This window comes from Oryza brachyantha, chromosome 4, assembly GCF_000231095.2.
Source record: "Oryza brachyantha chromosome 4, ObraRS2, whole genome shotgun sequence".
Taxonomy (NCBI): domain Eukaryota; kingdom Viridiplantae; phylum Streptophyta; class Magnoliopsida; order Poales; family Poaceae; genus Oryza; species Oryza brachyantha.
This window is the reverse complement of record NC_023166.2, coordinates 2,353,237-2,425,065: the sequence shown is the minus strand read 5'-3', so window position 1 is coordinate 2,425,065 and position 71,829 is coordinate 2,353,237. Positions and strand designations below refer to the sequence as shown.

General features: G+C 43.4%; 4 protein-coding genes across 6 annotated transcripts; all 4 read left to right on the top strand.

The window, feature by feature from the left end:
* Nucleotides 1-3,324: 3,324 nt before the first annotated feature.
* LOC102701532 lies at nt 3,325-6,686 on the top strand. The gene is made up of 5 exons (XM_006652053.3): nt 3,325-3,511; nt 5,259-5,373; nt 5,493-5,582; nt 6,122-6,220; nt 6,325-6,686. Exons 1-5 carry the CDS (start codon nt 3,444-3,446, stop codon nt 6,424-6,426), a joined length of 474 nt encoding a protein of 157 aa, XP_006652116.1. The 5' UTR covers nt 3,325-3,443; the 3' UTR covers nt 6,427-6,686.
* A 7,016-nt stretch (nt 6,687-13,702) lies between these two features.
* LOC102722293 (adenylate isopentenyltransferase 5, chloroplastic-like) lies at nt 13,703-14,731 on the top strand. The gene has a single exon (XM_006653111.1). The coding sequence runs from the start codon at nt 13,703-13,705 to the stop codon at nt 14,729-14,731; it is 1,029 nt and encodes a 342-aa protein (XP_006653174.1).
* Nucleotides 14,732-21,828: 7,097 nt separating this feature from the next.
* LOC102701809 (actin-related protein 9) lies at nt 21,829-36,220 on the top strand. 3 transcript variants are annotated; one of them, XM_006652054.3, is made up of 21 exons: nt 21,829-21,950; nt 22,076-22,151; nt 22,465-22,586; nt 22,669-22,728; nt 22,801-22,872; nt 24,185-24,287; nt 25,231-25,436; nt 26,390-26,510; nt 28,172-28,236; nt 29,209-29,298; nt 29,442-29,492; nt 30,602-30,733; nt 31,587-31,676; nt 31,883-31,953; nt 32,033-32,208; nt 32,269-32,312; nt 32,402-32,451; nt 32,527-32,572; nt 32,889-32,939; nt 33,850-33,996; nt 35,714-36,220. In XM_006652054.3, exons 1-20 carry the CDS (start codon nt 21,948-21,950, stop codon nt 33,991-33,993), a joined length of 1,773 nt encoding a protein of 590 aa, XP_006652117.2. In that variant the 5' UTR covers nt 21,829-21,947; the 3' UTR covers nt 33,994-33,996; nt 35,714-36,220. The 3 variants fall into 3 exon arrangements, with proteins under 3 accessions (XP_006652117.2, XP_015692069.1, XP_015692068.1); XM_015836583.2 differs by having other exon boundaries at nt 22,079-22,151; nt 35,682-36,213; XM_015836582.2 differs by having other exon boundaries at nt 35,682-36,213.
* Nucleotides 36,221-63,530: 27,310 nt separating this feature from the next.
* LOC102721730 (cytochrome P450 99A2-like) lies at nt 63,531-65,363 on the top strand. The gene is made up of 2 exons (XM_006653110.3): nt 63,531-64,488; nt 64,573-65,363. Exons 1-2 carry the CDS (start codon nt 63,592-63,594, stop codon nt 65,200-65,202), a joined length of 1,527 nt encoding a protein of 508 aa, XP_006653173.2. The 5' UTR covers nt 63,531-63,591; the 3' UTR covers nt 65,203-65,363.
* Nucleotides 65,364-71,829: the final 6,466 nt, after the last annotated feature.

Here is a 71,829-nt window from a genome sequence, read left to right as displayed (position 1 = left end):
TGATCCCATGAGCTACTTGTTTTAAGCACGGCTAAGCATTAACCTAGGGCTAACTCTAATCAAGTTACCCTTGGTCTAGCAATGAATAAAGTTGGATGATCAACGGCATAATAATAAGGTTTACCCGGAAGATACATACAATAAATACTTTAACTAAAACAATGCATATTTGAATAAATAAAGCGGAGAATTTTCCATAATAGGTTCAATATGATCAAAGATGAGTGCCACTTGCCTTGCTGTGGCCCCTAAGGAACTTCGGCAACGATCTCGAAGTAAACCGGCTCTTCGGCGGGGTCTGAATCTAAGCGACAAAGCACAAAAATAAATAAAACAGGCACAAACTCTACTGAAACAGCAAAAGAAAGTATTTTTAATGGATTCTTGATAATTTTATGAATTTAATGAAATTTGAATGGATCTAAACGGAGACTAGATGAATTACTTATGAATTTTAGAAGTTTTCTAGGTTTTTTTTACTAAACAGAAAAGTCCTAAATCAATTATTGCGCAATTAATGGGGTTGCTGACGTCAGCAAGGAGAGAGGAGGCGGCGCGGACGGATGGGGGCCACCTGTCGGTGGGAGAGAGGGGAGAGGAGAGGCTGACGGTTGGGCCTCACGGGAGGAGAGGGAGGAGGGCCGGCGGGCGGCTGACAACCCGGGCCCGCCTGGCAGCGGCCTAGCACAGAGGAGTGGGGAGGGAGTTCGGCCAGGAGAGAGGGAGAGGAGCGGCAGCGCTCGGGCGCGATGGACGGTGACCGGTGGAGGGCCGCGTCCGGTGACAAGCGGCGCGAACTGACGGGCAGTGGCGAACGGCGACGACCCGACGGGCGGCGACGCGGGGGTCGGCGGCAAGCGGAGGGGCGATGGCAATGCCCAAGGCGCGCACGCGCGCGGCGGCGACAGCGGCCTTAGCGACATCCTGCGGAGAGGAGAAGAGGAGGAGAGGGGAGACGGGGACGCTCACCGGCGGAGGCGAAGTTGGTAGAGGGTCGGCGAGGTGGGGGGATAGGAGATGATGGCCGACGACGCGGACGGCGGCGACCGGGTGGAGGGATCGGGCACCGCGGCGGTGTGGTCGGGCGCCGCGGCGACCGGGTGGCAAGAGGATGCGCGGGCGCTTGGGATGCCCGCTGGCGATGACGAAGGCGGCAGCAAGTCGGCGACGGCGAGGCGGAGGTGGTGACACGGCTGGACGGCGACGAAGGGCGTCCGGCAGCGAGATCGAACGGCGGCGACGACGGGGCAGCACCGCGGCGGCTCGGACGGGTGGAGGAAAAGGGTGAGCGGCGGCGCGAGGCGGCGGGGATTTTATAGAGTGTCGGCGCCGGCTAGGGCGGAGGCGGTGGTTGGAGAGGCGACCGGATCAGCGACGAGCCGGATTCGGCGGCGGCGGTTGCGGCGGAGGAGTTGGAGTCGGCGGCGGCGCGGCGCGGGCTTGGACTCGGCCAGCGCAGGCGCAGGCGCAGTCGCTGATAGGTGGGCCCCGCTTGTCAGCGGTGCAAAGGAGGGGGGAGGTAGTAGCGGACTTCGCGGGCGGGCGCGGGCGCGCTGGGCCAAGCTGTGGCCTAGGGGGAGGAGGCGCGCGTGGGAGAGGCCGGCTTGGCTAGGCCGGCCTATAGGAAGAGGTGGGCCGGCTCGGCTGGGCCGGCCCGAGGAGGAAGAGGGGAAAAAGAAAAAGGAAAAAGAAAAAGAGAGAGGAGGAAAATTGGACTTCGGCCCAATTTGAGAAGGAAGGGAAAAAGAAAGAAAAAGGGAGGGGAAAAAAAGAAAGCCCCACTTTTGCCGAGTTTTAAATTAATTTGTTTGGCCAAATTTTATACTTCTGCAATTTGAGTTTAAATCCTGTTAATTGATTTGCGAACCTCGATTTAATTAAATTAAGTTCTTTTAGAGGGATTCTTCCTGAGTTAATTAAGCCAATTGTTATTTACGGATTTCTTTTACGAACTTAGGCTTGGGACAAAACTCCGGGTGTGACATATTGTGTCCGTTTGGGATATGAAAGTTGAATTCAGATAGAGTCTTGATTTGAGAAGATTTGTTGTATTAGAGATAGAGATATGGTTGATTACGGATAAAGATTGGTTTTACACGAGATTGGGAGGTCTAATCCGTGCTAGATACGTGGGCTTTGCACAGACACGTCGAGGTTATAAATAGGTATCGTGGGGTATGCCCCGGTAAGTTTTTTTTGTGCCGTTTGAGAGAGAAAATTAGGGTTTCGACTCTATTTCGATATTGGATTGAAAGTTTTTGTTAGGAGTGCTTTCTATGCACTTTGTAAGCACTAGTTAATCAATAAAAGTCGAGAGATTTAATCTACATCTTGAAGTTTTATCGATCGGTGTTTTTCAGGATCCTAACGATCTAACCGCAGGTAGGCTGGCGATCTGACCGGTCAGTCAACGGCGGTCTGACCGAGGTTATGCGAGCGGTCTGACCAGCCATATAACGTCGGTCTGACCGGTGGCATAAACGTAGTGCGACCGAAGGCTTCGATAAGACTTTTGTGAAGGTAATCTTTTATTTTCGCGAAAAGATTTAGGTTTTTAATCTATCTACCATTCACCCCTGGTGTTTTGCTTTGTTACGATCCTACAGGCACAACGGAAGAAAAAAAGCTCACTATCATCAGTTTTAAAATACAAATATCTTTATAATTTAGAATTTATTTACTGCTCCTATAATATAAACGTTCCTACGCTGATTTATATGAATTTTTAGGTACGTAATAATTAACTAATCCAGGTGGTACAAAAGGAAATCTAAGCAATCTACTAAGAGTGAAAATTTGAGCACAAAAATAATGGGAAATGACATTAAACATATTTATATTTTATATTTTAAAACAGAGTAATTACTTCCTACTTCTTAAAATAAGTTTATTTTTCATATTTTAGATATAATGTTTTACTCTTTGTCTTATTTAAAATATTTTTATGGTTAATTTTTATTATTATTATTACATGATAAAACATGAAGTATACTTTACGCATAACTAATTTTATAGCTTGTATATATATTTTTAAATATGATGGATGGTCGAACTTTATATATAGAAATTAGAAATTAAAAAATAAAGTTTTTTTGGACGGAACTAATAGAATCCAGCACGGGTCAATCATAAACCATAAAATTTGCCTACCAATTTACCCTGAAATGGTACCAAAAGTTTGAGCAAAAAGTGAATTCAAAACCGTGCTGAGAACCCTTCCGGACAAATTAATTTAGCATGGACGGACTGTAGTAGAAGAAGAAATCTCAGCAGTCGCCCATCCCTCTTCTTCCCCGCCAGCCAGGTCGTCGTCGTCGTCTCCTCCACTCCTCTCCAGCTCTCCTCCCTACCCTTCCCTCCCCTGCCGGTGCTTGCCGCCGCCGTCAGAGAGGGCGAGGAGGGCGGCTAGGTGGAGAAGAAGCAGCAGCAGCAGCAGGAGGAGGATGGGGTTCATCTCGTTCGTCGGGAGGGTGCTCTTCGCCTCCATCTTCCTCCTCTCCGCCTACCAGGAGTACGCATCGTCAGATCTCTCCCCACTCTTTTCTGTCCATCCCTCCCTGGACGGAGCCGCTTCTCTAGTTCTCGGCGATCTCTAGTGCTAGGCCTTGCCCGTTTCGTTTGGTTTGGGCTGGTCGGATCGAGAGATCCGTGCTTGAGTGTGCATTCTTGGATCTTTGGTGTGACGGATCTGAGAGTGGTGGGTAGATGTCGTTGGTTAGCTGCATGTCGTCGTGCGAGTAGATGCATGAGATTCCATTCCAGTGCAGGAGAGGGGGATCCGGGATCGGATCAGATCGTGCGCAGCGTTAACTTTGAATCCTGCTTGACACGCATATGCATCTCGGTGGTAGCATGCTATTGCTTTCAGATGCAAACATATATTTGACAGTTCGGAACAGTAGCTTGCGGTTTCCCTGATCCCATATGGTCCAAATGCTCCAGTGATCATCAACACTCATCAATTGGGACATTTTTGATCTGATGAGATGTCTGATAGTTTCGCCAAGGTTGTGGTGCTAGCAGCAGTACTGTGCTATTGGTCGACTGAGCACTACTTCCAATTCCACTTCCATTTTCGTTTGTTAAGTGTGGTGTGGTGTGGTAATGTGTCAGGCTTCTGACAGTTTGTGCCACTAGCTGTGATGTTCACCCGAACCAATTCGATCTTTATGATTGCCGTCACAATGCTGAATTCACATGGACTGCTGTTGACATGTTTATGTGCTGATTTCTAGGTTGGGAAGTGAGTGTCAGCCTGATGTTTTTCATTATCGCAGGGTATGAGTATCTACAGTTTTAATAGATATACAGTTCACCCAGGAAATCAGCAATTTAGGGATCATATAGTGTAACCGATTGTCATCTTAGCTTATAAGTTACGTTGGTCAAGGTTCTATAAAGTGGTCAACTAGTACAATGTCATGCACTCATGTGTTAAGGACAAAAGGGATTCTCAGTTATTGTATAATTTGTTGTTTGGCTGCATAATCAGCTCTTTAGTTACATTGGTCAACGTTCTATAAACTGGACTAATAGTACAATGCCCATCGTGTTCATGTTTCCCTATGTTGTGTGTAATAATTTTCTTTGTCCAGTCTGTAACTTTTTTCTTATTTAAGGCTCTTTCGATCAAAGCCATTTTAATGAACAAGGTTAACCAAAACTTTTATCCACTCTTTTTCATTAGTTAGTGTTGTGTTCATGCTTTTTGTCCCCTTTGTTTCATAGCTTGCCGTGTACTTTCTTTGTTACAATGATGTTATAGCAGGTATTACTATTGTTCGTTTCCACATTATTTGAATCATTGAATGTATATGCTTGAATCTGCTGTCAAGTACTAATATAAGTTCTTTGAAGTTTTAAGATGAATTTCTTTATCATAAGTAGGATAAGTTATTTCACATATGTTTGTGCTACTTGTCTCCTTATCAAAAAGGACAATAATACCTCTTTTATCAACTCTCCCTGAATTTTCCTAAAAAACACCCTCTAAGCTGGTAGCCATGTAATTGTTTCAATTGTCAAGGAGCAAGTTGTCTTCCACAAATACAAGTTTTAGTTCTTCTGTGAGGGTTGTGACTGTCAGAATTTTGCGCCATGATTGGCATCACGAATCCTTTGGTAGCCTCCCATGTCTTTTAGTTGGTGTAAAAGTACTTCTGGAACTCTTTTTACTTTATAGTGGTTACATAATTCTTTTTCTTTCCAAGCAACTTTTCTACTGTTGAGAATCTTGAAAACAATTTTCATACATGCAGGTTTAGTGAATTTGGGACTGACGGTGGACCAGCAGCAAAGGCATTGAAGCCAAAATTCAATCTATTTATGCAGCAAGTGTCGAAGAATTTAGGAATGGCGGTGCCACATATTGATGTATGGATATTTGTTTGGTTTAGTTGCCACATTCTACCTAATATTACTTTGGCGTACTTGCACCATCCTACCTCTTCTTTGACATAGTTTTGGTAGTTCTCACCGTTTCTTCTTTACAGATAAAAACTGTCATTGCGGCTCTCATGTTCCTTAAAGGCTTTGGTGGTCTTCTGTTCATTATCAGCAGCTCATTTGGAGCATTCCTACTGGTGGGTACTCAGTTTTTCTATATGCATTTACTATATGCATTCTGCACCATGTGTGCCCAAAATAAAATGTGTATTTACCACCATATAAATTGGTAACTCTAGCTCTATTGCTGCTTTGGTAGAGCATCTTGGTACTACAATATCTTAATATCTGGAATTGGAAATCTAACACTATGTATTATCTATGGCTCTAAAAATTTTCTAACTTAAAATACAACTTGTATAAAAAGAAAAAAAAAAGCAAGAAAACATGCTAGTATGAAGTAAAGTTAACCATTCTTAATAATTTAAGCGGTGAAATGGGCCAAAAATAGTTTAGAGGGTTAAGTGATCCAATGCAATAGTACAAGGGTGTAAATAGACTTTTTCTGTATATTATAACATCTGAGGATCTAATTGTTTTAAGGGTGTTAAAATTATTGTATATATATGTGCTCTATCTCGTCTAACTACATGTATCTCTTTCCCTGTCTACCTATTTTTCATTTTCTTTATTGTAAATTGGAATACTAAATATCTTATCTTGCTCATTTCTGCAGCTTGTTTACTTGGCGTTTATAACACCTGTCGTGTACGACTTCTACAACTATGAAATGGAGTCATCACAGTTTGTTCAACTTTTTGTCAAGTTCTCACAGGTTTGTTTGCCTGCCACCTTGCTCGGTAAAGTTTCAATTTAAAATTAATTCATCCATTCTTATTAACTGTTACAATACCCGCATTTCTTTTCTTATCTATTCAGAACCTGGCACTTTTTGGTGCACTTCTTTTCTTCTTGGGAATGAAGAACTCTATTCCAAGAAGACATTCCAAGAGGAGGACTGGAAAGACCAAGACGAACTGAAACCAGCAACTGCAGTAGGGGAAGATATATGTCGTCCTTATGTTTGCATACTTCACAACAGTACACGTCTCAATTTTCCTCTTGATACTCCCTAGAAATTGTGAATTGGGGACTTCAGAACCTAGTATGTAGGATACCTAAGTTGTCTTTATCAGTTCTGTTATCAGTATATTCCGTTGTCTCTTCTGTCATCAAAGTGTCATTGTGCTACCGAAATTGTTCTGTCAAAAGATCAAATAGATTCATAGCAATTGTTTCCATCTCGTATGCGTGTTGCGGCGCACGACCCTGTTTTCAAATATGTGTTTTTGATATTGTTAATCAATTGTTGACACGTCTGGCTAATGAGTTTCGGAAATAATATCCCACACTTCAAAGAACAAGGTTTAATCTTAGCTAGCCATACATTCTTGTCACCGTACTTCGTCCTATCCATTTATTCATTTCCCTATCTTAGGCCAATTTCAATCTGAGTTTCATTTCATATAAGTAAATTTGTTGACATGACATCTTAATTATAAATATATAAGAAATGAGATTTATCTAGATGAAACTCGAAAATTGGGTATATACTGTTTGAAGATTATGAAACTGGCTGAAACTAATATTGGAGGCTAAAGTGTTTTATCCCTCATGCATCCAACAAATCACATGCATCAATTGAAATGCTATATGTAGCCTATAAAACCGTGAAATAAAATTATACATTGGAGAACTTGTTTTATTTGTCATGTAAATATTTTTCTGACATGCACTCTGAATAACCCTGAAATGAAACTCCACACTAATAGTCTTATGTAGCACGTTCACGAGTGTTTACCACGCTAGCCTCAGTTCACGAGTGACGACTGAGGCTAACTTTTTCCTATTTTTTTTTACACGCTTTCAAAGCTACTAAACCATATATTTTTAATATATATATATATAAGTTGTTTAAAAAAAATCATATTAATCCATTTTTCAAGTTTGTAATAGCTAATACTCTCTCTGATTTTTAATTGATTTTTGGATCTACGTTTAACCATTCGTCTTATTCAAAATTTATTTGTAAATAGGCAAAATTACGAAAATAGTTAAAGTTTATTTAGTAATAAATTAAATCATAACAAAATAATCAATAATTATATAAATTGTTTTAATAAGATAAATGTCCAAACGTATATACAAAAGTCAATAATTTCAATTAAAAAAGGGGAAAGAGCTGCTCGCCTGCTCCTAAGTAGTGCTGTGAAAGTCGGCCGTATCAACCGTTTAGTCGGCCGTATATACGTAAACGGTGATTGATCCGTACCGTATAATTCCGTTTAATCATCTGTATTCTGACTAATCGTTTGACGGTACATCATCCGTCTAATACCCGTATTTCGTCTTCCACGACACTGCTCCTAACAACGCAGCCATGTCAACTTCATGTCACAATGAAAAACATGCGCTTCCTCAAATAACCTGCCGACTTGTGGGTCTGTCATCTTTGTTTCTTGATGATGTACATATTAAAAATGTACTTTGCATCTGATAAATAAATCCCTTAAGTTCAAAAAAATATAAAAAAAAGAGGGGGTTCTCGATTAATCATATGCTAATGATTTTTCTCGTTTTGCGTGTATTGATTACCCTGTTTTGTACCTGCAGCTAGCGGCCATAGTCGTTCAAGGAATTCTATTTACATTCATAAATTTCTCTAAAAGTTAGCCAGTATTGTTTTTCAAATTAAAATAATCTTGGCTATATTCCATTTCAAGCCCGTAGCATTCATCTCAACAACTTAAAAGGTCATCGTTCTTCTCGTCATACGAGGTACGCAACCGCTGTTTCACCCTAAAAATCCGAATGGATCCAATCACTATTCCCTAAACAGTTTTTACAGGCGATCAAAACGTATTTTTACGGGTGAAAGTGGCAGCCAAAGACAAATAATTGCCAACGAAGATGGAGAATCTTCGCACGTGGCCAGACAACCGCTTGTGAAAATATATCTTTATAGACGGTGCATCCCGTCCATTGCTTATAAATATGTATTTTTGTAGGCGGCCCGTATCATCCATCGCCTATAATAATAATTTTCTACAACAAAATATCCGAAAATCTTAAAAAACAATATCGCCTAATCGCTCCAGCATTGGCCGCCAGCTAGATGTCGCCATTGGCGCTGTCATCAACGTCTTCGACACCTCCGCTAGATCTACCCTCCTCGGGAGTAGCATGGTCAAATCTAACTGTCGTCGTCATCACCGCCTGTGCTGGCCCGTGTGCGGTTTGTCATCGTCGTCGTCGTCGCCACCTACGCGGGATCTGGCCTTCCCATTGTCCCGCAGCCGGATCCGGCCACGATTGCCATCACTGCCTCCGTCACACACCCCGTCCATTGTCCTTGTCGCTACCACCACTAGATCTGGCCTCCTTGAGTGACCACTAACGGATCCATGGGTCCCTGCAGCTAGATCCAGCCGCCATTGTTGTAGCCGTCTCCATGGGTGCGCCAAGCTACCACGCTCGCTCATCGTTGCCTCTGTAGGATCCGCGCACCACCATCATCCGTCCCATCGGGTCCTCATGCCGCCATTGCCGAGTCATTGCACACTACTCGTCGCCGCCGAGAGTGCGTGGAGGAGAGGTGAGAATAGTGCGTGCGTGGAGAGTGGGTTGGATATGTGAACTTATCTCTCCTTATAAGTGACAGACATGCCACGTTTTGCCTCGGCTGCAAAGATGATTTTTACATGCGGCATGTAAGATCTGCCTACAAAACTAGTGTACATTTTTGCATACGAGCTTCCTTATAGGACACCTATAAAAATTATTTTGTATGCAGCGCATAATCTAAGAGTCACTTAGATCATTTTTTGCAGGCAACCCATGATTCACCCGCCTATAATTTTCACACCCCATCATCTGCAAAAAAAAAATCATTTTTGGTGTAGCGAATGGTTTACGCTCAATTTACATCCCAATACATTCCATTCATATGGGCCTATACAGTCCGTCTCTGACTTAATGTAATGTATTCGTTGAAATAGACAGACACATATAACAAAAAGAGAAAATCTAACAAATGCCATCGTCAAACACTTAATTATAAGAAATGCCATCATCGTGTGTTCTACAAAATACCATCATACAAACGAATTTGTCTAAGAAATGCCATCACCCATTAGGGTTCCGTCACTTTTTCCGTTAAATTCTATAATGTGAACAGTGTATTTAATGGCAAAAAATGGATGAAAACCTAACGGCAATGGTATTTCTTAGACAAATTCATTTATACAATAGCATTTCTTAGAACTCACATTCGTCAATGTTATTTCTTAGACTTAGACATTTATCAATGGCATTAGTTAGATTTTCTCCAAAAAAAATAACATAATATATGGCATCTTTGTCAAGCCAATATAGTACACACTCTGTCATAAAATATAACAACCCGTAGCATTCAAAATTTATCCATGCTAAGTACTACTACTTCTACACATATTCTTTGTTCAACTAGTCACATGTTTTCACCAATAACGTTTGTCAGTTACTTTCTCACAACCAATTACAAACTTTTCCTATTTAATTTTATTAATTTTCTTAATAGATATGCACAGCTCTAAAACATCTTATACTTTAGTACGACTAGGTTTGATACGTCGTATACTCATATATGGTCTGGCAAGGACAGTGACTGTGAAGAAGTGATAATTCATGAGTAGCCACACATCACGGTATACCATATGTAGGTTTTTTTAGACAAAAGGCATGGGCCTAGCTTTTTATTAAAACCAGAAAACAAGGGACAGAAACGTAAATCGGGGTTACCGGCTTAACATCACTAGGGACAAAACGACAACGCAACAAAACCACCCAGTTTCAAAAGAGCACCAAGGCCAAACTCACAGGACAATCCCGAAGGCCATACACGGAAGCTAAAGCTAAAACTATTACGAAGAGGCACAGGTCTAACTGTCCGAGACAACCAAACTCGCTAAACACAACTACTTCTTCATCCAATCCTGGACCTTGAGCTTCTGAGACGCCTTACCGCCACGTGCAGAGTTGAAATCCAGCGCTCTAAAACCGCCACCTCTTCCACTTTCAAAAGTCTCTTCCACTGTAAGAGTAAGACACATAATTCGCAAGAGAATAATCAATGGAGATGAACCATATGTAGGGCTGGTAATGGAACTAACTTTTTTCTATAAAATTTTAAGGGTTGGGTTTAAAACAGACCACTAAAATTTTATATATTTTAAGCTAAAAGTTAAAGTGTTAGGGGTGATTGTTTGGGTTTTCACGAAAAAAGTCAAACGACACATTTGCAAATGAGAAATAATTTATAAGTAAAATATTTATATAAGTATCCTTAATGATTTGAAAGTCAATGTAAAAATAAACTTTGATAAAAAAACCTCAAAATCAACTTCAAAATTAAGGTTAAAATTTAATTTTTAACTTATAAACATAAGTATAAGCGAAAAGACAGGGGGTGTAAGTATGGTTAAATTTAAGGTTGAAAATTTAGTGTTTACAATTTCGGTTGACCTATATGCTCGCCGGCCGTTGTTAGCCACGTTGCATAAGTTTAAAAAATAAACTAGCTTGACAACTTTTGATAATTTTTTTGATGAAAAGACTTACAAATATAACTAAGCTTAATTACATTATAATTACTCTATAGGTACAAATACAACTTTTAACCGACGGGGACTGTGCTTTCTTTTTCTTTGCTCCATCTTTTTCTCGGTTGTCTAAGAAGTATAACAGTAAGGTATAAGCCAGCTAAATACTAATATGGAGGAGAGAGAGGAGGAAAGAGAGGATAAATGTGGGTTGTAAGTTTATAGCCAGCTCGGGCACCAGAACCAAGAAACTCTATAAAAGAGACATATGAGTTCTACATTAATGATAAATAACTAACTAGTATATGTGTGGACGAAGATTATAAAGAGTCTTATAGCCAGCTTGTTGACTATATTATTAGCCTTGCTCTGACACCAGCGGCGAAATTATAACTTCAGAATCTCGCTTAATTGAATCTCCTGCTCCGGGTATAATTTCCAGACGCTTGTGTATATGAACCCCTTCAAATGGGGATTATTGCTATCGATTTGATGATTCCCGTAGGGCGCGGTCAGCGGAGTTAATTATTGGGGACAGGTTCACCCCAGTCCATATGATCTAAATATCAAATTGAACGGCTCAACTTTGTTCTCTTTATTTTGTCCTCTTTTGATCTGATGGCTATGGGCATGTTTGGGGAGTTTTAGATTATGAGAAGCTGCTGCTTGTTAGGCAGCTTCTGAGAATCTGGAAAAGCTTCTAAACCCAACTTCTCCAAATTCTGGATTCTTAGTTCATTTTTCAGAATCTGTAACTATAGATTCTCAGAAGCTGTGGACCGTTTGGAGCAGCTTCTGGGAAAAGCTGTAGCTGGGAGAAGCTCTCCAAACAGACCCTATATATTGTTCACCGTATGGCTTGGCTTATTCTGTTTGTAATTTGGCATTTACTTTTCACTTGCTCTAAGATCAGAACAGCAGAACAAGAGAGGCTTCCTGCCAAAATTTTGTGACCAAGCAACATTTATCTCGAAAACACTATAGCCAAAAACTTTTTAAAACCTGTCACAATGACGGAACAAGCCGAGTCAATAAATAATGGATTCGAGGATCCTTCGCTCCGGAGGCGACGCCTCGAGCGCTTTTGGGATGGCAGCGGCAGGCAATGTCCACCACCGTGACTCTGTCCCTTCCTTCCAACCAGGCCAGAGCCCTGGAAGCCCTAACAGTGACAATATCATCACTGACTGAGTCCATCATCAACATTGAACTCGTGTTATGTGTTCTTTTCTTTGTTTATCATCTCAGCTGTTTCTCTCCGATTTATATAATATGATTTTTTTTATTAAGTCAACCTACTTTATATTAACCAAGTTTATAGAAAAAACATAATAATATTATAATAGAAACTAATTAATATACTATGGAAGATGTTTGACAATGGATTTAACTAAACTATTTTAGATGTTATTATATTTTTCTATAAATTTAGTCAATTTTTTTAAAATGCATAGAAATAAAAAATCAAAATTCTTACCATATACAGTAGTGTGTGTAATTCAGACCTTGTCGCAACTCATACTGTTTTATTCCATTGTAACTGATGCCTGGCCGGGAGAGCTCGGGACCTATCCTTTATTAAAATTTTAATTAAATTCTAACTGGTTATGTGCCGTGTGCATTTAGACCCTCTTTGTTTGGGATTATCATTCAGTTTATAAACAAAAAGCCTAAAACTAAACAAACAAGCAACTTTTCTATTAGGCTTTAAAAAATGACAAGTCACTATTACATTGTTAGTCCAAAATCTAGCAAGGTTTAAATAGCACTTTTGGTTTATTTGAAGTGAAGGTTAGGGCTCTACCGTTGAACTTGTGATTTAAAACTGTAAAGAACCACTGGCTTACAAACAATCTAAGCCAAAAATCTGCTTAAAAGCCTGAGCTAATTAAGAAGCCAAAACCTAAATAAATGGGGCCTAAATAGTGTCGGAAATCCATTTCCAATACATTATCGGGAAAAAAAAGCATGACAAAATGCTGGCGAATCTGAAACCGGAGTCCCAAAATTTCCTCAGCTAGACTCTACTAGCTAGATCCTAATTAACCATTTGCGTTCCCATGCATGTGTACATATGAACAAATTTGTATTCCTGCTTACTTTGATCGTTCTAGATCAGGAAAGCATAAATTTCAAAACTGTCTCCTTTGCACGTACGGGCGTGTGACGTGTCAACACGCAGTACCAAGTCAATCTTCTTCCTGCATGTCTGTCATGTTACCGACCTAGTCCCCTGAAATTTGTTCCAGCTGACTGTCCCCTGCAGCTCACTCGAAACTTCAAAGCTCAGGGGACAGATGAATTTTCGTCAAATTTAAATTTCTTGCGTCCCAGGCAATCAAATGCATGGCCAGGTCTTCTTTTTACATGGTTGAATTGGGACGAGTCAGACCACTGCCAGTTGTTTGTCAACGGTACTCCAGGTTTTTCGTTGTCTAGAACAGCGCATGAGAAGTGTTTCGCCTCTTACTTGTGGAGAAGCAACAACTATAAATAGATGGCCTCAAATTTAGGTGAAATTCATCTTGCAGATTGTAAGTTGTTCGTCTTGAAAAAAATACGTTTTGACCGCCTGTAAAAACTGTTTCAGAAGCAGTGGTTTGGGTTGGACTCAGCTGAACTTTCTAGCTAGGGTTTTTGTGAGCGTGTGTTTGAGTTGCACGTAATACGTAGTAGTAATGGAGGGTGCCACGGGTAAGAGTAAGGTAGTGGTGGTGATGGGCGCGACGGCCACCGGCAAGTCGAAGCTGGCCATCGACCTCGCGCTGCGGTTCGGCGGCGAGGTCATCAACTCCGACAAGATCCAGGTCCACGACGGGCTCGACGTGGTCACCAACAAGGTCACCGACGAGGAGCGGGCCGGCGTGCCGCACCACCTCATCGGCGGGGTGCACCCGGAGGTGGACTACGAGGTCGCCGACTTCTGCCGCGACGCCGCGCGCGCCGTCGGGTCCGTCCTCGCCAGGGGCCGCCTGCCCATCATCGCCGGCGGGTCGAACAGGTACCTCGAGGCGCTGCTGGACGGCGAGCCGGGGTTCCGCCGGCGGCACGAGCTCTGCTTCCTCTGGGTGGACGCTCAGCTGCCGGTGCTGCGCAGCTACATGCACGACCGCGTGGACTGCATGGTGGAGCAGGGGCTCGTCGGCGAGGTCCGGGAGCTCTTCCGCCTCGACGCGGACTATTCCCGGGGTATCCGGAGGTCCATTGGCGTGCCGGAGATGGACGCCTTCTTCCGGCACGAAGCCTCCAAGGCACTCGCCGGCGCCGACGACGACGAGGAGCTGCGCGCGAGGCTCCTGGCCGCCGCCATCGGCGAGATCAAGGCGAACACCTGCAAGCTGGCGCATCGCCAGCTGCTGAAGATCCACCGGCTCCGCGGCCTCGCCGGCTGGAGCCTCCACCGGCTCGACGTCACCAGGGCGCTCGCGCTCAAGGTGGAGAGGACGTCGTCCAAGGCAGCACAGCACGCCGCGTGGGACGCGGACGTCGTCGAGCCCGCGGCGCGGGTGGTCGAGACGTTCCTCCATGGAGGAAATGTGGCCGGCCATGGCAGCGGCAGGGACGAGCAGCCCATGGTAGGGACGACCGGCGCAATGGAGGTTGCGGCCGAGGCGCGCTGTGGTCTGCGGCTGGCGGTGGAGACGGCGGTGGCGCTGGCATCTCGGTCCGGCCGCGGCGGGTTCCATGGAATGGAGGCGGCCGTTTGATATCAGTTCATCAGTTCGTGTGATATAGATTCATTCACAGCTGGAGTACATGTTATTGAGTTCGTAGATGTAGTTGGTTGGCTGGCGATTATTTTATTAATTGTTTCATTTTTTTAATAATTGATATATCCATTCAATTCTTAAAAATTGGTCATTCGTGGACAATCTAATTTCTAAATTCGAGTCCATGATCGTAGTACTATAGAAAATTAAGACCTATTTGTAAAACCTTGTTACCGTAGGTGAGCCAATATAATAATAATACACATAAAAAATGATGGTATTTTCATAATTATGCCACTAAGGCCACGTTCTTTGGTCGGTTAACTACACGGAAAACATAATATAATATTAGTAGACGAATTATTAACAATTGAAAAAATGGACTATATAATTTTTAAAGTAACTTTTCTATAGAAAAATTTCGTAAAAAATATACAGATTACCAATTTGAGAAATATGCACATAAAAAGAGAGAATTTGGGTTACTAACCATTACAAAAGAAGAGGGCCTAATTACGTATGAGAAAATCAATTTTCGCATGTCAGGTCCACCTGCGAAAATTAGATTTCAAAATAATACATATATAATATTAATAATACAAATCATTGAGCCCATTTATAGGATTAGCATAATTAACACTATTCACAATACTATTTGTCTCGTCCATCACTTCTCATTCAATATTCTTTCTATTTTACCTTGTCGCAAGACTATTTCTTGAGCAATAACTCACAATGAGTGAAAGCATAGATAGATGACGAGCTAGAGGCGCCTTAGGTACAGGGAAACAAGCAACAAGTATCTAGGTTCGGGCCACTCGAGAGTGTAACATCCTATTCATGTAATACAACAACGAGTTCATATACTAATTTTAAAATCACTACAATATCAAATTCACATATTGCAACGATAATTTTAATTAAATAATGTATTTACCTTATCTAATATTACCACAAAAACTCTATCAAGCTAAATTTAATGAAAGCTACTTTATATAAATATGTTTTGCATCCAATACAAACATCCCGTCTTTTTATCATAAATGAAAATTTTATTAACGTTTGAAAATTTCAAATGAACAATACAACCATCCAATTCTGAAATAACACGTAAGTCATAGTTAAATTTTTTTATGAGTTAAAAAATAAATTTGTGTCTTCTTATATTCCATAAAAGATATTTAAATCAAATACTAAGTGATGATATAATATCTAACATATATTTATTGCACAAGTTCTTTTCGTTATTATCAGGAGGTGCGCATATATTTCAATGATTAAAAAAATATTTACAGTGACACATTATTTGACATGTCAAGAAGTTTACTTATTTCACACAAAAAGATAGTGCTAACATAATATTTTTAAAACTCTAGATTGATGTGGACAAGAGTTCCCAATCTTCTGAAAGGTTTTGATAAAACACTCGATTTGGTGGTCACGACACAGGTTGATCTGACTTCTATACAAACATGCTCTTGAGCCTCGCAATCGCATCACCACATCTACTCTAGTTATCAACCAAGTCAAAACTCGATTGAGCTCGCCGAGAAGGCTAATCTCTACTTGCAAATCGAAGAACATAAACATGAACAAAAAAGATTGCAACCAAATTATAGTTGAATGATTAATCTCACAAGTTGGGGTCTAATAAACTGAAGGATCAGTGAAACTGTTTTTGACAGATTAATCTAAGCAAACCCCAAACCCTAACTATGGCAAAAACTACTAATATATGGAGTTCAGGATCATGCAAACACCCATTGACGCAACTCTAATGGGCTCCAACACGTACGATACACGGTCCAAAGACTCAAAATTCAGCGATGCAACACTAGGACAGATGTCACACCCGGAGTTTAATCCTAAGTCTTAATTCGTATAGAAATTTGTAAATAATAATTGGGTTAATTAACTCAGGAAAAATCTCTAAAGAAATTAATTTAATTAAATCGATGTTCCAAATCAATTAACAGAATTTAAACTTAAATTGCAGAAGTATAAAATTTTGCCCAAAAATTAATTTAAAATTTGGCAAAAGTGGGGCTTTTCTTTTTCCCTCCTTTTTCTTTCTTTTTCCCTTCCTCTCCAAATTGGGCCGAAGTCCAATTTTCCTCCTCCATCTTTTTCTTTTTCCCCTCTCCCTTCCCGGGCTGGCCCAGCCGAGCCGGCCTCCCGCCTCCTTCCCCGCCGCGCGCCTTCCTCCCCGCCCCGGTCCAGCTTCCACGGCCGCTGGCCCAACCGCGCTCGCGCTCGCTCCCGCACGCCGTACGGAAGTCCGCTCCGCCTCCCTCCCGGTCGAACCGAGCCCGCGCCGCCGCCGTGGCCGAGCCAGACATCACCCGTTGCCCACAACGACCGCCGTCGAATCCGCCACCGGGGCCGACTCGGTCCCCAGCCACCTCGCCGCCCTAACCACGACACCCTCCCCTATAAAGCCCCCTCGCTCTCGCGTCGCCGCTGCCTTTCCTCCGCTCGACCGATCAACCGCCGCGCTCTGCAGCTCGCCGCTGCCGTTTGCCGGACGTCGCCGCCTCTCCGCGTTGCCACCGCCGCCTCGACCTCGCCGACCTTCCGCCGGCTTCCGTCGCCGCTGGTGGGCACCCGAACGCCCTTGCGCCTCTTCCTCCCCTCCGCCACCGCGCCCGACTTCCTCATCGCTGCCAAGCAATCTCCGCCGCCACCGCCGATCGACTGCGCCACCGGCCATCATCACCTGTCCCAGGTCCTCGCCGACTTGCTGCCGCCCTCCATTGCCGCCGGTGAGCCCTCCCCTCCTCTCTCCCTCTCTTTCCGTTTCCGCCGTGATCGACAGAGCCGTCGTCGTCGCCGCGCCTTTGCGCGTTCCGGTCGTCGCCGACGTGTGCCCGTCCGCCGTCGCCTCCGCCTCGCCGTCACCATTGCAGTCCCGCCGCTGCCGGCGCGTCGCCACGCCCGTAGCACGCCGTCGCCTTCGCCCTCCCTCTCTGAGCCGGTGCCGCCCTCCTCTCGGCGCGGCCGCCGTCTCTGTCGCCTGCCAGTCCGCCGTCGCCCGTCGGTTCGCGCCGCTGGTTCGCCGTCGCCCGCCGGCTCGCGCCGCTCGCCGGACTGACCACCGCCTTTTTCCTCTACCGGCCGAAGCCGCCGTCTGCCCCTACCTTCTCTGTTTCGTGCCTTTGCCGGCCGAGGCCCACTCGTCAGCCGCCGGCCATCCTCTCTCCCCTCCTCCCCGTGGGCCCCCCTGTCAGCCGATCATCCCCCCTCTCCTCTTTCCTCCCCTGGGCCTGTCGGTCAGCCCCTCCTCCCCTCCCCCCTCACCGACAGGTGGACCCCACCTGTCGGCGCCGCCCTCCCTCTCTCCTCACTGACATCAGCAGCCCTATTAATTGCACAATAATTGATTTAGGACTTTTCTGTTTAGTTAAAAAACCCAGAAAACTTCTAAAATTCATATCTAATTCATCTAATCTCCGTTTAGGCCCATTCGAATTTCATTAAATTCATAAAATTGTCAAGAATGCATTAGAAATACTTTATTTTACTATTTCAGTAGAGTTTGTGCTTGTTTTATTTATTTTTGTGCTTTGTCACTTAGATTCGGACCCCGCCGAAGCGCTGGTTTACTTCGAGATTGTCGCCGAAGTTCCCCAGGGGCCAGAGCTAGGCAAGTGGCACTCATCTTTGATCATATTAAACTTATTATTGCAAATTCCCTACTTTATTTATTCAAATATGCATTGTTTTAATTAAAGTATTTACTGTATTTATTTTCCGGGTAATCCCTATTATTATGCCGTTGTTTACCCAACTTTATTCATGCTAGACCAGGGGTAACTTGACTGGATTTAGGCCTAGGTTAATGCTTAGCCGTGCTTAGATCAAGTAGCTCATGGGATCATTTAATAATCATGATTAGCTCCGAATAGCTGTAATAATGATTCATTACCCAGTTCGGGTTAATGCCAACTAAAACATTGCTAATGGTGGGTCATGGGTGCTTGGTTTTGAGAGTCGCGCCCATGACAATTAAGGACCGGTTCGCTGGAAACCCTGAAGTTATTTCCGTGCTAACCACAAGCCAGAATGGGCAACGGTGGGATTTGGAGTGTAATTGCGAACTATTCGACGTACCCAGGCAAGGGTGAGCGTGATGGAGTATGGATGAGAGTTGTGGTGTAACGATGGCCTGTGCTGCTTCCGGATTCACCTAGGCACAAGAGGGGGTTGCCCGACTTGGTTTAAAGGAGGAGGCAAAACCTGAAGTGTGGTGCGATTGAATAGGGAGGGTTATGCGACGGGTCGTATCATAGTTCCCTTTCCGGTATGCCATGGTGGTATGTCGACGCACGTTCAAGTGTAGTGGAACTATGTCTTGTGGGTACAGTAGTACATCTCTGATCAGAGTAAATCTATTCGGATAGCCGTGCCGACGGTTAAGGGCGAGCTGCCAGCTTCACTGTGATTAGTTGAACCTTTAATGACCTGAGTAAACTGGCTTTCGCTTGGGACTACTGCAACGTGGTGTAACGTTGAGTAGTGGTTGGGCCTGTTGCAACGTGGTGTAGCATTGGACGGTGTTATGGTATTTTACAACTGTTATTTACTTACTCTTTAATTTATTTAATTAATTTTATTCAATTTAATCTCTATTATTTATTTAAGTACTGCTTTATTGCAGCTAACCCTAAGCCTGCCCTTGATGACCCTTATGCATCATTTATTACCCTCTTTTCCGTGCTACTTGTTGAGTACGGTGGTTTGTACTTACCCCCTCCAGAGCTAGAAGTTGAGTCCGATGGAGGTGACTCTCAGGAGTGAGCTGGTCTACCGTCGAAGTTTTGCCTGTGGACTGGAGCTGTGCTCGCTGGAGCTAGTCTACTTTTTTTTTCCGCTGCATTTTTGTTAGAATAAGTGTTATTTTCAGTTGTTTCTAAGAACGATGGTTATGTAATCGACATTGTCTATTTATGTACCCTGGCTAGTCCTGGACAGGGATTTTAATACACAATTAAGTTTAGAAATTCGTGTGAGGAATTTCTGGGCATGACAACAGATTATGAATTTCAACTTGTTCGGTCGATTCTCGATGACTCGTAATGAATTTAGACATGGGACCAGAACCATTTGAAAGTTTATATTCTTAGCTTTCCATTCATATAAAGAACACCCGAAACCCGAGCATGTATGCGACATAGACGTCTATTTTAGTGTAGATTGATCCTGAACTCTGAACCGTACTTAAAGTCGACTTGGTTTGGGTCTCCATCTGGACACCCTTGTTGGTCCTCCACGCCTCTAAGTCCCTCTCTAAATATGTTCTTGTCCGCTCTATTATTCCTAATAATAATATAATCATTAGGTAGTGATCTATTCTTAAAATCATATAAAGAACCTAGAATCGAGCTCACATGTAAATTCAATTATCACGCACGAGCTCTTGTGATTGGACCTTGAATGACCAGCAGAGGATTGCTGTGTATATCCGAATCAGTGATGTTCTCATCACATATACTCATTCATATTTACCAGATATTTATATCTGATATTATTGTTAGTGATTTGACTATTTAGGTGTCCAACAATAGTGGATTAGAGTCTTGATCGATCTTATAATTGGCACAAACTTCATTATTTTAGTATCGTTGGTGGTGTTCTAACGGTGTTTCATCCAACTTATGTCATTGCGCATTCCACACTAATATTGTGATTGAACTTTAATTCTAAAGGCATACATTGCATATTTATCAAAAATTTTATGATTAAAAAGATTATATATTTATCTTTATATAAAGTCTAATATATATAAAGTGTTTGTCTTATAATTTCTAATACGGAAACTTATAATTGGTAAGGTAATTTCTAATTTAAAAAGTGTATGGCATATGGAATATCTGCATAAGGGGAGGTAGAGTTCGTCGTAGCCGTTCGATTTTAAGAAGATGATTTACGTCCGTTCGATCAAACAAAGATAGATTTACGTACGTCCGTTCACAGATAATGTCCCAATTGATGTGACGGGCGACAGTGGCAGGTGTCAAGCGACGGACGAACGCACGTACAACTTCTGGGGACTTCGTTGCGGTCTTCACTATGGCTTCGATGACCACGATGACATCATCTTCGCCTGCGTGTGCTGAAGTGGCATCCAACCCAGTGTTATCGCATGAAGCCTGGCCTAACTCCAGGTTGCCGTCCACCCGACAGGCCTCGAGCTCCTTTGTCGCCACAACCATCGGTTTGATGTTAGCCAGGGGGTGACGGACTTGCTTCCGCTTCTTGGCATTATAGAGTGCTGTTTTATGGCCGATCTATTAAATGCCGTTGTAAAAACTAATCTCTCGTCTCGGTATAGGTTTATTTTGAGACATTAGTTGCATAAACAAACGACTTAAATAAATCTTATTAAATAAGAAGACCGGCAGTAATAATCTTACTTAGATAGAATAAACGGATAAATATTTGAATATAAGGTGATTTAATTTATGAGATGATATAAGTAATATTTAAATTCTAAAAATATGCTTATTATAAAAAAAGACTTGGGACATTATGGACCCGTTCAGTATAGCTCTAACTCCCAACTCCAACATAGCTGGAGCCAGAGTTATGCAATTTTTTTTAAGCGGAGCTGGCGGAGTTGCTCCTAAAAATGAGCTGGTTTTTTCTGCTCCACAGCTCAACTCCACGCCAAAAGACCCACTATCCTTTGTTATTTTATTATAATTACTCGAATTTGCTACTCACGTAGTACTATATATTATTACTAAACATTTATATTATATGTTAACTGTCATATAAGATTCTGTAAACATATAGTTATATTGTTCAAATTGAAAAATAATCGGTATTTAATTGTATGAAAAAGAAACATAATTAAATTATGACTTAATCATGACTCCCTGTAATCCACGAGGGTATTATTATCAATATACTCCATATCCTCTTTTTTAGGTGTTCTGAAGCAGACTAAGCTAGTTAAACAGTTTTAATCTGTTCTCCAGCTCCGACAATAACAACTCTCACTGGAGTTAGAGTTTGAAACTAATATCTAGAGTTTAGAACTCTACCAAACGAGCCCTGAGCGCTATAAATGATAACATTCCAAAAAAATTTTATTCTCGAGGCCTCGACTAGTACCAGTGGCAAGTGGTACGAAGAGGTCATCGCCTCCGACTCCGGCGCTGACTGCCGCCGCGCGCCCCGCCCCGGGCTCGGCCCGACGTCGCCGGGAGAAATGGTGAGCTCCCCACGGCTTGTCTCCCTTCCCAGTCGCGGCCAAATTCCACTGGTCCCCGCGGCTCGAGCCATAAACCCCCGAGAAACCCTAACTGACCGGTGTGGTTTGCTTCTGCGGCGTCCCAGCAGGATTACCTCAAGACGTTGGTTCCGTCGCAGCTGATGGCCGAGCTCGGCGCCAACCTCGTCGTCATCAACCCTGGTGCGCCCCCCGGAAAACCCTAGCCCTGATGTTAATCGGTCGTCCCTGTTTTGGGTCTATTGTTCGGCCAATTTATTTTTTGAGATTCACGCCTTCCGCTCTCCAATTGTGGGAAAAATTGTGCACTTCGATTTAAATTTGGGCGATTTGAATGGCTGAAGTGCTTTTCCGGATGAAATAGTTGGAATCACAAGTAAAAAAATTGTGATGCTTTTGTGGTTCTGTAGCAATAATGTGCCTCTCGTGTCTAGATGGTAATTTTGAAAGTCAGTTCATAGTTGCTTTCAGCTCACCAGGTATCCATATTTTCTAGGATCTGCAAATGTGCGCATGGGGTTTGCGAGTCAGGATGTCCCATTCAACATACCACACTGCATTGCGCGGCATATCACTCAGCGGAATGATGATAGACCAAGGCTTTCTGTGCGAGACAAGGTGATGCGAATACTCCTAATGTTCTCCCATGCAATGCGCTTTATATTTATGCTTAGTGAACGGTATTTGTGTTTGTTTGCAGACGCTCAACTGTCGTGCAACTCCATCGCTGAATGCTGAGCGGGAGAGGGCATATGATATTGTAAAAAATACACACTGGTCTCTATTTCCTTTTGTATTATATACAGGATCTCATGAGTTGATACTCTTGCAGATTGCATCATTGCTCAAAATACCCTTTTTGGATGAAGATATGCCTTCAGCGAGCCAAGCATTACCTCCTAAGGTACTATGTTATCTTTAAGCATTGCCTATTTTGCAAACTGTTAACCTTCTTTCATGTTACATCAACTTAAGATATTTATATCACTAGGGAGTATGTAGCACCCAAAGGTACAGTTCACATCCTTGAGGTGGCCAGCTACTCTAAAGTTTAGGAATTCATTTTCCCTGTCCATTACAGTTGGAATACATTGAAAAATGGTTGTTATGCTTCTCAATAATTTGCTTGGTCCATCTGATCTGGTTGTAAGGTTATGCATAGGCGGTGAAAGTGAACTACAGAACTAGATCAATCTGCTGAGGATATCGTAAAACATATGCTTTACCCCACTATCAACTACACTACTATTTGATTTGGAAATTTGAGTCCCATGCTATTGCAAGATCCATATGTCGATTACTCTTGTATATAATAAAAAGGCTTATCATGGGCTCGTTATGTCTCTGGTGCTTATGTTTTGTTCTTACCTGCCAAATTCATGTACCATTAAGTGAACTATGCTATACTTTAAAAATGACCCAACAAATAACATGAACATTTCTGTAGATGCATCCACAAGAGATCAAATGTTTTAGAAATCGCAACGACCAAATCCTTTTCATATGAGTAATGACATGTTCGAGCACTTTGGTCTTGATGCATAGAAGTGGGCCAACGAATTCCTGCTGTTTACGCATCAGTGCCTTGATTGGGCTAGTATGCACTTTTCAGTAAACAGAGAAAGATAGCATGGATAGAGGACAGAATGTGGAGATAGAGAGGATATTGTTTATTATCCTTCTTTATCTGTCAGCAATTACACATCTCCTATCGCTCAGTTGAAGCCAGAAACTATAGGAAAGCAGGAAGTTTATTCTTGTAAGTTCGAGTCACCTAGATAATTTCAGGGTTGACACAATAAGCCATTGTATTGTGCTTATCAATATAAGTTCAAAACGAAATAGATCCTTGATATAATATCCATAAGGAGCTAATCAAAATATATAAAATGCTCATAAGGAATGTTGAGCAGAGAATTGGGTGATGAAATGCATTTACATTGCACAGCGTATCTTCGAAAATATTCTAGTTAACTTTTTCCAACACTTCTGGATTTATAGAATTATTTTTAATTATTTTTTGCCTAAATATGAAAGGTACTATTATCTTTTAATTCATTGGGTGTAACTACACATGACTAAAACTGTTCATTTTGCAATATATAGCTCTATTAGATGGTTTGATATCAATGTTGAGGCCAAATGGCCGATCCTTTGTTTAAGAAAGATCCTAGCATTATTTTTATATGCTGATACCATTGTATTGACATCTTCAGATGGGACGTGTTGATGCCCTTTCTTCACAGCAAAGCAAAGATGATAGTAAATTCACATGGACAGATGTAATGGACAGAAGTATTAAATCATCCACATCAGTTGGTACTATCTGATCATTTTGCTTGTTTTATGGGGAAACTTCATTCATTGTCTTTAATTAAGAATTTTCTGTTAGCAGAAGCTGAAATATGAATTATTACTTTCATATCTGGGCACTGCTTTTGTAGATATGCTTGACCTTATTCAAAGCTGTACAACAATACTGTTTGATTTGACTTATTTTATATAACATTACAATTTATTTGTTATGACTTATTTGTAACACCCCCAGCCAAATTGGTGGTAATCTGCAGATTGGAAGTGTACTTACATTTGGGCAGTGTTTACATGTGTGCAAACAAATATAGAAACATGGGGTCAAACTGTTTGTGATTTTGTGTGCATTTATGTTGGAGGGAGTGAAAAAGGAAGAGTCCCAAGCAAATTGCCGTGCTCGTGTCAATGTCTGTGGCCTGTCCCCAGGCTTAGCTGCTTAGGGCTGTAGTGATCTTTTTATTCCCTAGGGCCGTTACATTATGATTTTTTTTGTTAAACGAGCTAACTCTTGTATGGCATTCGATTTTAACTCTTTTTTTTTTGTTTGGGCATTTCTTCATATAGAATCTATTTGGCTTGGCACTTTGCAGTAGCTATACTGTTGTGGACGTTGTAATATAGAAACTATTGTAACTGTTATCCTGAAAGGTGGAAACTCAGTCCAAATTTGCAGCACATCTTTTTTATATAGCATGTACTCATTGTGCAGAATAATTTATGATCCTGTATGGCTGTATCGTTTAGCGCTTTAGATTGTTGGACTGGGCATAGCATATTAATGAAGAACTTCTGTAATTCCAGTGAGAATTTTCTAGCTGCTTGTTGCAGTGGCAGATACTCTGGTAGATTATAAGATTAGCTTTGCACCAATTGTTAAGTACTAGTGCTTATATTTTATCGATACCATTTTATGATATTGATATTTTGCTGAACTACTCAAATTGGTCAGAAATGCCAGTTGACAAGGATGCTGATGTGGATCCCCTGCAAAGATCATCTCCTGATGGTAGTGACCATGATTCTGAAGAAATCATGTATAAAGAAATGATATTTGGAGAGGATGCTTTGAAAATCCCTCCTTCTGAGTCATACTGCCTGAGTCACCCAATCAGGAGAGGACATTTCAACATCTCCCAGGATTATTCATTACATCAGGTATGATTATGTGGCTTTAGATTATTATGTGCCACTCTGCTTAGATGCTCATGCCATTATACACTTAATAGTAATGCTCCTTCTGGATTTAATTGACAGCAAAGCCATTTCAAGTCATTAAGTTATATTTTTTAGGTACAGTTGTATTTTTATTTTGGATGAAAATAATCTGTAAGAAACATGATATCATTTCTTAAGAACAAATATGTGTAATGGGTTTGCACTACAACTTTGGACTTCGGTAGAAAGGACCTTGGTTGCAAAACTTTGTTTCATGGAGAAAGTAGGGAGAGGTGCTCAAATGTAGTGAACACAGCTTCAGCAGTATTCTCCATCTGTAATACAAGTCTGGAATGTTGAACAAAGTGCTAGAATTTTCTTTGATCTCCATGCTCCTTCATCACTTCCACAATCAAAATCCAAAGATTATTTGGCATTTTAGCATAAACCCAATTTCCCAGAACAACCCAAAACAGATGAAGTTACTCATCTTTTGAGGAAGTATCATGTGTGAAATGCAATTATGATGAAAGAATGTAAGACTATTAATTAAGCAGTTTATGCAGCTTATGAGGCAGCATTTGTACAACCTTGTAGTGCCATTTTGTATTTTTTAAGCTGCTGAGTATTATGTTCAAAACTTAATAACTCCAAATTATCTGTTATTATTTATTTGTCAATGGTCTGTGTTTATTTGTCAACCATCTGTATTTATTTAGGAACGGTAGACCATATATAAAGTGTAGAAATGAAATATAGCTATCAAACTTTAGAAAAAAACATAAAATCTAGATTGTATGGTTTTATGCTGGTTGAAATTGATGGTATTTTGTTCCTGAAATGGGCTGAAAAAGATTGAAAGAGACAACTAAGAATTTGCCATAAAACCTGTGTGTGCCTACTTTTTTTAATGAATAACATCACGATGCTAGACCAATTTTTTTAAAATGCAGGTTTTAGAAGATTTACGCACTATTTGGAACTGGATACTGACAGAAAAATTGCATATTAATCCAAGAGATAGGCATATATATTCTGCAATTCTTGTTCTCGGGGAGACATTTGATAACCGAGGTATTTCTTCTTTCATGTAATACAACATCTGTTTTCTTGGACTTGTTTTTTTTTCTGAGGTTGAGGTTGTCTTGGATATTAATACTGCCTCCGTTACATACTTGTGGCCTTTATATTCTAGTTAAATGTTGGCAGCAATATTTAAAAATATAAGGAAAAAATATATTTGGTCTGAAACTATTACGGGGAATCTACTTTGATATTAACGTGCTCTCCAATACATGCTTGACGTTATTTTCTAGTTAAGCAAAACAAAATTAAAATAGAAGGAAAAAAAATATTTAAGCTTCAACTACCATGGTGCATTTGCTCTACACCACTGTTGTAAAAGATGGAAGAAGGATGTCACTTGGATAACCTACCATCAAGCTATTAATCGGGATATGGATGATTATTTGGAATTATACGGAGAATTAAATGCTCACAAAAATAAATGTATAACCTTATGTATTTGATCAGTTGTTCAATTTTAGAGATAAAATAAGTGCATTATGTCAATGTTATAAAATATTTTTGCAGCACTCTCTCTGTTATGCTTATAATAAAACAGTAAGTTAAGTGCTAACTAAATATGTATGCAATTTTTGTCGTACCAGTATTTGTGGTCTGGTAGAAATAATAGGTTTCTGGCCCAAATAAGGAAATTGAACTCTTTAATTGGATGATTAAAATTCTATTTGGCCGCTTAATCCAGTCAATTAGTCACCTTAGCTTTGGCGAATGAAATTCTGTACCGACTCACTCATAAGTGTCGTTTTCCTGTCTGCTCATGCATAGACAGCTGAATCAACTGATTTTTCTACACTGCTCTACACCATGAACTACTCCCTCCGTTCCAAATAACTTCAGCTTTCAAACAATCATTGCATATTGGGACTAGATAAGGTAGGGATCATAGTATTGGCATACTAGTCATTTTATTTCTGTATTGGATTTGTAGGATGGATGGAAAATAAAGTTATTTTGGGATGGACGGAGTACATTTTTTCTATTTTTTGTTGGACTTCCAAAGACGAGTGATTGCCCCCCTGAAGTGGTTTTGGATGGTGGTTTTGCACTTGTCTAATGGTACTCAATGTATTCATGTTTTGATGGTACATCTTGTGCTATGCATGTATGTGATTAAGAGTGAGTTCTTTTGGGTCGAAACAGGCTGAACCAATTTGCTCATACAAAACAAGGTAAGTCATTAGCGCATGATTTTTGTATTAATTACTTCAAACTTGAAAAATGAGTTTGTTTGTGGTTTTAAAGCAACTTTTCTATAGAATTTCTTTTTTTTTTTTGCAAATTAGGTAACTAATCATGTGCTAATGACTAACTTTGTTTTGTGTGAGAAAATTTGTTCGGGCTGTTTCGGCCTAAAAGAACTTGCCCATAGTCCGCAACCCTGCTGGATGCTGGCTGAGTAACTGGAATGATCCCTCATAGTACTGTTGTGCATTAATATTCCATAATCCAAATCTATTCAGGAAATAGCGTTGAATTGACAGATGAGGAAAAATATAGGTTATACAAGCAGCCAATGTATCATATCTTCTGTTTGTTTTACCCTTTTACAATAGATTTTACTGCAGAGTTCATATTCTGTTGCATTAGCAAAAGCATAAATTTGACGATTTTTCTGGTCAAAGGAAGTTGACATATCTCATTCATTTCAGAAATCAAAGAATTGTTGTCAATTGTGCTCTGTGATTTGGGATTTAGCACTGCAGTGGTTCATCAGGTTTGTGTTTGCATCAAATCTCTGGACATTTTTCATGAAGTGGATTTCCATGTACTATGCTATCCATCCAATGTGCCCCAAGAATTGTGAAAAAACAAATTCTTACAAGATAGGATGTTAGAATTTTATCATTTTGAATGTTTGCGTCATCCTTAAGGAAGATATGCAGTACTCGGACATATATGGAAAACCATTATCTGAAAAGGGTATCCTTTACAAATGTAGCTTTTTGTACTTCAATAGCACCAGGGTAGTTCCACTATTTAGCTAAATGGATTGTCCTCCTGCGTGTATGCTTTGATATTCATATTTTTGTAAATAACTAAATGTACCACCGAGAGAGTAGCCAACTTGTTAAAACAGTTGAGATAATTTGGTTTGCGATGTATACTCTTCAGAGTTCAGATTTTTGCCAGGGCATGTATTTTCTTAGCACCAGATATTGTTGCTGAACGGATTGTTTATACCTTCATTAGATAACTTATTGTAACATTTGCAATGTTTGGCCGAATCCCAGAGTGGAACTAAGCCATACATAAGCTACTGCCAAAAGTACTGCTGGTAGCCAGATTGACACTGATTATAGGTGCTACTACCTGGATCAAAACCAGTCCATACTTTATCAGTGCATAAAATAAGGTCCCCATGAACCTTTCATGCTCTTGGGCCATACTAACTGCAGCAATTCACACCCCAAAGCTAGGCTTTAACTTAAACTTTTTTGCTTTGAAAGTAGTTGACATTGGCCCAGCCCAGGGTTGGTTGGTTCCACCTTCTGTGTTGTTTCAGTATTTGTCTGGCAAGAGGTGAAAATGTAATGATTCTAATTTGAATTTGGGTTAAGAAAGTTTCTACTTGCAAGAATTTGTAGTATGGTGATAGGCTTGTAGAGGCATAGTCATTTAGCCTACATTTGAGGATCCACAGGTTGAAACATTGACATCCTTGTTTTTCCTCTATGTGCTATGATAGGAAGCTCTAGCTGCAGCATTTGGAAATGGTTTGTCAACAGCTTGTGTGGTCAACATTGGTGCTCAAGTTACACAAGTAGTTTGTGTTGAGGTAATAATCCTGTTATCTTCTTACTTCATTGACTAGCCACTGAGAAATGCGGGCCCTATTCTTAAGTTATTTTGCAAATTGCTTTTCTTTACCTCTGTAGATAATGCTTAGGTACCAATATATTGCCCTCCTTGATTACGCAGGATGGTGTTGCTTTACCCCACACAGCTTTGGCACTTCCATACGGTGGAGCTGTATGTCCCAAGTTACACTGTTTGACCTGCACAGTCTATCTTAGTATTTTTGGATAATCTCCCTTTTTATGTTCGTTCTATATACATTTTTCATTACCATGGAAATTCGTTCTTCATGTTCATTGTTTCCACATTATATCATTTGTACAGGGAATATGTTGCTAGTCATTCAATCTGTGTAGAATTAGGTTAAATTGATCAATATTTATATTAAAGCATTTCTACATTTGCAGCTGAATGGTTGCCTTTGGTTTATATTGTTTTTTTAATGTTGGTTAACCAGTTTTCCATTTATATTTGCTTTATTTGGTGTCTATTTTTTCCAATTTGATATTGCCTGTGCTTTGTTAAGCCAATTGAGTATGATTCTTAAATTGATCTACTAATTGTTATTCTTTGTTTCGAAAAATATGCATTTGTACAGTTTCTGTGTAGTGTTTTATTATGATTATTTAATGTGCTCTAGTTTATTAATATGTTTGTTTCATAGTTAAGAAGCGTTTGAAATTGAAATTGTGTACTAAAACTTCTCAGGGAGTCTTTCGGTACTGCCAATAACAACTCTAAATCTGCCCTAAAATATGAATTAGAATTTTGAATTGGAATTTGAAATATGACTAGAAACCATCTAGAGTAGTTTTTTTTATTAACATTTGAGAATTTTGCTTCCTTGGTTGAGTAATATAGGAAATTCTGTTGCAGATTGTGATTACCTCTGGTCTTCTGCCCTGCTTTTAAGTGGTTTGGCATTAATTTGAGATGGTATTTTTAATTAGTTATAAAATTATAACATAGTTATTGAATAAATGAATAGCATTGTTATCGGTCAAATCAGTATTTGCAGAGCCTCTCCCTTGGGGAAAGTTCGTCCTTGAGTTTTTTTTTTGGTCTTATACACTGTATGACCACATTGCATTTATGACCGTTGAATGATGAGTTGTTGATTACTTACCATTCCCCATTGTGTAGTACTCCCTCCCATTTTATTTGTTTGACGTTGGTTAGTTCAATTTTGAACTAACCAACGTCATACGTTTGCATATGGAGGGAGTACATGTTTTGGGTAAACACATCAGCTGCAAGCTTTGCCAATCTATTTTCTTTTGTAGGACATATCTAGATGCCTTCTTTGGGTTCAACATCGTCACCGCACATGGCCGAACTTCGAAACTGATCCAGTGAACAAACCTATAGATATGCTAATGCTCAACAAAATAAAAGAGTCATACAGCCAGATAAGAGTAAGTGGATTATACCTATTTGCATTAATTCTTATAAGGGCAGTAGATAACAGAATTTCTGAGTTTGGGCAGTGTGTGCTTCAGTTTTAACATTTCCATGTGGAAAGAAAGATTTGCTGATTTGCATCATATATATGTGGTTCACTATGATAGTACTGGGTTGTTTATTTTACCTGAAACCAAATTAGAATTGTTACAATAGTACATCAATCTGCTTTTGCACGAATAATTTTTGCATTCTCCATGTCTTGTATATAAATGTTTGATTTCAAATTCAACATCTTCAGAACAGTACAAACCTACTTCCTTTTCTTTTAGGTTAAATATTTGTCTTTCTCTAAACTGGGATGGCTTGCTGTTATTTTAAGGCATAATGCGTAGTGATATAGAACAACCAAAACACATATATATCTCCAGTAGCATGGGATAATGTTTTTCTTATACATAACTCCTGTTATTTGCTTTAGTTGCAAATCTCTAGAATAACATTGCATCAGTGATCTGGCTTGAGTTATATATGTGTAAATACTAGATACTGCTTGTATGAGTTTGTACTAGTCTTCTCTTCTTTTGTTTGGCTCATCTCTTCATGAGCAACATGAACAGAAACTCATCTATGTAGTTTATTTTATTTACCAAGTAACCAACAGCACAAAAAGACATTCAATGTAACTGAATGCTTGTTTATATTATATATATCATGTACTACCACACGTGTGAAAAGAGTAGAATAAAATGGACAGAGCTTTCGTTATCTTAACAAAAGAGATCATATACGAGGAATCAAAAATGCATTTTAAAGGACAATGAGTGCCTGAACCATGATCTCAACTTATATTTTCCTTTTTCATAGAGCGGGAGTATTGATGCTGTTACGCTTGTTCATTCATATGAGCATGAAAAATCTGTTGGACATCAGAAGACAAACCTATCAGCTCTGAATGTAAATCCATTAGTACTTGCTCCTCTCTCTTTCTATCTTATATTAGATTCGTTGTTTTATTGGTTTGTCTTGAAATACTAGCACAGGTTTAGCCTTGTAGTCCAATAATAATTCTGTGTCCATGCAAAAAAAAAAAGGAACAATTCTAGTCTTCATTTCATTATTTCCTCTTAGTTATCTATGTATGTTTTTCTGTGGTTACATAGGTACCTCCTATGGGCCTACTTTATCCAAGGGTTCTTGTCCCAGAAGAATACCCTCCACCTCCTCGATCATGGTAATATTTGTTTCATCTCACTAGTTTGAGCATTGTGTTTTGTATGATTACTTTAAACTAGTATTGTGTCTGCCTGCAGGTTCCAAGATTATGATGACATGCTAGAAGAGACATGGCAAACAAATGATAGTCTTTATTCAAGTGGGAATGGTGGGTTCAGCATGTGGGACAGTTATCCAATGTTTCCCACCCGATTAAAAAAGTTTGAAAACATCGGGCTTGTAGAAGCCATTGTTAGTAGTATCCTTTCAACAGGTATCGTCTTATTATTTTGTTTCCCTTATCATGAATCTTTTCTAACACCTGCTGACACAGGACGTATTGAGCTTCAAAGGAAGCTGTTCTGCAGTATTCAACTGGTAAAGTGCCACTGGTCTTTTTAGTCAACATTTCAACACTGTTCTATAATTCAAACTAATTTGAGAGGAGTGCTCATATGCCTGTTCAGGTTGGTGGCACAGCTTCAACACCAGGCCTTGCACCAGTTCTAGAACAAAGGTTCACCACTGGAATAAATTTTCAGAAGACCATAAATGTGCTGTTATATGTAACAATTCATATGTTTTTTTTCAGGGTTCTCAATACTATCCCATCAAATCAACCGATAGAAAAGGCAGAGGTATGTCCTTTCAAGCTAAGAATGTGCATTATTTTTTATAAGTAGAAATGCACACTGTCATTTCTTGCAAACAATTTGCAAGTTCAGGGATGGGTTCATTTCTGACTTCTGCATTCAATGCAGTAGCCGGTTTGTAACCTTAACTTTTAGTCTATCGCGTATCGCAAATGGTTGTCACAGTGTCTTGCTGCCACCTTCGTGTCCAGGTGGTCTAGTGAGGGTTCCCCACTAGAACCATGGTCACCAAATGACCAAAAGCACTGTGACAGCCATGTTCTATTGTTTCTTTGTTGTTAATCTTATCTAATATTGGTAGGTATTACAGTCGAGGAGTTATCCATTATTTGTCCCATGGAAAGGTGGTGTGGTAAGTTGCATGTCTTTTCAGTCTAGTGTTATGTTTTATATCATCATGTAGATGTCCCTCAGATTTATTTCTTTTGATAATAAAGTCAGTTTCTGGAACTCTTCCTTTAGAGTATGCTATTCCTTTTACAAGATAAGCTGATGAAAGCTTTATATGTTATTACTTGCATGATAACTAATATTTAGTACATTGTCCTTAATTTTCAAATGCATTTCATTTAAGTTAAAACTTCCTTTTTGAAATGAACATGATCATTGTATTTTAATCTCACCATCCGATAATGTGCTTTGTTTGCCTTTCCGACAGTCTTTTGGTGTTATTTATTTATTTATTCCCAAAGGTAGCAACTGGTAATGTAGTATCTAGGAGAATTATAAGTATATCTATAACTAAATTTCGAAGGATGTTATCCTTGGCAAACATAAGTGGAGTGCCAATATTGCCTTAGGCAGGGAATACACAAAGATATAGTCGAATCTCTAACTACTGTTCTGTGCATCATGAGCCAAAGAAGAGATCCACTTAAATGAATGTTCAGTTGATAAGCTGTTACAATCCTTCACCAGTGTATTTAAGGTGTTAAGGTGACATACCCCTTGTTTTTATGTCATGTACACATATTTTTTCTGCTTAGAAGCATAATGATGAAATAATTGGTGAAGTTTGACAGATGGTATTTGATTGAAAGATCCAAAGCAGGAGAACAATAAATTCAATATAAAATAAGGTCATCTAGTTGGACCTTTCATAATAATGGATTTTAAAGACGGCTCACTATATAGGACATTATGTCTTTAAATTCTTTAAATGTTTTACTAGCCACAGCATGCAAACAAATGTAGTGTGTTTTTTTTCTCTTTACCACTTTTGGCACTCCTATATGAAATTTTCTAAGACCTAACTTGTGCAGATATTGGGTGTCCTTGATATTGGTCGTGATGCTTGGATACATAGAGAAGATTGGGCAAAAAATGGTGTCCACATAGGGAGTGGGAGAAAATATAAGGATTCCTATTTTCTTCAGGCCCAGGCAATGTGCTACTACAATACATAACGGGTACTCTCTCCACCATAGCGAGCGCCTGCATGCTCTATGGTTTTTTTTTTCCTGAAGGGATAGTACGGTTTTGTTTTGCAGTTACATCATTTCTTTCTACTAATTGGATGGTCTCCTAGCTAGATGCCCCCACATAAATTCTCGGTGTTAAAAGCTATAAGTTCACACATTCATTTGCAAATCAATTAAAAAACCATAAAAATCTTAAGTGTCCAGCTATGACATCTACTGCTGAGATCAGATCTTGTAGGATACACGTGGATGATGATTAAGTCTTCCCTGACACATCTAGGACTTATCATGGATTTGTGGTTAGTTTTGATTGTTGGAAGCACTAAGAGCATCCCTAACAGTTCATCTAAATTTGGTCATCCATATCTTTATTTGGATGATCATGGATATATGACATTCTCTATATCTCTTTAGAGGATGGAGAGATATCATCTAAATATGAAGGTTCTCTCTCCTTATATGGATAACATCTAAAAATAGATAATAGAATAGCCGTTCTGTTGGATCTCAATTTGTAGTCTTCCTCTATTTTCAGAATAAAGGATGAGATAGATGAGCTATTGGGGATGCTCTAAGTTGTTGAGTCCACTTTCTTGTATATAAAAGACCCTATTCAAAACTATATAGCCTCTGCTATGCATGGGTTCAAGACTAGTAGGTATATAATTCATTTTCTAAAAATGGTTGACCATTGGGTTGATTCCATATTGTTGCACTTGCGACCTGCAATGAAATCTCATATGATATACTTTTGGCTAATGGCTAACAGACTAGATCACTCGTATAAATAGCTAGGCTGTGTCCCACTGTGCACCAATGCGCCTTCTCCTAACTGCTGAGGTGGGTCCTCTGGCCATGGCATTAGCTGTAGTTTGAGTTTGAATAGATTTGCCTTTGCTGATTAAAATTTACAAACCAATCTGACTCCTTGAGGGCTTATTTTGAGGCCTTTTAACTATTTTTAAATATATAACCTTCCATTTGAGGTGCAAATATATGGTGGAAATGAGCTGACAGTTGCTGTAAATTTTCAGGCATAGTTACATCCCAAAATTATAATTTTTTAAGCTCTTGACAGGGAACATGTTTGTGCATTGAGCTGTTTTGATTTTTCCCCTGAAGTTCTCTTGTTCACACTGTATTTGTTCAGAAGCAGTATTTGGCTTTATAAATATACAGTAATTTTCCCGCAATGCTGGTGGAAATATTTTTGACAATCTTATACTAGATAAATTTCTGGCAGTAAATTTCACAAAATTGCAACTATATCCCATTTGGTCTGGATTATTGAGTGGATTATTACTGCATATTATCTACTTAATTGTAGGGTAAATTAAATATTTTGACAAATAAACTTAAAGAAGTTTGACTAAGTTTATTGAAAAAAGGTAGCAATATCTACAACACCCGATTAGTTTCATTAAATCCACCGTCGAACATATTTTATTGTATATTTGTTGTGTTGGAAATTTTGCTACACTTTTTATAAAGTTGGTTAAGATTTGCAAAAGTTTGAATTTGGGTGGATAAAATAATCCATTTTGTATATGATAAGGTGGATATAATTACCAGTCTGAAAAATCGGGTAGTAGTTAGTTTTTTGTTTGGAAATTAGTTCTATATTATTACGACCTAATTCTTAAGCAATAACATAATTTAGTTTTTCTATACAGGCAAGTTTTCTGAAGACACTATTTGGACGTAGGTTGAATTGGCTGCGCATTGTGGTGGAAACTGCAAACCTTGGATATACCAGAAGATTCATCAAGAACAGGCTCACATATTGTTTGTCCCATAAGTTAGAAGTAGCGTTGCATGGTGGACATCTTTTTCACAGTAATTCCCTAACCATTAGCTTGTATAGCCACATGAGGGTGCACCTGAATGAGAGCGTGTAGGCATGCTCTGCGCGGTATGGAGTTTTATGCCTTGCATAAGTTGCATCTGTTAGTGCAGACGTGATTGTCTGTCATGTAATTTGAATGATTTTTTAAAACCATAAATTGTCCACCAATCCAACAGTTGAAATGAATTACCCCCATTCAAACAACAATTTTATGTGGATGGTCTAGGTCTTCGTAGCATAAATCCTAACACAAAAGACAATCTTGAGGTCACCAACAGAAGAACATCAACAGAAAAGAGGTCCAACAATGAAATCTTTGGTGTTCTGCTGCTCTTTAGAAACCAATTTTGCTGCCTGTATTAGGAAGCTGTTTCTGATACAATTTTTTTTTTCATGTTGTACTTGTTGCGGCGGGACGTACGGCGAGAGCCAGTCTGACCAGGTGATCCAGGTTCCCCGTAAGAACCATCTCTCGTAACTTAATTCTCCTAAAGCCCAGATCACTTCAAGCTCGATCTCCACCTCCCGCGTCTCGCCAGAAGTTGGTGCTGTAATGTCACGCTGAGAAATTTGATCAATTGCTAGACTATAGTATGTTAAACCCTGGTTTAGGATCAGTTCGGGTGCGTAGTTGACAAATTAAATAATAAATCAGCGTTTTTACATAAGCAGATAACATCAAATAGTTTTACAAATATACATCGGAGATGCATGGAAAACGAAAAAAGTGGAAACTAAACCGTGTGTGAAGCGGTCTAACAGGCATCTTTGAGTTTGTAAGGAAACTAGTCTTTGAAGGCTGCACCATCTGACACAAAATCTTCCTCTTAAGGAAATTAAGGATTTGTAAGATTGAGCGATCCCCGTACTCAACAAATTAAACTAACGAATACAATAATTGCAAGGAAGGGGTCACACATGTTATTTTGCACGAAATTACATTTACGAAACATATATTCAGCAAAAGCAAACTGTTAAGTAATTATTACTCAATATTAAATCATCCACCAACTAGCATTACAACACGCTGCACTAGTCTCAACCATCCACTAATACTGCACTGCACATTATTACGCCTTATTGAATTATGACAAAACCCGATGGTTTGACCACAAGACATAGCTCCAACGCTCGTTTTCATATGTTGGTGTGCCACCACGAAACCTTGATACGAGGTTGTGACAAAACCAATCACACCATGTTAAGGTTGCACTTGCCACACAGGGAGGAAATTAGGGAACTCCTTTCCTTGTTTTTTCTTCTCTTTTGTCCCTTCGGCCGGTGTGTCATTTTTGGTCTGTCTCCTCCCTCTCTTACCGTCGGCCCGCCTCCTCCTCTCCCCCTTAATCCCTCCTCTCTTCTCCATTGGGCTGGCCCAACCACGACCTAGCTGGTCACTTTTTCCTCCGCGCCCCTCCGTGTTCGATCGGCCGAAGGCCAAGGCCCAACACCCTCTGCCAAGTCCGCCTCCCCTCCCTGCTTCCCCCGAGCCACCGATAGGTAGGGGTGAAGCCAGGATAAATGATCACCAGGGTCTACTAGCTAATGATGCTAACAGACTTTAGTTTGTAAATGAAGCCATACACAAAAAAATTAAAATTAACGATGACATATTAAGAATTTAAGATAACATAAAAGTGTTGGAAGCTGAGGTTACCTCTTAATGCACGTTACAAATCTTGTCTACGACTACGATCTTTCATCTTGTGAAAGCGAACAACCACGTCATCATTTGGAGTTGTAGCTAGCAATTCCGGTTCCACAAAACATATGACACAGTCATTCATAAATTGATCACCAATACGATTCCGTAGCATTGTCTTCACAATTTTCATTACTGAAAAACACCTCTCCACCGATGCAGTGGCGACAGGAAGAACTAGTACTAGCTTAAGGAGTTGATATACTAAAGGAAAAGCAAGATGTTTTGTTGTATCCACCATCAGTCTAGCAAGCTCAGAAATACTTTTCAAATTGGCAAATCTTTCATCTGATCGCACATTATCAATTAAAAAAATGAGCTCACGATCAAGATCCTTTAATTGTGTTGAATCAAAATCATCAGGGTATGACTTAGCCAACTCCATCAAGCTCTCAACATTGAAAGAATCAAAAGAATTCTTGGGATTAAAGGCAGCGATGTTGGTGAGCAATTTAGAATTTACCTCACTGAAACGATCACTAAACTCTGTCAGTTGCAAGTCAATAATTGGATTCAAGCAGTCATATCTATAGTGTTGATAGTTGGTGCGGTTACTCTTGTGTCTTGGTCTATGCCGATCAATATAGGCTTCATCCATATCCAACTTGGGAATTCCATGTTCTTCACAAAATGAATATATGCTCTCCAATAGAGAACCCCAACCATCATCTCTAATTTGCTGAAATTTTTGCTTAGTTAAACCCACCTCTACCATGGCCTCTAGGATGTCTGTATCCTTTCTCTGCAATGATAGTGATAAAGAATTTACATGTCCGATATTAAGTGCAAGTGAAAAACAAAGTCAAAATCTTTGAGATAGTCCATAAGACCACGAGCTTGACGTCTCTTTGCATCGTTTGGACCTTCCTTTTCAACATATTGCAGCACTTCAATAACATCAGGAAAAAGATTATTGAGGCTCTTGAGGGTTTTATAATGAGAACCCCAGCGTGTATCTCCAGCTCTTGAAGAGACTACTCTTGATTTAATCCAGTTTCACTGCTCAATTGTCCACTTCCTATGGCTTTTCTCACTCTTTCCTGCTGACTTTCTCAAATCATATCCTTTCTTTTGCAAGAAGCTCCAGCAACAGTGAGCAATAGTGATATCATTTCAAAAAAGTCACTTGCATCGTCGTTCTTTTTAACCACTGCAACAATAACCAATTGCAGTTGATGTGCAAAGCAATATATATAATATGCCGAGCTATTCTCTCTCACGATTAAAGCCCTTAAACCATTAAGCTCACCCCTCATGTTGCTAGCTCCATCATAACCTTGTCCTCTTATTTGTTTTATACTCAGTCCGTACTTACCAAATAGTTTATCAATGTTAGATTTTAGACATGACGCTGATGTCTCTTTCACATGAACAACACCAATAAGTCTCTCTTTTATTAATCCAAACTTGTCAACATACCGCAAAACCACTGCCATCTGTTCCTTCCCAGAAACATCAGCTGACTCATCTACCAACAAACAAAACACATCGCCGTCAATTTCTTCAATGATAGATTTCACTATGATCTGCATAAAAAGGTTTGTTAGCTTACCATGCTAAAAAGAGCATGAAAAATGATATCATTAGTGTAAAATAAAATAAACATCAACTTCGCCTTACCTCAGCAAAACAGTTCACAATATCCTTTTGTATTTCTGAAGCCACCATTTGATTATTTGCAGGTGCATTCCTCAGAACAACCTTCTTTATTTTATCATTTTGCTCTGCCAAAAGATGTACCAACTCTTGAAAATTTCCCTTGTTTTTAGACTCTCTTGATTCATCATGGCCACGAAAAGCTAAACCTTGATGCAATAAATATCTTGCAGCATTAATTGAATTCATCATGGCCACGAAAATTAAAACCATGTGGTGGTCTAAACAGACCTCTAAGCAAATACTTTCTCCTGATCTCATCTTGTAACTTTTGGCCTATATAATCTGATATTTTTCTTCTATCTGCTGGATCATAAGGCAGTTCATCCAAATTTACTTCATTCTGTGAGATACGCAAAGAAGGATGGGCTACTGTACATCGAGTATTTGATGCATCGACTCTCCTAGAATTTCCACCATCACAATTATCTTTCTCACTGACAGAGGGTATTTTTCTTTTCAAGAATCGCTCCATTATAGTTTGCTTGCCTATTAATTAATTATTCAACAAGTGCCAACATTAATGATTAATAGGGAATGCATATTACAAAGTAGACCTCAAATAGATGAGTAGATCAGTAGCCAATAGATATTATTATCAAAGTTCAAAATCACTAATTTCTACCTTCCATTTGTAGTTATGATTAATTCTCCTCAGTAGCCAGCTCCAGAGCTCCTCACCTCCTCCTAACCTTGATCATACCATGTAACTAAAGTCTGTTGAAATTTAAAAAGTATATATCTTAGAACCCTAAGTTTTCAGACCAAATCAGCATCTAGCAAAAATGCAAAATCGTGATGAACCGATGATAATCAAGAAATTGGAATAGGTCGATACAGTTAGTCATTACCTGATTAAAACTTGAAACAAATCAATGTCTTCGGTTCTTCGCCCGTTCGCCGCTCCGCAAGACCGGAGAAGACAAAAAGGGCAAAAGGAAGAAACACAGTCTCGCAGAAGACGAGAAGTCGACGAGATTAGCTAACCACAGAAAAATACGGTATCTGAAGAGGTTTGTGTGGAGACCTGGTGGGCTGCGGCAACTTCCAGCCCAGCCTTGTGGGCTTAATTGCTTAAATATAATCATTGGGCTGGATCTGCATACGAGCTAACGAGCTATTTTCTGTTTCTTAATTGCTAGTTGGAATTGGGCTGCATTATTTCTTTAAGCCTTCGACTAATCCATGTCAGTGGGCCACTAGGGTCTAATACAGGGGTCGAGGCTGGCAAAATAGAGGGTATAACATGTTTCACGAAAATCATCGGAGTCGTCGGACCCCGATACGTACACGTAGCGTTGCCCCTGCCGATAGGTCTCTCGGGGCCATTCCTAAATTCTAGCTGTCGGACCCTAGGCAATAACCGCCACCCATGTGGGCTGCATGCGCCACTCCCTCATGCTCCCCTCTCGCCTGCGCACGTTCCTCCCCTAGTGATTGTTTCCTCGTCCTGTCCCCGCTCTCCCCCACCATGAGTGGGTGAGATTTCAACATTTAACCCGGCTGCCACCTTCCACTCTTTGCCAACGGTTACATCCACCTTCGCTCACCATCGCCCATAAAACCCCCTCCCTTGGCCACCTCTTCCATTTTCCAACCTCATCGCTCGCTCCATGTGCCCCAAACGCCCCAGCACCACTCCATTATTGTCGTCGTCCTCCCACCGCCTCCGGTCGCTGCTTGTCGCCGCTCGGTCAAGTGCTAGCCCATGTTGCCGCCATCATTGGGTTCACATCGTTGAGTCGTGCCCTGACCGCTCACTTCCGCCGTCATAGCCATTGTGGTTTCCATCACCCGCAAGTGCCGGAGGGCTTGGCCGGTGTCTCTTCCCCTCTCTCCCTCTTTCTTTCTTTTCCTTTTTCCTTCCTATGTGCAATGCCACCTTGCGACATCGCCACATGCACTGCTACCGCCTGTGCCACCAGTTGAGCATGTCTGAGCCAACCCTGTCCTCCTTGGTCTGTGGATCGGCAGTGGACCAAGAGCTATGAAGAAGGTTGGATGAGCTAACAATGAAACAATCCATTAAGCAATATAGAACGCCATTACCTATTGTTGACAAGGCTCGGGAAGCTTTTGGTGCACTCCCAATTATGACCATATTGTTAGAAGGAGACCTCATCGCCGACTAGAAAATTTTCACATTGGATCGAGAACCAACCAAAGGAGAAATGAGCATTATTTCATGACCATGGTGGCACAAGGTATGACATAATGACTACCAATTTGGCCAAAGGTGTATAACTTGGTCATATGTGGAGTAAAAGGGCTTCCCACTTGTTGCCATTGTTGAGTTTATCTTGTGTGAGACTTGCAAGTATTTAGAGACCGATTTAGAGTAGTAGGGTCCTATATGGTCGACAATAGTATTTTTGGTAAAACGATGATTGAAGATTTGGACAAGAAATGTAAGAAGGCCATCCATCATGGAGCTGTTTCATAGGGTACATAGCACCATAGGTATGAAATTTTTGCGCAAACTGGATGAAACGTAGAATTTACGGTAAGAGAGTAAGCTAGAGTGTCTCCTGAAGGAGGACATGATCTGCTAGTGCTCTCCTGTCATCGTCTCATGGTGGGAGTGTGGGATACTTGATTGTCCTCGTGTCACCATATTTCATGAAGGAAGTCATATATCACACATGAAGTGGTGAGATTTATGGATTTGGCATTGCTTGGTCTTTAACAACTGCACAACCAAAAGTCTTTTACATTCTAGACCTAACTAAGGTGAGGGACAAGGAAGGTTGAAGCAATGACATGAATGAGTCTCAAGTTGGTGGGAGATTGAAGGCTTGCAGAAGTGCGACAAGTAGGTTATACCAGCACGAATGGTACACAAGCTGAGATTGCGAGTACTATGGAAGGTCCTCCATTGGAATTAATAGCGGACACAAACCAGCCCATGAGGAAGGGACGACAGAATAGTCATCCCATCATAGGCGTCATCATGGTGCTCGTACAATGTTATCTAAGTGTTAACACCAAAATTTGAAAATAACCGTTAGAGGATTAATTGGGAACAATGACCAACTCGGACAAGAAAGAAGGACAATCGGACTGAAGAAAAGGTAGAAAACGACTCGGATTCAGCTGATGGAGTTTGACTCGGACGGGAGAAGGAGTCCGATTGGGCCTGGAAATCATGCAGATAGATTCGGGAATAGATAGAGTCCATGTAATTTAACTTTATCTCGTGGTTAGAGTTAGTTTATGATTTTTTTTTATCTCTAAGAGAGTTAGAGAGTTCGATCGGGACTTGTTTGTTATTTCTTTTTATTTATTAGGAGTTGTGTGTCATGTCCGGCATGGACTCCTATCCACCCATGGGTACAAATATATATGCCCGGGGTCATTGTAAATCATTTTACTTCTCATAATATAGATCAATTAATTTCGGCGCATTGCCACCCTCTTTCCTGAGGTTTTAACACCGGCAAAACTTAGCGCGGGGCTGCATCGTCTCGATCTCCGACGGAGGGGTAAGTCTTACGTTCTGCCAGGCCACATTAATTGTATCGGCTAGATTAGAATTGTCTCGGTTTAGTTCGATCATCTGATTTGCTTGTACGGTTGCTAGTTATCGTATCAGTTCAGCTTAGGTTACTTTTGTATCCTGGGTTGATCTGGTCGACCACTTTGGGTGTTTTATATTTGTTTAATATTTGCTATTTGACATATTCAATTTGATAATGTCTCGGTTCAGTCCGATCTATTATATCGCATCTATCAAATAGTTTATATCATGCTGACGTATCTTGCTCATTGTTTTATCGAAGTACCAGCCGATAAGTTATCAGTCATTGGCTCATCGGCTTGATAGCAATATAGATCTATTTAGTATCTATCCCGACATTGCTAGACACAATCTTGAACTATCTCAGTTTGTTTCGATCTTTTATGATTATTCTTAGTAATCTAGGCTAGATATTTTATAGATCTTGGTTGCTTGTCAGTTGTTTATAGCCGATGATAATTGCCGATCTTCATGTTCAGTATATTTACATCAATAGAGTAGCCGATTGCCTTACTATATTATTTTTATACCAATCCACTGGATTTACTTAGATCAGTAATTATTTTGTGCTGCATCGGCTTACGAGGTTTATATGCTAGTTGGTTTTAGCCGATTGTAGCAAATGATTTATTGTTTATTTAACTATTTGAGTTTATATGTATTGGATTCCTAACCGATCCAAGCTTTCAACAGCCGATTATTCAGCCTATCGGCTAACCGTCTCCGCATCAACATCCGATTGGCTGGTTTCTCAGTTATCTATCGGCTCGATAGACGATCGGCTTGTTTCACTGTTTATCTTGTCAGCTGCAGAATTAAACTGACTGGCACGCCCGCGCAATCTAAGAATTTAGGTCTTGCACTGAAGCGTTTTAAGAAGTGACTCCCAGACCTTCGTGTGTGACACGTCAGTGATCAACTTTTGACGTGAACACTAAGTTGTTGCAACGCATATCAACGTTCGAGAACGCTGTCCAAACGACGATTCATTTGACCAATAGCAAAAGGGAAAAAAGTTTCGTCCTTTCCATAGAAGAGACAGGCTATATTTATTAGTTGTATTTTATTTCCTTTTGTTTCAGCTTTCATAGCTAAATCCGTCTTCCCCTTGTTAATTAGGGAATTTCTGCAAAATACGGGGATTTATATCTCCCATTTGAGGATGGAGCAGTGGCCAAGCCTCCGCCGAGAACCACCAACCAGAACGCCCCAAACCACGCAGCGACCCACCATTAACAACAGCAACAAGCAAAACCCGCGCACGCGAGCCTCCGCCGAGAACCACCAACCAGAACGCCCCAAACCACGCAGCGACCCACCATTAACAACAGCAACAAGCAAAACCCGCGCACGCGAGCCTCCGCCGAGAACCACCAACCAGAACGCCCCAAACCACGCAGCGACCCACCATTAACAACAGCAACAAGCAAAACCCGCGCACGCGAGCCTCCGCCGAGAACCACCAACCAGAACGCCCCAAACCACGCAGCGACCCACCATTAACAACAGCAACAAGCAAAACCCGCGCACGCGAGCCTCCGCCGAGAACCACCAACCAGAACGCCCCAAACCACGCAGCGACCCACCATTAACAACAGCAACAAGCAAAACCCGCGCACGCGAGCCTCCGCCGAGAACTACCAGCCGAAAGGAAGAGACAAAGAGAGAGAAGGCCAAATGTCAAACGAACAAATTAGTTCAAATTTTAGTTCAATTTGTCAATTTAATCAAACTTCACTGAAATATCAAATAAATTTGTCTTAAATATTAAACATAAAAAATCAAATATTATAATTAAATTATTTGTTAGAAGGGACAGATGTATAAAATTTGGACAAATGTACAATAAGCATTTATAAAGTAGGATCAAATATGCAAGGTAAAATTTCTGATTTATAAAGCCACTGGTTAGCAGTAATCGAAGATATACAGCGCTGCTGTAGGAATAGCAAGCCGTCTACTTTCTTCCTCTGTGTTAGGTAGGTACGACTTCTTCTAACAGGCTGAGATGCACTTTAGGCTGGGTTCTTTGATACAACGCATAATTTTCCTTAGCTTTTGAGACAACGCTTGCCGAACCACTAATTCATTATCTCACCATATCTTTTTTTTCGGTTTACACTTAAATGCTAAAATTTAAATTTTCAATCTTAATTTTTGGGTTAATTTTAGGGTTTTTCAACGAAGTTTATTTTACAGCATTAACTTTTAAATCGCTAAACATACGTATATAAAAGTTTTATCCAAAATTTATTTTTTACTTACAAATATGTCGTCCGGTTTTTCCATAAAAAAGCTAAACAACCAGCCCCTAGTATAGATTTTCAACTTTATAATAGTTAATTTCAACGTTTATACCACAAAATCATTTTTAAAAATTAGATAATTTTTCATCTTTGATCTTTCGTTACCAAAAGAACACCGCTATTCACGATGCCAACAGGATTATACAGCTATACCCATACGGGCAAAATAAACCAAAGTGCTTAGCATAATCACGTAATTAAGGGATTCATTAGAAGGTACTAAGAAAAAACATGCCCGTATCATGGTACTATGTTTTTATAATTAACATATAAATTTATTAACAATGTTATGAATAATTCGTTGGCTTTGATTTAATAATGGTCTTATTAGTTTGGTCATTGAGCAATAAAAACAGAGGGTCATGTACACATGATATAAAAAGGGATGCTTGAAAATATTTAATAGATATTTGGATGTCTTAAGACATACAGTAATTAGCCATTGCTCGATCCGGTTGTATAATATTCGTGGTTTTGGATAAGAATATGGTTTCAAAAACCAAATTTAACCACTATAATTATAAACATTTAATTTTGTTGAAGCGTCTTTTAAGATTAAACTGTACATTAGTCGATCCCCATGCTATAAACTACTACTAGTAAACAAACCACCTTAAAAGTCCACAGGCATGTTTTTGCACCAAGTCAATGTCGTATCTCATGCTTGAAAAGTAGAGAACGTAGGTCCCACAAAATTAATATGGTTAAGTAAATTTGTTAAAAAACAAAGTAGATATGATATACAAGCGAAGCCATGATCTGACTACAAGCAACAAAAAGTAACTCAACGAGCCGGTGCAAAAGTCCATTAGAAATTAAAAACCAGAAAGAAGGGAACATATATTCATGAGTATTTACTTGACATTTTGCTTAAAACATGAAATGAATAACTGAAAATAATCCTCACAACACCATTTAACTGAAGAAATCAAACGCTAGGGAACCCTAGAGCATCTTCTTGATATCTAGGCTCCATGTCAGATTGGCAACCCATATATTTTCTTCGCTTCTGTTTTTTTCAAACTTAAATTGGGAGTTGACTTGAGATTTTTTTTGATTATAGTTTATTTTTCAGACTGGTCTTTTAGATCTATAAGAATATGCATATAAAATTTTGAGTAAATTACATTCATGGCACACGAACTTATATAGTGGGTGCAAATAGATACAATAATTTGCAAATTGTTTATTCCAGTACAGTAACTTAGCTAATTTGTGCCAACTTGAGCCAAACAATCAATTCCAGTAAAATTGAACTGATATGACACATAAGATACACAATTATGGTTGCACATCAAAACTTTATATGTATTATTATTATTATTATTATTATTATTATTATTATTATTATTATTATTATTATTATTATTATTATTATGTGTGATATTTTCAAGATACAGACTGTGAGATACTTGTACCGGGGGTATCCGGAGACTATATAAATACGTACGGTCAACGGGGTACCTAATAGAAAGGAGAATATATCTATACGGAGTTGGCCAGGAGTCCAGGACGTACCGGATTGCATGCCGTGTACTTTGGACCCGGGCCATAACCGAATTAGGATAGATTTTAGTCTTACTAGGTTAGAATTCTATCATATCTGTAACCCTTCGCCCACTATATATAAGGGGTACGGGGTGCCCCCCTTGAGGGCAAGCGGAAATCCATCTGAGAAATACAATCGTCAAGCAGGAGTAAGGTATTATCTCGCCACGTCGAGAGCCTGAACCTAGGTAAATCGTCTCCCTCTTCATCTTAACCATCGAATTCCGAGCTTGGTAGCCACCCTATAAGTTTATTGCCGACACCAAACGTCGACAGTTGGCGCGCCAGGTAGGGGGTGTGCTATCTTTCTTTTTCGATCTAAAGCTCTTTTCAGCGAAGTTCGATGGACTTCAACTCAGACATCATGAAGAGGAAGTCCCCGCCGGGCGTGACCTTCAAGTTCGGCGGCTTCAGGCTTCAGACCGACCAGTTCGATGTGTTGTCATACACCGACTCAAGCTCCTCTGACTCCGACGAAGAAGTCTGTCAGTTCGAGCCTAACAAAGAGGCATCGGGTCAGACTCAGATCCAATCTGGGTCGCACGACACCGAGATGCTTTCCCCTAGCTCGGACCGACAAGCAAGTCAGGGCGCAACTCCGATGGAGGTGGAAATCAATTCCGAGGCCGCGCCGACTCCTCTGGTCAACGCCTTTGAGTCTTGGAGCAGTACCGGAAGCTTCGTGCCGCCCCGAGAGATCTTTGCCGCCAGCAAGCCGGCGTCGTCTTCTTCTGCAGCTAGACGGCAAGAGGAGGAGGCGGCCCGACTAGCAGAAGAGCGCCGACTCGAGGAGGAGAAGGAACGCCAGGAGTAGGAAGGAAAGGAACGACAAGCAACGCACTCTCACGCCGCACTACGAATCCAATCTCACAAGATGTAGCGTGATCTCCTCCAGACCCAGGTCGACGGACACGACATCTCAAGATGCCACATCAGAATGTCCACGCAGCCGCCTGATCTACTCAACGATATCATCCAGCAGCTCCCACAGCCAGGACTTCCTGTGGTGGAAACCATAAACAAAGTCAAGGCCATGGTGACAACTGCTGCGATCCAACACTCCCTCCAGCGCACGACAGGTACCCCAGTCGCCTGTTCGGTGGCTCACTTGTCCCGATCTCTCCTAGGTCTCGGGCGAACGTCTCCCGGCAGCCGACTGGTTCCAGGCCGCATAGCGAAAGCAAAGCACGCCGACACTCCCCTGACTTGGCGCGGAGGAGAGACTCCGTCGAGACGCAACGCCGTATCGACGACGAGATTTGCCGACTAGATCGACAGCGCCAAGAGCTCAGGGCTAAGAAGCGGCGCCTTAATCAGGAAGATTCTGCCGACCTCCGCCGCAAGCTCGAACATCAACGCCACACCCGCCGGGAGGACCGTCGACATGACCGGGACAACCGAAGTCATAGCCAGGCGACTAAGCATCGGTCACCTGAGAGCTCAGATACTGATATGATAGATGGTGTCCCAGCCTTCACCATGAACTTAAGTCAGTTGACTTGGCCGACTGGTTTCAAGCCCACTGGCATCAAGAAATGCGACGGCACCACCGACCCGTAAGCATGGCTCACGGTATACACCATAGCCATTCGGGTAGCAAGAGGTGACACGAAAGCCATGGCCAACTACCTACTAGTAGCCGGACATTGGTTGTCGGGGCTCCCCAAACGGTCCATTGACTCATGGGCGGAGCTTCGTGACCGGTTCATCGCGAATTTCCAGGGCATGTACGAGAGGCCAAGGACGAAGTACGACTTGTACCAAGTCCAACAGAGGAGAGGCGAATCCCTGCGGGCCTACATTAAACGGTTCTCAGAGATCCGCAATTCCAACCCAGACATAAAAGATGACGTGGTCATCGCCGCATTCTGGAAGGGGGTGCGCGATGAACCATTCATCGCAAAATTTACCAGGAAGAACCCGACCACCGTCAAGATCTTTTCGACATGGCTAACTCCTACGCAGCGGTCGCCGATGCGGTGTCCGCATCATGGGGAGACAAGCACGAAGAGAAAGGACAACCGTCAGGCAAAGGAAAGGAGAAGGAGCACAAGAAGGACTCGAACTCGCGAAAACGTAAGCCCGAGGAGCTGGTCGCCTTCGCAGACCGACAACCGATCCAGCGCCCCAAGATGTCTGACTATGACAAGGTCATGAACAGCATGTGCCCCTACCATCTGAAGTCCTCCCACCTGGCCAAACATTGCTTTGTGATGCGTCACTACGCAGAACAGTTAGCCAAAAGCTAGTTAGGGGCCGTCGAGTAGAGCAAGACGAAGCCCGTCGACAAGAAAGACGGCGCCGACTTCTAGGACCCGCAAGCCGAGCTAAACCATATGTTCGGTGGCCCGCTCGCATACGAGTCCAAGCGGAAGCAGAAGCTCGCATCAAGGGAGATCAACACCACAGCGATGGACGTCCCCCAGTACCTACGTTTTGTCGGAGGTTCCGATCACTTTCGACCGCTCTGATCACCCTGATTGAGTGGCTCACCCAGGGCGGTACCCACTGGTGCTAGCCCTAGTCGTCAAAGGCGTCAAGCTCAAGCGCGTCCTCACCGACGGAGGGAGTACACTCAACATCTTCTTCGCCAAGACGCTCGACGACATGAAGATCCCAAGGACGGAGCTACGCCCAAGCAATGCGCCCTTTCATTGGGTTATTCCCGGGCATACTCCTTGGCTTTGTCGTATCCCGACGGGGCATCAAGCCAAACCCGGAGAAAGTCCAGGCCATACTAAACATAAAGCCTCCCAGCGAGCTCCGACATGTTCAGAAGTTGGCCGGATGTATGGCGGCCCTCAGCTGATTCGTTTCACGACTCGGCCTCTGGGGGATGCCCTTCTTCAAGCTATTGAACAAGGCCGACCACTTTAATGGACCCCGGAAGCGCAAGAAGCCTTTAAGGACTTCAAAAAATACTTGACCTCTCCCCCCGTGCTGGCTTCGCCTAGCCCAAACGAGTCGCTCCTGCTCTATGTCTCGGCCACAGAACAAGTCGTCAGCACGGTCCTCGTGGTCGAGTGGGAAGAAGTCGGACACGCTCAGCTGGTGCAGCAACCGGTCTACTTCGTCAGTGAAGTACTTGGAGAATCCAAGATAAAATAGCCCCAGTCCCAGAAACTTCTCTACGGCGTCCTGATTACGGTAAGGAAGCTCGTTCATTACTTCCAAGCCTATCAGGTTTCAATTATCACATCCTATCCACTCGGCGATATTATACACAACAAGGAAGTGCAAGGCCGCATCGCAAAGTGGGCACTGGAGATGATGCCATACGACATCACCTTCAAGCCACGCACCGCGATAAAGTCACAGGCACTCGCTGACTTCGTGGCTGAGTGGACCGATGTGCAACTGGAAACCGCGCCAGAAGAGCTGCCCCACTGGACAATGTACTTCGACGGGTCTTTATGCATGATGGGGGCCAGGGCTGGAGTAGTGCTTATATCGCCCAACGGCGAAAAATTCAAGTACGTGCTCTAGATCCACTTCCCGGCATCGCACAACGTCGCCGAGTACGAAGCACTCCTTCACGGGCTACGGTTGGCTATATCCCTTGGGATTAGGCGGCTTCTTGTTCGAAGAGATTCCTAGCTAGTCGTCAACCAGGTCATGAACGAGTGGACCTGCGCTGATGAAAACATGCAAGCCTATCGACAGGAGGTGCGCAAACTCGAAAAGAAGTTCAAGGGACTCGAGCTGGTTCATGTCTTGCGGCACAACAACGAAGCCGCTGACAAATTAGCCAATCTCGGCTCAAAATGGCTGCAGGTGCCAACCGACATATTCATCGAACACCTCACAAAGCCCACAGTTAAGAAAAAAGACGAACCCAAACCAACCCCAAGTGAAGCAAAAGATGCAGGAGACAACGGCCAACCACCAAACTCAGAAGATCACACGGTCGCAGTCATCGCTGACGACTAGAGAACTCCGCTCATCAAGTTCCTCATGGAGGAAGTCCTCCCAATTGATAAGGCTGAAGCCGAACGCGTCAGCCAACGAAGCTACTGCTACATCGTGTCAGACGGAGAACTCTTTCGGCGAAGCGCGTTGGGCATTCTCATGCGCTGCGTGCTCCCTGACGAGGGCAAACGAATACTCCAGTCGATCCACTCGGGCCTCTGTGGCAACCACGCCTCGGCCAAGACGATAGTCGGAAAGGCCTACAGGCAAGGGTTCTTCTGGCCAACCGCCGTAACAGACGCGCAAGAGTTGGTTAGAAAGTGTGAAGGGTGCCAATTCTTCGCAAGGCAGATACACGTACCGGCACAGGAACAGCAAACTATCCTGATCTCCTGGCCGTTCGCCGTCTAGGGACTCGACATTGTTGAGCCCTTCAAGCGGGCACCAGGAGGGTTCACCCACCTGTTTGTCGCCATTGACAAATTCACTAAGTGGATAGAAGCAAAACCAGTCACCACAATTGACTCGGCGCATGCGAGAGACTTCATACAGAACATTATCTACTGCTTCAGCATTCCGAACCGTATCATTACGGACAATGGTAGGCAGTTCATCTCTAGAGTTTTCCAAGATTTTTGCAAAGAACGTGGGATCAAGATTTGCTATGCCTCCGTAGCACACCCGAAGAGCAACGGGCAGGTCAAAAGGGCTAACGGCATGATCCTCCAAGGAATCAAAACCAAGGTCTTCGACCGACTACACCCCTACGCCGGACGATGGGTGCAAGAACTACCGTCAGTACTCTGGGCACTCCGCACCTCCGTCAGTCGGGCTAAGGGACAATCGCCCTTCTTCCTCGTGTACGGAGCAGAAGTAGTCCTACCCACCGAAATCAACCACGAATCATTTCGCATACACAACTACAACGAGTCCACGATAGACACGGCCAGGAAAGACGACCTCAATAGGCTGGAAGAAGCCAGGGATATCGCAACCATCTAGTCGGCACACTATCTGCAAGGGCTCTGCCGATACCACAACAGGAATGTTCGCGGGCGGGCGTTCCTTGTAGGCGACCTGGTCTTACGCAAAGTACAGACCACCAAAGATCGACATAAGCTCTCCCCAGCCTGGGAAGGGCCCTACGTCATAGCTGAGGTCACTCGGCCTGGCTCATACCGACTAAGGATGGAGGATGGAAGGCTGCTAGAGAATTCATGGAACATCGAACAGCTACGTCCCTTTCACACATAGTCGATTTCTTGTAATTTTTCTTTTTTTACCCTCGAACTGCTCTCGCCGAGTGGTTACCACTCGGAAGACCAGTTGGGGGCTACAATGTACTCTACCTTCGGGTTCTGTTTTAATAAAATCTACTGCCGATGAGCCTTTTAACTATCGGTTAATCGAAGTCTGGATGCAGTAGCACATCCACTCGGCCACACCTCGCTTCCCACCAAACCGAGTAACACTACGCTAAGCTCCGCGCTTACTAAGTCTGCTCGGGGGCTACTGGGACAGGCACACGCCGAGAGGATAACTCGTCACGTGACAACGAAAGACACCACAGTAGAAGAGCCTAAAGCAAATAGATTAAATAAAGTCACATCACAATAGTTCGCCTAGAATATGGTTAACTATTATTACAAGTTCTCCTACTTCTTTATAGGCCGAGGTCATCTGCGACCGACTCCACAGCCTTCTGCACCTTGTTGACCTACTTCATCATTGTTGCCTCATCGTAGTCGGTAGCGAACCCGTCACAGATGGCATCGACCTCCACCCGGGGATACAATGACTTCACGATGGCGAGAGCGTGGCTAGATGCCAGCTTCGCCGTCTCTCGCAACTCGGCGCTGTGGGTCACAGGCATCTTCTCCAACTGCTGGACTACCTCGTCTATGCTAACAGAAGAGGAGCCCTGCGCCAACAGGGGGACGGTGACGAGTCGGTCCCGAGCCAACTCGGCCTCCTGGGCCCTGGCCTCGGCAGCCTCCACCACAGACTTCGCCCGGGACTGTGCCTCTGCTAGTGGCATACGAGTCAGGGATCGCCCAGAAGGGAGAAATGAAGGGAGGGGTAAAGAAAAACTTACCCACGAGCTCGGCGACAGCAGTGTCCTACGCCTTCTTGAGTCGAGTGCATTCAACTTCCAGCACGGCCTTCATAGCCGATAGCTGGGAGCGCTCGGCCTCAAGCTCGGCCTTCACCGCCACCAGCTTGGAGCGCTCGGTCTGCAGCTCGGTGTTCGCCTTCTTTAGCTTCCTCAAGGCCACATCTTGATCTGGCAAAAAGAAGATCACCTTCAGTTACGAAGAAAAAACAACAACCAGAGTGAGATTGTCGCACCTTTGATCCAGGCGTGACTCGATACTTGCTCCACGCGGAGATCGGCTATCTCATCTTGCAGACGGTTCTCCATGGCCTTCGCACATTCCAGGATCTCGTCACGATCCTGACACAGAGCATCTATATTCCCCAGCTGCGGATCGATCAAGCGAAGGGCCTCCGACTTTGCCTTGGAGCGTGCTTCGATTCCCTAAACAACATGACGTAAGCTAACGGGATCGCATACTCAGGGCAACAGTTGAAGAACATACCTTCATCTGCTTGACCAACTTCTCGATATACCGCTCGATCTTGGCCATATCCCCCGAGTCGTCCGACAGGTCAATCTTGACCTGCTCGGCGCGGCCCTCTCGGGCCCTCAGAGGTAGCACCACCGGGTTGGTCGCCACGACCAGTGGGGCGGGTGTCCCAACACTTGGTCCCACGACATCTGTGGCCGGGGGTGCAGTGGCAGCGTCCGGCTCAGTAGTCGCGCCGGGGACACAGCTGGGACAATCGCCAGGGTTGTTTCGACGGACTGCCCAGCAATGGGGACGACGGGTAAAGTACGGCCCAGGCTCGCGGCGGCTGCGACAAGGACGACCGGTGGACCCGGGGGCTGAACATCTACGGAGGTGGCTGGCGTAGCCAGATCAATGTCGCTCGACTTCCTGAAATAGCCGGGTGATGTGATTTCAGCAAGCATAGAATCACACTATTAAAGCTGTGTTACCTTACCTCGGTCCCGTCTTGAAGGCGGGTCTCCTCAAGCGCCTCAAGGGAGGCGGGCTCGGAGAGTGAGTGGGGGCTACGACGCCATTGACTTCCGGTGGCCCGGCAGGCTCCGCGTCGGGATCAAAAGCCAGTCGCTTGGAGGTTGGCTCATCAGCTGAAGCATCCATCCCCCTCTTGAGCAGGAGCGAGGCCTGGCATGGGGGTAGGATAAGAATTGATGGTGGTCCTGTAGAGGAAAACATAAGTCAAAACATGACAAATCAGGAAAAACATCCGACAAGCGGAAAGGCAAATACTTAGAAGAGGTGAGGAACTCACTGGAGGGGGAGCATTCCCGGCATGGAACGGCGAGGGGAAGCCGACGGGGATAGCCGGAATGTTAGTGTTCGGGGTAAACAGCTGTCGAGCCCTAGCTTGGATGGCATCCCACCGTAGCACCTCTGCCGACTCCCGAGTCGGGTCCTCTCTCCCGGTATAATCAAAGGCGAACCGGACCCGATCCTTCAAAGGATGGATCCGGCGCCGAATGAAATACCGGGTCACCTAGACGCCGGTTAAGCCAGCGGACTTCAAGTTCTCAACCAGGTTGAGCAACGAGTTCACCTGCAGCATCTCTTCGGTTGTCAGGAGTGACGACCAAGCTTCCCGAGCAACAGGAGCATGGCCAACAAAGGAAGGAAGGGAGTCGACAAGATTGGAACAATAAAACCACGCGTGCTAGCCCTTCAGGGAGGTCTTCATAGGCAGAGACAGCCAAGCCTTCTTGCTCCCCTCATCGAGCTGAACGCCGGCGCCGCCCACCACCGAAGGATGATTCCGGTTCGGTTGGGGCTTAACGGCGAACAAATGGCGGAAAAGGTTGAAGTGACGGGGGATACCAAGGAAAGTTTCGCAAGTGTATACAAACACTGCGATCTGAAGAATGGAGTTGGGATTTAGATGATGAAGCTCGATTCCATAAAAGTCCAATAAACCCCAGAAGAATGAAGACACCGGAAGCCCGAAACCCTGCTCGAAAAATGGCTCGAATACAACTACTTCCCGCAAGTTGGGGGTAGGAAATTTCTCACCACAAGCACCGCGGTACCCGGCCACCTCCTTGCTCTGGATCAAGCCTGCTCCGGAGAGGTCGGAGAGGTTCTGGTCGGAGAGGATAAAGGGCTGCCATGCGTGCAATGGCAGCATCTTCCCTGAATCCGCCGGGGAAGCCATCAAGGGCTTTCTTCGGGAGGTTGGAGGGGAAGCGTGGGTGCGGTGAGCGGGAGAGGGGCTAGAGCTCTGAGCACGGGGCTAGGGTTTCGGTGAACGCGAGATTGCTGGAGCAAATTAGGGCTACAGTGGTTAGCGCGGCGAAGAAGAAGATAAACAAGCAGAATAATGGGAAGCTTAAATGGGCTGTCGCTGGACAGAGCAGGCCGAAGTTTTTTGAAACATTAAGTGCTAGCATAACGGATATCATGCTGTGTTTTAAGAAACATTACGAGTTTTATAACAGTAATATGAAATTCATAATTTCTTTCAAATCGGGAATCGACGGAATGCTTATGTTATGGGCTCATGGCCGCACTCGGGCAGACGTCAGTCGATATCGGCCAAGGCACTTAATTGCGCTCTTTAGCCTGTGCCTAAACTTTGAGTAAACCCGAATCAACTCGGTATTAACTACTCGGCTGTAACAGTTGAGCCAGTCGGCGCAACCTATCCCATGGGCAGAACATAGCTAAGCGCTGTATGTCTGGGGAAACACGGCGCAAACTCACTTCCAAACCACTCGGGTCCGGAAGTGCTTGAAACAGTGCAGCTGGAGTTGGTGAGCTCGAAAACTTCGAGGGGAAACTTTTGGGTAACAGTCCATAGATGACTCTATGTTTAATTGTTACGCATTTAAGCATAGAGTCGGAGGCTACACCTATTAGGTGCATCTTCGCCCTCCACAGCCTCTACAATCATCACAGAGTACTCGGGATCACTCGAGAAGCACTCGGGGAGCGCTTGAAAAGCACTCGTATAGTACCAAGCATATAGCGCCAGGATACACCTAATGATCCACGATCGGCACGGATGGCCTACACTGGTATGGACGACTCCGGGGGCTGCTGTGAGATACCTGTACCGGGGGTATCCGGAAACTATACAAATACGTACGGTCAACGGGTACCGAATAGGAAGGAGAATATATCTGTACGGAGTTGGCTAGGAGTCCGGTACGTACCGGATTGCATGCGGTATACTTCGGACCCGCGCCATAACCGAATTAGGATAGATCTTAGTCTTACTAAGTTAGGACTCTATCATATCTGTAACCCTTCCCCCACTATATAAGGGGTACGGGGTGCCCCCTTTGAGGGCAAGCGGAAATCCATCTGAGGAATACAATCGCCAAGCAGGAGTAAGGTATTATCTCGTCATGTCGAGAGCCTGAACCTGGGTAAATGTCACGCCCTGAGTTTTACCCAAGCCAAGAATTAAATAAATAATGCATTAAAAATAATTTATTAATTAAAGTTCAGGAGAAACCCAGTGTAATAAATTAATTTAATTAATTGGAAGCTTTTCGGATATTCTAAAATGTCCCGAAAGCATTTTAAATGATTAACAGGATTTATATTTGAACTGCAGTCAATAAAATTTGCTCAAATAAACTTAATGAAAATCGGCAAAATTGGAGGCAATTTCTTTTTTTTTCCTCCTTCCTTTTTCTTTTCCTTTTTCCCTTCTCCTTTTCTCCCTTTTTCCCTTTTCTTTTTGTCTTTTCCTTTTTCCTCTCCCTTGGCCGAACTCCTCCTCCTCCCTGTACGATCCTCTCCTCCTCCTCTCCAAGCCATGTAGCCTCATCTCTATCTCCACCAAAAAATCAATTCCAATTAATTCTAAATCTTATCCCCTTGAAACATTATCTATTCCTTGTTAATAGGAGATGGGTAACAAGATCTATCTCTAGCTTCCCCGTATAAATACCCCCTACACCCTTGCCTCTTTTCCCCGTCTCCCTCTCCCGTGCATCTCCAGTCGCCCCTTCCGCCTCCGCTACAGCTGTGCTGCCCCTATTCCAGCAGCTGCGCAACAAGCCGCTAGCAGCCCTGCTGCATCCTTGTTCGCAGCACGTCGCTGGCTGGTCTCTCTCCACCAAATTTCAGGTTCGCATATATTTTATTCTTGCGAATCAATCTAAATTAATCTACCGTTTAATTGTTCAGGTTTTCTAGCCAAGCAGCGAGGAACAACCGCAATCCATCGCTGATCTCTCCACCAAACCTCAGGTTTGCATACGTGTTATTCATGCAAATCAGTCTATCGTTAATCTACCGTGTAATTGCTTAGGTTTTCCAAGCTATTAACTAGCGTGAGATTGATCTACGGTGCGGAATTCAATTTCGTAAGCGTAGATTGGTTTAACGTTAAAGTCGTCTAATTCTAGTTTAGGGAGTTGTTAAATCTCAATTTAACGGGTCGTTAACTCCTGCCGTTGTTCCGCTAAAAGTTCACGTTTCCACGTATCGGATCTAATTTGTCGTACGGATCTCTAATTCGTGCATGATTTGGTTCTGTCGTGTGAATGCGTGTACTGTCTGCAATTTCCCGAGTCGTGCCCCAACCGGCGCTCAAAGTCTGCATCACCTCCCACGGCCCACTCGCACAAGGTCTAGGCCACCTCCCTCTCCTCCTCCGGGCCACTGACAGGTGGGGACCACCTGTCAGTCCCGTCTTCTCCCTCCAGCCGCCGCGCTGCGTCGTCGCCTCACCTCGGCTGCCCGCACCACCATCCACCTACGCACGCTTCCGCTCTGCCTCGCCGCTGCTCTCACCACCGTGCGTCGCATCCGCGCTGTCGCGCCGTGTCCCCGCCGCCTCGCCGTGCTCGCGCCCGCGCCGCGACTTGCCACCTCGCCGTCACCGTGGCCATTGCCGCCGCGTCACGCGCCACGTCCTCGCACCCGCGCTTCGCCGCCGCACGTGCTCGTCGCTGTCGCGCCGCGTCCGCTCGTCACCGTTGTCGCGCCGTGACTTGGCCACCGGGCTGTGTGCCACTCACGTGCGCCAAACCGCTTTGCCACCGCGTTGACACCATCGCGCTGTTGCTCTCCCTCGCCGCGCCTGTGCCGCCGTCGCTTCGGTTGCGCCGTCGCTCCGGTTGCGCCGCCGTCGTGCGCCACCGCTCCGGTCGCGTCCGCCGCTCGGCCGCCATGCTGCTCCGCTGCTTGGCCGACGCCACCACCTCACTCTTCCCTCGTGCTCCCTTTCGTCCCCGCCGCCTCGCCGTGCACCGTGCCGTCGCGTCACGGATGCCACTCTGCTCCCTCTCAGTCGCGCCGCACGTCGGTCTCGACGTCGTCGCGGCCGTGTGCTGCCGGCCGCCGCCTTCACCGTCCTCCCCGGCTTCATTGCGTCGCGCCCTTGCCTCCTACTCACGTCGCCTTGTCGCGCGCCCGAGCTGTCGCTCACAGCGCGCGGTGCTGCCGCATACGCGCGCGCGTGCTGCTCGCGCCGCCGTACCCTCCTTCCGCTTTCCCCGGCCGCCGCCAACCGCCGCCCGGAGATCCCGGCGCTGCATCCCGGCCACGCCGCTAACTACCTCCCCGCCCCAGCCGGCGCCGCGCCCTTGTGCCCGCGCCACTGTCCCCATCCTCCGCTCGCCCGCGCAGTCGCGCCGCGTCCTCGTCTCACTGTCGCGCTGCTCCACCGTCGCGCTGGCCGTGCCAGCTCGACTGTAGCACGCGCCGGCCGCCGCTCCACTTGTGCCGGCCCAACAGACGGGCCACTTTTTCCGCCAGCGCCGCGCAACCACCGCGCGCGCCAAGCGCGTGCCACGCCGCCGCTACCAACCACCTCCCCGCCCTACGCGGCGGCCGCCCAATAAATTCCTCCCCTGGCCGCACTGCCGCCCCCTTCGCTCCCTCTCGCGCTCGCCTCTCACCGCCGCGCTTCACCGCCGTCGAGACCACGCCGCCGATCGCCGTGGCCGAACGCTGCCTTCGCCGTGCACCTCCGCCGGCCATCACTACCGCCTCTCGCCGTCCCACCACCCCGGTGAGCATCTCCTTCCTCCTCTCTCCCTTCCTCTGTTTTCGCCACGCGTCACCGAGGGCGTGCGTGCGCCGTGCATCCCTGTCGCCATCTGGCCGCGCCACTGCCGCTCTCGATCTCGCCGTCACCGAGCCCGCGCCATCACCCAAGCCGCTCGGCCGATGCCATCGCCTCTTCCTCCTTCCCCGTCCTCTCTTCTTCCAGGCTCGTGCTCGCGCGTCGACGCCGTTGGTCCTCCTCGCCGCCGTGCGCCACCAAGGGTCGTCGCCGTCGCCGGTTGCCACCAGTCGCGCCACGCCCTCACGTGCGCAGTTTCCCCCGCCACGCCGCGCCACCGGCCTCTCCACGTCGCACCGTCGACCGCACCCCTTGCTGCCTCACCTTGCCTCTGCTGGCCGCACGTGCCGCTCGCGCCAGCCGCCACCATAAAATCCTCCGTCGGCCGTCTTTGCCGTCGAGCGATCTTCGCCGCCGAGCCGGTGCCGTCGCCGTCGCCCTCCTCTCCGAGTCACCCACCGGACGCCGTTCTCCGTGCCGCCCCTCACCGGTCCGCGTCACCCGCCGGTTGCCGCTCTCCGCGTCGTCCCCAGACGCCGCCCTCTGCCCTGCTCGCTCGCTAGCCGTCGTGCTGTACACCCGCTCGGCCATGCGCGGTCTTGCGCCGCTGGCCTTTGGCCGCGCGCTTCTCGTCGTCGGTCCCTGTCCCCATCGCCGGCCTTCGCCGCCGTCCGCCACCACCGCATCGCCGCCTCCCCGCTGCCCAAGCCCGCGTGCCGCTCGGCTCGGCCAAGCAGTCCCCTCCCTCTCCTCTGCTTTGACTCATTGACCGGTGGGGTCTGCTTGTCAGCAAGCCCCACCGACAGATCGGCCCACGTGTCATCCCCTCAATCTCTCCTCTCTCCCACTGACAAATGGGCCCCAGCCGTCAGCCTCCTCTCACTCCTGCGCTGACGTCATCCCTCCGATTAATTGCGCAATAAATCAATAAGGTTTTTCTGTTTAGTTTAAAAACCCAGAAAACTTCTAAAATTCATAAGTAATTCATCTAGTCTCCGTTTAGGTCCATTCAAGTTTCATTAAATCCAGAAAAATGCCGAGAATCCATTAAAAATAGTTTCTTTCTCTGTTTCAGTAGTTTGTTTAGCCTGTTTTTCTTGTTTTGCCTTGTTTGTCGTAGGTTTTTCCCCCGTCGCAGCGCCGTTCGTTCTCGAAGTCGTCGCCGAAGTTCCTCGTGGGTCTAAGCAAGGCAAGTGGCACCCTTCTTTGATCATATTGAACCTATGATTATAAAATCCCCCGCTTTTACATTCAAACATGCATTGTTTTATTCAAATGTATTTACTTTACTTATCTATTGGGCATTTACCAATATACCCGTTGATCCCCATTTATTATTGACTTCCCAGGGTTAATTTGACTAGAATTAGGGTTAGTCAATGCTTAGCCATGCTTAGTTCAACTAGCTCACCAATTCTTATTTGAGTATTGATTAAACTTTGATAGACCTTTAATGGTTGTAGTCATTTTTATTTTCCCGATGTGGATTATTACAACTAAAATATTGCTTATGGTGGGCTGTGGGTGCATGGTTTTGAGAGTCGTGCCCATGGCAATTAAGGACCGGTTCTCAGGAAACCCTGAAGGTCTTACACGTACTAACCACAAGCCAGAATGGGCAACGGTGAGACTCGTAATCTAGCTTGTCCCTATTCGACGTACCCAGGCAAGGGTAGGCGTGATGGAGTATGGACGGGCAATCGTGGTGTAACGAAAGCTTCTCCTGCTTCCGGATCTACCAAGGCACAAGAGGGGACTGCCCGACTTGGTGTAAAGGAGGGGGTGAAACCTGAAGTGTGGTGCGATTGTCTAGGGAGGGTTAGGTGAAAGGTCTTATCATGGTTTCCGTACTGAGGTATCGTGGTGATACGTTGGGGCATGGTAACATGCTTGGCAGCCATGTCTTGTGGGTAAAGTTGTACACCTCTGCAGAGTAAAACTATTCGAATAGCCGTGCCCGCGGTTATTGGGCGAACTGACAGATTCACTGGGATTAGTTGAACCTCTTTAATAATTTTATTAATCTTGGAACTGGTTTGACCCTGCGCAATGTGGTGTAATGTTGGCAGTGGTTTGGGTCTGTCGCAACGTGGTTTAACGTTGGACAGAGGGTTGACCCTGTCGCTACGTGGTGTAACGTTCGACAGCGGTCTGGGCCTGTTGCAACGTGGTGTAACGTTGGACAGTGGATGATTATTTTAAATGTTTACTTTACTTTTATTTCAGTCTATTCTATTTACTGTTTTGCTAAATTACTGCAGCTTTGTGCAATTTAACCTTAGTCTATCCTTGTTACCCTATTGCATTCATTATTCTCCCTCTCTTGGGTGTTACTTGTTGAGTACGGTGGTTTGTATTCAGCCTTGCTTAATTTTTCCCCCACCAGAGCAAGTGCCAGAGCCTGAGTCAGAAGGTTGTTCCGAAGGTTGAAGTAAGGTTCAGTCCGCCGTCAAGAATGCCTGTGGTGTGGAGCCGTCCTCGCCAGCTGAAGCTGAAGATTAGATGGTTTAGTTTGTTTTCCTTTTCCGCTGCATTTCGATAGATAATTGTTTTTATTTGTTTATAAGACGTGGAACTGTGTATTAATTTGTCATAGTGTGTACTCGGGCTGATGCCTGGACCGAGATTTAATACATGCTATTGTTCAGAAATTTGGTGCAAATTTCTGGGCGTGACAGTAAATCGTCTCCCTCTTCATCTTAACCATCGAATTCCAAGCTTGGTAGCCACCCTATAAGTTTATTGCCGATACCAAACGTCAACACAGACGAACTAAAGAAAATAATTTATTATCTTTTCAAGATATAGATTAGAAACGCGTGATCATGATAATACACTTTCAATGACCTATAGTGTCTGAACATGAACATGAAAAATTAAATGGTCTTTTCAGGAGTTAATTGTATGTATAAAAATTATAACATATAAATAGACATTAGACGAGTTATATAGAGATTATTTATCCTAATAAATAAAATAAATTATCTATTCTGTATATGAAGAAAAAAATTTACACATCTAATTTTTCTTTTTATTTGAATTTGAAATAAGATCTCTAAATTATACCCGTGCGTGTATGCTGCTGTGTGCTAATTTAGTGCAATTTTGCTTGTGTGAATTATTTTTGGTCTTGTTTGCACCAACTTATTGTATCAAAGTGAGCAATTTACAAGTTGTTATATCTATTTGCACCTACCACGCAAGTTTATATATCGTGAGCGCAATTATCTCTAAACTTTTTATTAATAAGTTATCTTTTGTTTGCAAAATTGGATTGGAAAGAAAATAGAGTTTTGGATTAGAGTGAGAAACTTAGCGATCCTTGACTGGAGACTATGAGGCATCATGCGGGTGCTGGTGCGTGCGAGGACGAGAAGAGGGGTCATGCGCATGAGTAGAAGAAAGAACGAAGGAATTATTGATCTCACGATCTAGCTCTGTATCGTTGATCCGCCCCCGTCTCTGAGCAATAAAAAAAACACAGGGTCATGTGCTCATAATATAAATAGGGATGTCCGAAAATATTTAATAAATATATGGATGTCTTAACACTTACATTAACCAGTATTAATTGGTACTAAGTCACAGTCATTGATTGTGTTAGATCGGATGGCTCTGATTGATGGGTAATCTCTTGGTATCCCGAGAAATTCACACATGCTAATTTGGATTGGGAGGGTAAAAAAGGAATTTCGCGTATATGGGATGCCATGACCACCCAGTTCCTCGCTGTCGGCGGCGTCGGGGTCCGGTCGTGATGGGGCGGCGGCGGCTGCGATCGGCAGGCGGGAAGCTCGCGCGCAGCGGCAGCAGCTGCTTCGGAGTCTGCGGCGGCGGCGGCAGCCATCGGTGCGCGGGCTGCGGCGGCGGCGGCGTCGGGGTCCGCGGCGGCGGCGGCTGCCATCGGCGCGCGGGCTGCGGCGGCGGCGGCGTTGGGGTCCGCGGCGGTGGCGTCGGGGTTGGGCTGCGGCGGCGGCGGCTGCCATCCGCAGCGGGTCGGGGAAGTCCACCGTGATCTCGCTGCTGCAGACGTGATGGAGAGCGAGATGGTGTCGTTCTGCAGCGTGGAGATCATGTCGGCGGCCAGCGCCAGAGAGCAACGTCCGCCCGGCGCCGTCGTTCCAGTCGATTGAACACTCGACGGAGCTACGAGTTTTTTGTTATTTCATTCTTTTTTCAAATAAATCTAACCGTTGATTCGTTAGGAGTAGTATTGGAAGGAAAAAGAATGAAATATATATATATATATATATATTAGATCCTACCACTAGGTATAGCTACTCGCTGCACGTCTATGATGAAAAATATTTTCATAATTGTTTCTGCTCTAACCAACAGAAAGTATAGACACTGTTAAATCTCAAATGAATGATATAATTATGCATATAATGTTTATACTTTCTGTTGGAAGAGAGAAGAAATATATATATAGAGGTGTTTCTGCACCTTAGACGTGAAAGGAGTAGCTACAACTGGTAGTAGAATAGAGGTTTCCCATATATATATATAAACATATAATTTTGTTGAAGCATTTTTTTGAAGATTACTCTATATATAATATAGTCTCCATGCCTATAAAGTAAATATTTTATGAGTTATTTATAGTTTAAGTTTAAAAATTTTGATCATATTGTTATCGAAAGAACATGTATTTCAATAGAACCACTCATATTTTCTACAACTACTACGAGAGAGCGCCCTAGAAGTCCACAGGGCATGTTTCGTACAAAGTCAATGTCGTAGCACATGCTTGAAAAGTAGCCGGTATGACCTTCAGAAGTAAACGCATACTGAGATAAGCTTCCAAGATCAAGTCTTGCTGCCAGCTACTCCCCTTTGTATATTAATTCAGGTGAGCCAGCGATCTCAGGATCTCGTGGCATGGTACCATGGTGAAAGCATATAAAAGGTGTGAAGGGCAAAACTAAAAATCAAAGCCAATCAAGTTCAAGCTATGGAGCTGAGCGCAGCCACCCTCATGCTCCTGTCCCTGCCAATTGTTGTGGCCTTGTTGAGCAGCAGATTGGCAGCAGCAGCAGCAAGCTCCAAGAAGAAGAAGAAGACGAGGCGGCCTCCGGGGCCATGGAATCTCCCCTTGGTGGGGAGCCTCCTCCACCTCGTCGGGGCGCATCCGCAGGTGGCGCTCCGCGACCTGGCGAGGAGGTACGGCCCGGTGATGTTCCTCCGGATGGGGCAGGTGGACACCGTCGTGGTCTCGTCGGTGGAGGCGGCGCAGGAGGTGCTCCGGGACAAGGACGTCACCTTCGCGTCGCGGCCGAGCATCCTTCTCTCGGAGATTGCCTGCTACGGCAACCTCGACGTCGGCTTCGCGCCGTACGGCGCATACTGGCGGATGCTGCGCAAGCTCTGCACGGTGGAGCTCCTCAGCGCGAAGATGGTGCGGCAGCTCGCGCCCGTCAGGAACGACGAGACGCTGTCCCTCATCAGGAAGATCCAGGTCGCCGGGCGAGGCGGCGACGAACCCGTCGTTCTCACCAGCCTGCTCAAATCCTGCGCGAACACCATCACCGCGAAGGCGGCGTTCGGCCAGGCGTGCAGCGAGGAGCTCAAGGAGCAGTTCCTGTCGGCCATGGATCTGGCGCTCGAGTTCAGCAGCGGTTTCTGCTTCGGCGACCTCTTCCCGTCGCTGCGGTTCGTCGACGTGCTGACGGGGCTGAGAAGCCGGCTGTGGCGAGTACGCTCGCAGCTGGACGCCGTCTACGACAAGATCATCGCACAGTGCGAGGCGCAGCGAGGTGACTCCCTCGTCGACGTCCTCCTCAGGATCAGGGACGAGGGGGAGCACGATGAGTTCCCCTTCGGCACAACGAACGTCAAGGCAATTATAGGGGTAATTTGTTGGTGAAAAATACCTCAAATTTGTTCTAGTCTTTTTGTTTTTCGCTTTTTTTCATGTGGAATAAATTTGATTCAGGACATGTTCACGGGAGGGACGGAGACCACTTCATCCTCCGCGGAGTGGGTCATGTCGGAGCTGATGAGGAACCCGAAGGTGATGGCCAAGGCACAGGCCGAGGTGAGACGGGTTTTCGACAACAAGAGCCCACAGGACCACGAGGGCGAAATGGATAAGCTACGCTACCTAAAGATGGTGATCATGGAGACCCTGCGGCTGAACCCGGTGCTGCCGCTGCTGCTGCCCCACTTCTGCCGGGAGACCTGCGAGGTCGGTGGGTTCGAGATCACCAAGGGCACCAGAGTGATGATCAACGCGTGGGCGATGGCGAGGAGCCCCGAGTACTGGGACGACGCGGAGAAGTTCAGGCCGGAGAGGTTCGAGGACGGCATGGCGGACTACAAGGGCACCCGGTGCGAGTACTTGCCGTTCGGGACGGGGAGGAGGAGGTGCCCCGGTGACATATTTGGGCTGGCCTTGCTGGAGCTCATCGTGGCTCGTCTTCTCTACTACTTCGACTGGAGCCTTCCTGGTGGGATGCAGCCTGATGAGGTCGACATGGAGTGTGTTGTTAGTGCCACGATGAAGAGAAAGAACCATCTGCAACTCTTGGCGTCCCCATATGTGGTGGTTCCTGTTCAAAGTTGATGGGTGTGTCCGTGTATTTGTTCTTCACATGCTCGTGTTCGGTGTACTTTGTATGGTGCATATCATGTTTGTCTGGTGGCTTGGACAGATAATAATTATGGCAAGGATATGTACTTCTACTTTGAAAGATCTTTTCATCAAAATCAAATTTCTACTTTAAAGTTGCAACGTACTTAATCCAATATCTTTATCAATTAAGAAGTCCAACAACATGACACGCTGATCATGAAATTCTACTTAAACTAGTCGAGAGAAAACACGTTGGCATGGCCATAAGTAACACTACCACAAATCAAGTTATTTGTGCTGGGTCTCAACTCTTATATGCCGGGTATGGATATGACACAAAATCTCTGGCATTGACGAGGGGCGGAGCTCATCAATGCCGGTTGTGAAACTGACACAACTAGACGTACTTAAAAAAAATCAAATATCCACGCCGAGGTAATATATAAATAATAAAAAAAATTACTAGCACGGACTCACAGACCTCGTTCCTAACAAAATCATTATGTGTAACGCTTTAACCAGATGTTACAAATTTATGGTCACTACTGTAATGCCTATTCACATAATACAGATGACACATCTGTAATGGCTCGTCCATGGCCAGTGACCTTGATTAGGTCCGTTCTGTCACTCATCTGTAATGGCTCGTCCATGGCCGGAGGAGACCGAAAAAGTAAAACGGTATAATTATAAATAAAGAATAATTTTTTAATAAAAATTATATATATATATTCTTTGCAATCTAAAAGCCACGATTGAAAAATAAATTTTAGTGAAAAAAATCACAAAATTAACTATAAATTTAATTTCAAAATTTAAATTTTAGCATAATAAACGAAAAGGCAGCGGTGTTAGGGCCCCGGTATATGGGTAGCTCGAGCTTAGGAAGGGGCATTGGCCACAGCCATAGCCAGGTAAGGTTTAGCACCCATAGGCCGCGTTCGTTCCCCTGGTTAAGATAACTTAACTCTCTCGTTTTCCGCGCGCATGCTTTCCAAACTGCTAAACGGTGTATTTTTTGCAAAAATTTTTAATAGAAAAGTTGTTTTAAAAATCATATTAATCTATTTTATATTTGTTAATTAAAATTTTCCCACTGCATTGGGATTCCTAATTCGTGTCATGTTGAGGGTATAAATACAGACCGAGGGGTATACCCCTATGTGCTTTTTGGTGAGACTTGGATGAGAGAAATTTAGGGTTTAACTCACCTACCAGAGGGGGTGAAATATTTATATACGTACTGATCTGGCTGGTCTGGAGAAAGACCCATGTCCTTCTGAGCATTCAGTCCATCAAGTTGCAGCATCAATAGTATGAATATCATCACTTGCATACCCAAAATGTAAATCTACGTTTCCCTTGTTGCGCATCGTTTGCTGAGTAATAGACCTGCAGTTAACTGAGGAGATGAAACCTTAATTGACTATAAATAACAATGTACGTAATACATATGTGTACCTACAAGTTTCAAGGATACAGCAACGTAGCTATGCTTTATATCCATGCATGGTTGCAGTTTGGCAACCAAATAGTATATATAACGTTTGATGTTGTCACCAGAAAATATAATATCAAGTCGAACATCATTGTTTCAATGGGCACGATAAACATGCATATATGCTCATCATTTTCACACTGAATGATTGCCAGTCAGCCCTGCTTTCCTTTTTCTCAATTTAGGTTGCTATTGCTGTTGTGAGAGCAGTCCGAGATGTGGGTTCTTTTTTTTTTTCCTTGAAAGGAGCTATAACTTCTACTAGCTATAACAATTTATGACTAGCACATTTAATTACTTGGGTATACCTTGGAATCCATAAGAAGCATGTAAAGACTTGTTTGTCCTTGAACTTACAGATTATTAATTTTTTTTCTCCATAAGAAGCATGCAAAGACTTGTTTTTCGTTAAATTTACAGATTATTAAATAATTTTCAGATTATGGTATTTAAAGTTTTCTCTCTGTCTGATATTCTGATTTGCAGAATTGGTACTCATTTGGGTCCGGATAGAATTTGTAGTCATGCCATATTGGAGAAATACCTATGTCCTTCTCAGCATTCAGTCCATCAAGTTGCCAAATTATATTCATCACTTTTCATGGCCTGAACATTGCAAGAATTACTTGTATACTGCACTGTGTATGTTTTAGCCTATATTGACATATGCTGTGTGTTGATATGCTATGTGTGTATATATTGAGATATGAATGAGTGTTGATGTGTTTTCAGATATGTTTGTATATGCTGATGTATACTAAGATGTATTCCCATTTTTTGTCAACCAAATACATCTGCGACGGTTCACTATTTAACCAGCACAAATACATAAAAACACATCTGACAGCTACGCCAATAACGAGCACAGATTATAATCTCATTTGTGCTGGTTCCATAAAACTATCTGTGTCTGGTCAGCATACACACTACCGGCACAGATGTGTCTCCTACTGGTGATGGGTATAACCGGACAGGAATGTGTACTCAATCATGATAGTTGTGAGACCAAGCACCGATGAGGGTGTCATCGGTCCCGGGGATCTAGTGCCCGGTATGAACATGGCACAGATAGAGGTTTAGAGCTGGCACGGGCCATCCCTTAACGATTTTTGCGAGCCATTGCTTAGCCATGGTGATGGCGCAATTATACCATGTCATACGGAAGATTGCGATTTTTACGGTTTGTCTAACGGTAACAAGAAAGTTGTAATTTTTCATAATTAGGGTGTCAACGATATGCCCTTAAAATGGCTAGTTTCTTGGTTTTCAGTTGAAAATGCAGGTGTCGGATGCATGTATCTTAGGTACATAAGTGTAGTTAAGTTCATGCCCAAAACTTAAGTAAGCTTGTATTACTCTGGGTTTATTTACTCATTTTATTAATGATTGTGCATTACTTTTGAGCATTATGTATTTTCGGACAAGATAATTTTTTGATTATTTGTTTCAGGTGTTATGTTGCAGCTCACATCTTTTAAAGAACTCAGGTTGTTAGCACTCAGGAGAGAGCCACCTAGCCTTAGATTATACTCCTTATGAGACTCTATGTTTAATTATTTAACATTTAATCATAGAGTCAGATGCTACACTATTTGGTGCATCCACTCGATGCACCTAAATTTTTATTTTTATATAGTCTTTATCGGCCTCCATGTTTAATTGTTTTCCATTTAGTCGTAAATTTGAGGGCTACACCTATTAGGTGCACCTACTTGTTGCATCTATTGGTTTTTGATATAGTCTCTATAAATTATTTCCTGTTTAAGCATAGAGTGCATGTGACACCTAATAGGTGCATCTATTGGATGCACCTATTTTTTTCTTTTCTACGGACCCATCCATAGCCTCTACAATCTTGGAGAAGGAAGCACTCGGGAGATAGCATGATATATGAAGATATTCTTAATGATAAAGAATCCAAGCGGTGATTTGCGTGGCTATGTATGACTCTGGAGGCTCTATGAGATACCCGGATATATGGTATATCGTGTACTGTACTTATATGTATGGAAAAGGGATACTACGTTGTACAGAAAGATGTAAAGGCATGTATGAGGTTGGATCGGTTAGGCATATGGTAACGATTATGATTCTATCTTGGGATTCCCATAGTCGGTCATATCTGGATTAGATAAGCTTAGTATTATTTAATTAGGTATCTATCTTTAAGACCCTGCCCATGGGTACGTATGCAGGGCAAGGGCACCCTGAGGGTGCACAACAGAAGTATAATATAATATTCGCACATCAAAATACAACATCAACGGGAGTATGATATTATATCATTTTGAGAGCCTGAAACTATGTAACCCACAATCTATTGTATAATAATTTGATTTCTGCTCCTCTCTTCCACCCGTAGTATTATTGTTAGATCTCAATCATTGACATTTATTTTGTGTTTAAATGCTGCATTTATTCCATCATTTTACCATTGGTACTATCATTGAGATCAGGGGACTGGTATCTAAATAGCGGTTCCATAGGAGATGCTTCTTCGCTCACCTACGGCACACCGTCCTTCATGTTACTGGTACAGTGGATCAGGGTGTGGGGTGTGACGGTACTTTTCGTACTCATGATGTGCCCTGCTACTATATTGCCGATGCTGGCGAGAGTAATGAGTAGTTGTAGCTTTGCACTTGCTCTTGATCCAATCGGTTCCTCTTGTGGGTTTGGTGCACCACAACTAGTTCTTTTATCATTTATTATACATGCTTTCTTTACGGACTTCTATTATGCTACTTGTGATGAAGTACGAGCATATGAACCCATTATGTAATGTGTAATCTTGCTACACTTTTGTCCATGTTCAAGTATTTGTGATGAATAATAATTGTTTGGCTATAGACTAGCTCAACATGAGTTCGGGTTTTAAACCCATGAGATAGTTAAGGGATAATGCTTGCAGTTCGAGTCCTCTAGACTATGTATTGAATTTGGTCACCTTATCAAGTCGTTTGATGGACATATGATGGAGATGATTGACAAACTATCCTTTTGAGTAGCTATCACACCCCAAAGTTCCCTCTCCAAGCTTAATCAACAAAAATAAATCATTAAAAATAATATGTTTAATTTAATTAGGAGTTAACCCCAATTCAAGTTATTTAATTAATTAGAAATGGCCTGCCGAAGTATTTTAAAATATTCCACGGGCATCAAAATGCCCTAATAGGATCTTAAGTGGATTTCAGTTCATGGGAATAAATTAACTAATAATGAAAATCAGAAAAGAAAGATTAATTCCGCTCCAATTTTTTTCTTTCTTTTTCCATATCCTTCGCAAATGCGCCGCTTCCGGCGCATTCCCTCCCATTGGCCCGTCCCTCTCCCTCCTTCCTCCTCCTTCCATCCTCCCCATTGGGAAAGCCTAGGCCATGGCCCAGTTGGCCACCCAAGTCCACCATGCCTCCCCCTCTCTCCCCGGGTCTCTGACATTGGGCCTGTCCCCAACCTCTGGTCGCCTCCTCCACGCCGGCAACCTCCGTAGCGCCTCTCCCGGCGCCTACGCCCGTGCTTCCCCACTCCCTGCGTCTCCCTTGCCAGCAATATGAGACTGACAGAGTAGTTTATTTGAAATCACTCTTGATGGTAGAACAATTCCATGGCAATCGTGTACATATTTTTTGAAGAAACTAGCTTATTGTCTGTGTTTTGCAAAGAATAAAAACATATTATATTATTCCTAGAAAAAATAAAAAATATTATTTATGAAATATGTGATCATCTTTTTTATATAGGAAATATCTATATCAATTTAATTTTATGTGGATATCCATCTAGATTTGATTGATTTTTAATGTTACGAAGTTAAGGGGGTAAATTGTAAAATGCAATGGGAGTAGGTGGTGCTAGCAGATTCAGTGCCACTACCACTAGAGGCTTTTATAGTAGTAAAGATGCGTGTAATACACAGATTCAACAAGTCCTGCACATGCAACCTGTATAAATTTGGGAAGTGAAAACTGTTCACGTGAAATCAAAACTTCACAATTTTTAGGTTTACAACATCGAAAGATTAGATTGAGTATATTATAATGTCATCCAAAGTTTACACCCTTATTCATCCTTCCCATAAACTAAGACTATCTAGGTCTCAAGGTAAGGAATAAAAGACTACTATTAATAAATGATGAATTAATACGGATGCAAGGGCAAGTACGATAAAAAGAAAAAAAATCTTGAATGAGAGTGCTTGATGGATAAGTAGTACTAGGAATGGGCTTTTTTATTGTCCTTGAAAAGTACTTGAAGTACTGTTAACGCTAGATTTTGGCTAATCTACGTTATAGATTAATGTGTGATTGAAGACCGAATCGGACAGAAACAGGGCAATCAGACGGAAGACTAAGGAGGGTGCGACTCAAAGTTCAGCCGATAGAGTCTGGTTCGGACAAGAATTGGTGTCTTATTAGGCCGAGATGGTTAGAGATAGATTCGGAACTAATCACAGTCCGTGTAATAGCTTCATCTGTAGCTTAGAGTTTGTTTAGGATTTTATATATAATTAGAGTCCGTGTGAAATAGGCTAGTTGCTAATACGCATCTGTATCCGGTTATATTAGTTAATTTCTGGGATATAATTAGAGTATTTCGTAGCTTTGTAAAAACAACAATCAGTTCAATAACTTATGTTAGTTAATTTCTAGGATATAATTAGAGTATTCCGTAGCTTTGTAAAAACAACAATCAGTTCAATAACACATCTTCGGCGCATCACCAACCATTTCGATAGAGTGAGCTGTCACGCCCAGAAATTTACACCAAATTTCTGAACAATAGCATGTATTAAATCTCGGTCCAGGCATCAGCCCGAGTACACACTATGACAAATTAATACACAGTTCCACGGCTTAAAAACAAATAAAAACAATTATCTATCGAAATGCAGCGGAAAGAGGAAAACAAGACTAGACCATCTAATCTTCAGCTTCAGCTTGCGAAGACGGCTCCACACCACAGGCACTCTCGACGGCGGACTGAACCTTACTTCAACCTTCGGAACAACCTTCTTCTGACACCGGCTCTGGCGCTTGCTCTGGTGGGGGAAAATTAAGCAAGGCTGAGTACAAACCACCGTACTCAACAAGTAACACCCAAGAGAGGGAGAATAATGA

Excerpts from the sequence above, each read along its gene's own strand:
- LOC102701532 (XM_006652053.3), top strand. The coding sequence starts at position 3,444 with ATGGGGTTCATCTCGTTCGTCGGGAGGGTGCTCTTCGCCTCCATCTTC. Across the intron at positions 5,374-5,492 it reads TGGCGGTGCCACATATTGAT|ATAAAAACTGTCATTGCGGC; the intron begins GTATGGATATTT and ends TCTTCTTTACAG. Across the intron at positions 5,583-6,121 it reads CATTTGGAGCATTCCTACTG|CTTGTTTACTTGGCGTTTAT; the intron begins GTGGGTACTCAG and ends TCATTTCTGCAG.
- LOC102722293 (XM_006653111.1), top strand. The coding sequence starts at position 13,703 with ATGGAGGGTGCCACGGGTAAGAGTAAGGTAGTGGTGGTGATGGGCGCG.
- LOC102701809 (XM_006652054.3), top strand. Across the intron at positions 29,493-30,601 it reads CACTTCCATACGGTGGAGCT|GACATATCTAGATGCCTTCT; the intron begins GTATGTCCCAAG and ends TTTCTTTTGTAG. Across the intron at positions 32,573-32,888 it reads AACCGATAGAAAAGGCAGAG|GTATTACAGTCGAGGAGTTA; the intron begins GTATGTCCTTTC and ends TAATATTGGTAG.
- LOC102721730 (XM_006653110.3), top strand. The coding sequence starts at position 63,592 with ATGGAGCTGAGCGCAGCCACCCTCATGCTCCTGTCCCTGCCAATTGTT. Across the intron at positions 64,489-64,572 it reads ACGTCAAGGCAATTATAGGG|GACATGTTCACGGGAGGGAC; the intron begins GTAATTTGTTGG and ends AATTTGATTCAG.